The sequence below is a fragment of the Dermacentor variabilis genome, chromosome 3 (assembly GCF_050947875.1).
Source record: "Dermacentor variabilis isolate Ectoservices chromosome 3, ASM5094787v1, whole genome shotgun sequence".
Lineage (NCBI taxonomy): Eukaryota > Metazoa > Arthropoda > Arachnida > Ixodida > Ixodidae > Dermacentor > Dermacentor variabilis.
This window is the reverse complement of record NC_134570.1, coordinates 232509064-232581152: the sequence shown is the minus strand read 5'-3', so window position 1 is coordinate 232581152 and position 72089 is coordinate 232509064. Positions and strand designations below refer to the sequence as shown.

Here is a 72089-nt window from a genome sequence, read left to right as displayed (position 1 = left end):
GGCTGGGCGAAGCTGAATCGGGGGTGATACGGGGGTGGGCTAACCTAAATGTGGGAGTGATTTGCGGTGGGCCATCCTAAATTTGAGGTGATAGAGGGGTGGGCTAGGCTAAGTTTGGGGCTGATATGGGGGTGGGCGAACCTGGGTTTGGGGATGATATGGGGGTGGGCCAACCTAAATTTGGGGCTGACATGTGGACGGGCTAACCTAACCGTGGGGGTGATGCGCGGCTGGGCCAAGCTGAATTGGAGGGTAAAATATGGGTGGACTAACCTTAGTTGGTGGGCGATTTGCGGTGGGCAATCCTAAATTTGAGGTGATCGAGGGGTGGGCCAGCGTTAGTTTGGGGCTGATATGGGGATGGGCCAACCTAGATTTCCGGGTGGTATTGGAGTGGGCCAATCTAAATCTGGTGGTGTTGTGGAGGCGGGCCAATCTATATTTGGGGGTGATATGGGATTGGTCCTACCTAAATGTGGGAGCAATCTCGGGGTCGGCCAATTTGAATTTGGGGGTGATATAGGGGTGGGCCAACCTAAATGTTGGGGTGCGTCGGCTCGAAATTTGGAGGACGATTTATGGAAATTCGTCTGTGGACCAACTTGAAAATTAGGGGTGGACCAATTGAAATTCGGGGTTGAGCCAACTTGAAGTTTAAGACTGGGCAAAAAGAAAATCGGGCGTGGCCGACTTTAAACTTGAGGGTGGGCCAATTTAAATTTGAGGGTTTGCCAACTTGAAATTTGGGGGTGGGCCTACTTAATGTTTGGGGTGGGCCAATTGAAATTTGGGGGCCTGTTTACGAATAGTTAGACAACACCAGTGGTGTTTCTGCATATTTTTCATCATCGCAAAGTACGTACATCAATAATTGTTACCTATATCCCTCAAGGTGAGCTACCACTCGAGCCTTCCCAGCCCACTGAGCTAATGATGTCATGGGAGTGCTCTCATCGTGACGACTGCGACGTTCAATGTGGAGATCCACAAAAACAAATCGCAGACCGAGCTGAACATTTTCACACCAATGACATCGCTAACACTACTCGCTCGTGCTAGACGCAACACAAGCTTACAACGATCATAAGTCAACTTTCAATCGCACGCTAGTCGACACGTTCTCAGTGCAGAATTTCGTCAATCATCTGAATAGAAGCCATGCCGGATGTTTTACTGTTATGTTGGGCCGTTTTTCACGAAAGCCTTCTCCCACAAAGACAATACATTTTTGAGATTGACGAGGCAAGCTAGTACATAACTCATACGAAGCAAACGTATAAAGGGTTATAGTGATTTCTCAAAAAAATATGTTAGGTAAATAAGATTTCAGATGGTATTATTTCGACCGGGCATGACAACGATTTCTTCCCACCTGTCACAGTGCTTTCACCGAAAACCTAATCATTTTTCTCAAACGCGTTGCCCCAATACTACATGTGCTGAATGTACAAAAGTGCGGTGCGTGGTCACAGCTTCAAAGCCAGTCTATTTTGTGTACTGTTGTTGATATTGTAGTAATGTGGAGTTTTTCTCTTCATAAGAGCACAAAAAGAACAAAAAATATATTACAGATAGTAGCTGAGTGCAAAGCACATTGGAAGATCTGAAACCAGCAATTATTTTTAATTTGCGGGTTGGTCTTCTCTGCTGGTAGATCGCTGTCCGATCACTTCAACGCATTTTGTTTGCATTTTGCAAAAACAGATACTACCATTTCATTGCGAGGACCATTATGCCATTCACACGCACAATAAGGACACCAGATAATTGACACTATCAGTTTATAAACTGATATTGTTTTGCTAATTTCAGTGTAGCGTGGTGTCTGCGAACGGAGTATTTTCTTAGTATCAGTTCAGTGTTAGCAGTGAGAAGCAGTTTGGTCTATCATCTCCGTGAGGCCATACTAGCCATTGTAGCGCTTTACTCTAGGCCAAGTGCTAAAAACTTGGTGTGGTTCGTCCTTTCCGCAGGTCGTCCATCCATTCTGTTATGGTGGCCATCAACGTTGCGTCCGTCAGGCCTCCTCCTCATTTTAGCTTCACCATCGCGAGAGTGGGCAGAGAAAGGAAGCTTTCTTCACAATCAGCGCCAGCGGGGTTCCACCACTCGTAACTGCTGCAATTTGCATTAAGTGGCTGGGCATGCTAACTACATCCTTAGTTTCACAATGGCTAGCGCGCGCAGAAAAACTAGAGCTGTGGTCGCTATCACTACCACGAACCCATGTCAATGCAGATGTAAGTACGTGGAGGGGCTGGACATGCTAACTTCTGCGCTACGACCTGCCGCCGCCACCTCTGATTTTCTATGCATACCTGCGTCTTGTTTCTATCGCACACGCATGCAGGACAAACGCGGATAAGTAATTGGATTAGATTGGGAAAACGTTTATTGAGCCTGCAGTAAAGCGCGAAGGCGCGCCTCGGACGTGGCCTACGTCGTCATCGTGGCGGTGTTAGGAATGGCCGTACGGGGTGGCAACGCGAAGTGCCAGCTTTCAGCACGCAGCACGTGTTCCAATCCCACCAGACGGGGCGCACTTCAGAGAACTGCGGATGACCAGCAGCCACGTGGCGCGCGGTCAACTCAGGAATGTGGTACTCGGCTGCGCCACCCGAGACAAAGCAGAGTTCTACGAAGTCCTCTGACGTCGGCTCCGGAACCTTTTCCCCTGTGCGTGTGTGCGGCACGTGTTTGTGAGCCCTCCGCCAGAAGGGCTGCTCCACGGGGACATCGAACGGTGACGTCGATGACGTCGAACTATGACGTCGAGCGGAGAGCTTATAAGCAGCGTTTACCGGCTGCTAGAGCGTGCTCGTCGTCGGGAGCTGAGTGCTCGTTGTCATGATAGAAATGTACTAGTGAGCTGTGTGCTCGTAAGCTGTTTGCTGTATGATAGTCTTGCGGGCTCCATATGGGAGTCGCGCTAAAGTGCCAATGTATCTTGCTTAATATGTTAATATGTAAATAAATCCTGCTCGCGTAGTCCTGTCGCCACAAGGTCCTCCCTACAGCTACGACTGCCAACTCTTGCAGCGGGTGCTCTGCGAGGATCCCCGCTCGCCGTTGCCGGCTCTCCAGGCTCCTGCCTAGCCATCGCCTCGATGACCTGCTGGACGGCCTGTAGTTGTTTTTCTTGGTCTTCGCTCCACGTTGCTTCCTCAAGCTGCGGTGGTATATGTCCTGAGTTAGCTTGGCTTGGATCTTTGGAGCAATCCCATAGCATGTGCTCAAATGTGGCCTTCTCCCTGCAGCGCGCTCTGCACTTGTCATGGGGGTGCGATTCTGGGTACATCCTATGCAATAGCGCCGGGCTTGGAAGTGTTCTCGTTTGTAGTTACCTGAACAGCACGGTCTGCGACCTGTCGAGCCCTTTGCAGGGCGGCGGGAGAAGTCTACGGGCCAGCCGAAAGCCTTGGTCAGTTCGTCATAGGTGGTCATCCGGTCTTTGGCGCTGAAACACAGAGGGCAGCCATTGCCTTGGGCGCGGTCGGTTAATCCTCGCGCTCGGGCGTGTGCCGTTTCGTTGCGATGGGCATGCTTCTCCGACGCTTGTCCTGCGTGCTCCGGGAACCAATTGATTCGAGTCCTCTTGTCGCGGTATGCCTGTCGGAGCAGGACGCGTGCCGACGTTGGGGCAATTCTTCCTTTGGCGTAGTTCCTCACCGCCTGTCTGGAGTCGCTGAGGATCATGTGGCATTCTCGGGCTACGATGGCCAGGGCGATGGCTATTTCTTCTGCTTCCTCCACTTGCTTGCTCGATGTGCTGGCAGTCGCCCGCACGGAGTCGACCACCGCGATCGCGAAGCAGTTGCGGCCGGCCTATTCGGCTGCATCCACGTATCTGGCACCGGTGTCTTCCGCGTGCAGGTCCGTCAGTGCCTTGGCTATAGCGCGTCTTCTGCCTTCGTTGAATTCCGGGTGCATGTTCTTCGGCAAGGGGTCAACCCGCACGTTTCATCGTACGTGGTCGGGGACGGGGCATTTTGGTCCCTGCTGTTCGTGATAACCGATGCCTAGACTGCACAGGATCTTTCTGCCGGCCTTTGTTGATGACAATCTTTCCAACTGAGCGGCTCCTTGCGCTTCGGCGATCTCGTCGAGCGTGTTGTGTTTGCCCAGCTGGAGGAGACGTTTCGTGTTGGTAGTTTCAGGTAGACCGAGGGGTGTCTTGTAAGCCCTCCGGATTAGAATGTCTAGCTTGTTCTTTTCGCTTTTCACCCACTTGTGGAATGCTGCCACGTACACTGGCAGAGTACGAAGGAGTGTATAAGCCTGATGAAGTTTTCCTCCTTCATGACTCCCTTCTTGGTGGTAACGCGCTTGAGCAGTCTGCTTGCATTGGACGCCTTACCCACGATGCGGGTGATGGTGTCTTCGTTCCTGCCGAGCACTTCGATCGTCATGCCCAGGACTCGGATCTTGCTGACCGTCGGTATTGTGTTACCATCCCTGGTGCTGATCTTGATCTTCTCGTGTTTCCTTTGCTTCTTGATTCTGTGCGTTTTGATCGGTTGGTAAAGCAGGAGCTCCAACTTACTTGGGGAGCAACGCAGTCCCGTACCTTCCAAGCTTTCTTAGATCGTGTCGACTGCCGTCTGTGGCGTGGATTTTGTGCGGGCATTACTGCCCCCGTCCACCCACAGCGTAATGTCGACCGCGTATATCGTGTGCTTCAGTCCTTCAAGCTGGCATAGTCTTTTGGCAACTTGAATCATAACAAGATTAAATAGCATGGGTGAGATCACGGAGCCTTGGGAAGTGCCCTGGCTCCCTAATGTCTTCTCGTCCGTCTTCAGGTCGCCGGGTCTGAGCTGCGCCATCTGCCGGTGAGGAAGCCTTTCAATATTCGTACGACCTCTCGCCTAGGTTTAGATGCGATACCTGCGCGAGGATGGCAGAGTGCGTAACTTTGTCGAAGGCGCTTTCTACGTGGAGCCCGAGGACGGCTTTGGTGTCCCTGGTTTCGCCGTCGATGACCTGATGTTTGATAAGTAAAAAATATCAGTGCCCTCCCACTCTGTGAAGAAAGATGACCAGCAAAGCCGTGTATGTGGGCCCCTTAATGGCGAACTGCACCTCCGCCGTATGTCGGCACCGCGTAGCACTGTCTTCGGGATCGGCCCACGTATGGGGAGTGCTTAATGCGTGCTTCACCTCCGCCGCTGGTCGGCCTGGCATGGCGTTACATTCGGGATCAGCCCACGTATGGGGAGAGCTGAACGCTTGCTGCACCTCTGCTGCGGGTCAGGCCGGTATTACGCTATCTTCGGGATATTGCTCTATACGCGGACGCGATAGTGGGGAAAGTAGCCCTTAAGAGGAACCTTTAGCTCTGGTGGTCCTATATAAATACATGTAAAAGGAGAACTCGTTTTTCTCCACAACCACTGCATCAAATTTTACAAGGTTTGTTGCACTTAAAAGAAATACTTAAAATCTAGTGACTGTTGGTTTAGAATTTTTTATTTTGGTGATCATTTGTTTATATAAAATTGGCAAAAATAACAAATTTTCAGAAAACGAAACCACGTTTACAACTCTGTCTTTCGGCAATCAAAACTGATATCACAATTCTGAACAATGCATCTAACAGCACATCTAAAGCGGACAAAATTGATATATTACGCATGAATCTAAAAAAATTTAGTAATGTGGAACTACAGCTTTTCCACAACCCTTGTTCACAACGTAACGACTTCACGTAAGATATAAATCGGCATATTGGATTTGTCCGCTTTGAATTGTCTAAAGGATTCTGTTTACATAACCGCGATATCAGTTCTTGATGCGGAGTTATTAATTTGTAAACTTCGTGCTTCTGTATTTTTCGCACTTTCGAATTTTTGAAAATCTTTTACCAGAATTCAAGCCCTAAATAGAAATTCCGCTTCTAATAGTCACTAGAATTTACCTTTCTCTCCGGAATCCAGCAAAATTTATTAAAATCGGCCCAGGGGTTATCTCAGAAAATCGTTTCGGCATTTTACATTTATGTGAATAGGCCACGTCGGAGTTGGACCCGAGTTAAAGCATACTCTTAACGACTTCGCTGTAAAAAAAAGTAATAAAAGAAAAAAATCGCCTCAGCCGTCAATATCGCCGCCGCAGATTTTGTCATGATGGCACCGCCACCATCGGCACGGCTGCCTGAGCAGCTACCAAGCTGTTCACTTTCGTTATCTTCCTTCCCTCGGCGGCAGTGCACTGTCTTGATGCCGACGACACGCTAAATCTGCACCATCATTCCGTCATGCATCGCTTCTGTGACCAAGCAAGCTTTCGGCGGCACACGTTCACAGCCGTATTGACACTAAAACTTTAAAATGCTTGCCTTCGAGAAAGCAGCGTGAATAAAAATGGAACGCGACTACGTGACCATGGGGAACATGTTCACAGGGCCATACTATTGATGACAGCATCACAAAAGGCTAGATGTGGTCAGGTTGACTTTACAGGTTTGGAAGGAATGACTGACGGGCTAGTTGCTTCATTATCACATAAAGAACAGCACTTAATGTTAGCGCAGTTTGTGTGTGGTTCCCCCTGTGTGCGTCCCGTCGTGAAGTGCTGTTCTTTCTTTGACTTTACAGATGTTCTTTTTCTGCGTCAGTTAAGTCTTCCAAGAGTGTTTACTTGGAAAATTTTTGTTCGCATTGCTCTTACAGAAACACATTTAGTCGAAATTTGTTCGCTTGGCTGCTTAATCTCGAGGACGGGCTCCAAACTGCTCATTTTCTTTAACCACGTAAAAACGAGTACTGAAATTTTAATTAACGTAGCTTTGTTAATTACGCAAACAACTTCTCAACTTACTCCGCATCTAGAGGTTACCAATCTGAACACTTGAATGATAAAATGATGTTAACATTGTTTGCATCGTTCGAATAGTTTTGTTTCGTGCAGTTAAAAGCAGCCGGCATATTGATGGTGCTGTAGACTTCTTATAAAGTAAGTGTGAAAGTTTGGACATGTTATCTTGGCCCAAATCAACTTCATGAGCTTAAGCACATGACCCAACCTTGCACCTCTGTCTTTACAACCGATTCTCATACATTATACAAGAAGCACCTCCGCGCTACGGTACATCCCACAAGGTGTGCGAGAACATTGTGCGCGCTCCCGATTAGGTTTCTGAGCGTTGGTGGCATCAGACTCGGATTCCTGGCATCATAAGGAATAAAAACAGCTTCCTGGAGGAAAGCATTGGGTACATTTTCGGCACTTTGTAACATATGGATCAGCACGGATATGTACTTTAGAACGAAAAGTACTGAAATATTAGGGTGAGGGTGTCGCTGCATGTATTTTGGCTGTGTAATGTGAAGATCTAAAGAAAAAATGCTTTGATTTTGTGAAAATAATGCTGACATGAAATATGAGCTCCGACACAGTACCCGTGGTAGAACTAGCCCCTGGAATACAGGGCTACATTAAACCACGATATGCTGGTTTGATAAATACCAGTAATTGTAAAGTGGTTCGCTCTTGAGTTTCCTGTATGTCAATCGGCGCCGCTGTGCAGTGTTGGGGGCCCTTTTTATACCACCAGCACTATGTTTCAGCTAATATTGAAAGCAACTGTGTTCTTTCTTTTAAGGGGGGGGGGGAGCTTTTTTTAGCGTCTAACCACAGTTCCAAAGTTATCAGCTCAAGGTGCGCCTGCATGTGTTTCTAATATCCAGTATGTTGGCACGAATTCAATAGCAAAAGAGCGCTATCTTATCACATTGCGCGCGTGAAGCGTATACTGGCGTACATTCTCCATCACATTTCCCGACCCGAGATTGCGCTGCGATGTACGAGCATTCCAATCTGACGAACCGACGCCTTGATTCGTAGATCAGAATCAGAGGAAGAACTTTGCGCGCAGCCATCGGTATCTTTGAGTGTTATTTTCTTTTCCAGCGCAAGCTCATCTTATAATGAGTAACATTCGTGACTGACTCTTTTGGAAGTGTTTTGTTCTTGACATTACTACAACGTGAGAGTATAGAGGTGCTCCATCTTTATTGAGAGAATACTGGGAAATGGACTAGGCCTTTTCTTGCGTATGCGTTTACACATTTACCGCACCAATTTATTTTCCATAACTTACGTTTTAATTTAGGGGGCTGTAAAGCACAGCAACCTTTTACTAACAGGATGTTTTAATAACACAGACAATTTAAATGCTTATTAGTCGGCTTTCACTTCATGGTAAGGAATTTCAATAAAGATCTACTCACGATAATTAAAAGCCTATCCGTTTGACAACGTTTCATCTGAGTTCCCCTTTGCAAGGTGATACAGACTCGCAGATTGTTCGTATTGGGCACCCTCGACATATGTCCAACCGCCAAACAAAGGGTTATTCCGAATGTTTCATTTCAGGAAGGCGTGTTACCCTCCTGTCTTTCATTCCCGTTCGCAAACACGCATAAGACGAAAGTGCTGCATGAAGAGCGTCGTTAGTCCAAGCCAACTAGCTACCGTAACTCACCTCGCCTATATCGCTGTCATTTAGGCTTAGATAAGAAATATTATTATTTTAGACCGACGCATCACGAATCCAAAAAGAGCAGCGCGCGACCAGCCCAGCTAGGTTTCTTTCATTTCGTACATCGTCGTAGAGGCTAATAGTAGCTCACGAAGCAGAGCACTGAGTGTGGATATGGCAGAGAAGGTGTTCTATATAATGTCTCGTCACCCACCGAAAATTGCCCGCCCTGCTACTGGCCATTCCTAGAAAATTGTATATGTGACGCCCAACCATTTGGAACACAGCAACTTTGTTTTGCGATGGGAGAGTCCAGGTGAGAGACAGTGTGGTTATGGAGATAAAGACACGCTATTTTCTGCAGTAACTTAGGCATGCATGGATGAATGCCTTTATTTATTGAGAAAAAGGAGGAGCAAGCCTCAGTGGAAGCACGTCTCAGCAGACTGGGAAAGAAGCGGGGGACAAAGAGGAAAAGCTGGGGCCTGGGTGGCAGGCGAAGTCGCAGCTTAGAGGCGAGAGAATATAAGCAAGAGTTGGCGAAACCAGTTGAATTCCAGTGTAGATGTGTGATGTGCCCAGTAAATGATTGGAGTCACCGCCCAGCATCTGTACTTTGCGGCAGTATAAGCTCCCACCGTTCTTGGTAACAAACCTTTACTGAAAACCAATCTTCGCAATTATTCATCAGCCATGCCTAGCCACGTATTCCTTAGTGGCAGGGTCTGTGGATTACATCTACGCTGTCCCGACAAGTTACGACCATAACGTGGCGCTTGCGGTTACTGATGCCATACTCGTGACTCTTACTATACTACTACTATACTGCGCGAATACTATAAACATGGGTTTACTGCACAAGTTAGTGAACAGACATTTTAGAACCGCGTTTTTCACCTTACTTACGCCCAACTCAAGCACCATTGTAGCATGTTACGGTGTGAGTCCCTTCAAGACAGAGACGCGAACGCAAACATAAGAACGTGTTAGAAGACAGGGTCTTGGGCCTCGTGCCAAACATATCCAAGCCAACAATATGTTAACAATCATGCCGTCGTTTCTATGAAAAGAGGGTGTGTATTTAAACTTCTGGAGTGACAGTCCAATCCGCCACCTACGGGAGCGCGTGAAGCCGCCGGGGGCCACATTGTTAGAGGAAAAGGAGCGCGGCCACAGTACGTGGCTGCGGTATACGCGCGACGCAACCTGTGCTTGCGGTTCTGCGATGAAAAAATAAAATTAAACCCCTTTAGGAAGTACATCAGTCCGGCATTTTGTGTTGCAGTTGTCAAAAATAAAATGTCATGGTGGTGGGTGCCTTGTGTTCTGTGTGCAATATTGTTACGAGGAGTTGCGAAGAAATGGCTTTATTTACAGGAGAATTGGACGATGGTCGTAGCGTGATCGCAGCGCAGCCCGGCCTCTCTAACTCCTCGTTTTCTTCGTCCTCTCTTTCTTCTCTTATTGTCCGTGCCTTTCGTATCTGTTACATTTCCCCGCAAGCAGACGAAGCCCGTGGGGCGAGTCAGGATGTACAAGCAAGGTAGAAAGGCTTCAGGCGAGCAATATGAGTCAGCTGAGTTCTGCTTGATCGCCAACCATTGCACGGGAGGCGAGCTATGACGTAAATGAGTTCGCTCAGGCGGTCCACAACTACAAATGGGCCTGAATATTGTGACAAGAACTTTTGGCGCAATCCACGCTTGCGTTGCGGTGTCCAAAGGAGGAATAAGTCACCTTTTTGCAGCGATACTTGTACGTGACGGTCGTTGTATCGCTCTTTCGAATGACTTTGCGAGGCCAGAGTATGAAGACGAGCTATTCGACGCGCTTCTTCGGCGAGACACAAAGCTTTCGATACAGAATCATCACTGTGCAGAACGAAGGGTAAGAAAGTGTCCAGAGGGCTTCGCGGTAACCTTGCATACAGGAGATAAAATGGGCTATAGTTCGTGGTTTCGTGCTTCGCAATGTTGTATGCATAAGTGATGAAGGGCAGCACGTCGTCCCAGTTCTTATGATTGGAGGAGACGTACATAGCAAGCATGTTAGTCAGCCTTCTGTTTGTCCTTTCAACGAGGCCATTGGTCTGTGGATGATACGGCGTGGAATGACGGAACTGTGAAGTGCACAAACGAAGTAACTCTTCAATGGCATCAGCCGTGAACTGGCGACCACGGCCGCTGATGATGACACGTGGTGGGCCATGACGAAGGACCACGGAACGGAGCAGGAAGGCCGCCACGCAAGCAGCGTTAGAAGACGGTATGGCTGCAGTTTCTGCATACCGTGTAAGATGGTCTACGCAGACAATTATCCAGCGGTACCTGTTGTTAGATGACGGGAATGGACCCAAAAGGTCAATGCCTACTTGCTCGAACGGCGTACTGGGCGGTGTCAATGGCCGAAGGGGACCCGGGGCTGCGGTGGTCGGTCGCTTGTGACGTTGGCACGTTTCACAACTAGCGACATAGCGCTTGGTTGTTTCGTACATCTTGGGCCAGTAAAAGCGCTCCTGCGTGCGGTGCAGCGTTCGTACGAAGCCGAAATGGCCGGATATCCCATCGTCATGCATGACGCGTAGAACGTCGGAGCGGAGACTCTCGGGGACAAGAAGCAGAAAACGCGCTCTATGCCCGGAGTAATTAGTTTTGTACAGCAATTTATCACGGACCGTAAAGCGACCGCTGCCTTTAGAAGTACGGGCGGCGACAAAAAGCGGATCAAGGGTAACATCAGCCCGTTGTTCTCGCTGAAAGTCTGCCGCGTCAGGGAACGTAGGAGTAACAGCAGCGAGACAGTCGTCAAAATTCTCAGCATCGCAGTCGGTAGTCGCAAGAGAGGCAGTCTGCGTCAGCGTGACGACGGCCACTCTTGTACGATACCACAAAGTTGTATTCCTGGAGGCACAGCGCCTAACGTGCGAGGCGACCAGAGGGATCACGCAAACCGACCAGCCAGCATAAAGAATGATGGTCGTTGATAATCTTGAATGGTCTACCGTAAAGATAGCATCGAAACTTTTGTACGGCGAAAACGGCTGCCAGGCATTCCTGTTCCGTAACCGTATAATTGCGTTCATATTTGCTCAGACAACGCCTGGCATATGCGACAACATGTTCTGCGCCGCTGTGACGTTGTACAAGCACCGCTCCCATCCCGATTCCACTCGCATCAGTGTGAACTTCAGTCGGGCAAGATGGATCGAAGTGACGCAAGAGGAGTGCTGACGTTAGTATAAACTTCAGTTGAGAGAATGATGCGTCACACTCTGGTGTCCAATTGAAGGATGCATTTTGTCGCAAAATACTTGTCAACGGGTAAACGATGTCGGCAAACCAGGGAAGAAAACGACGAAAATACGAACATTGGCCAATGAATGAGCGGAGTTCTCGTGCTGACTGCAGTGGCTTGAAGGAGCTCACTGCTTCAATCTTACCAGCATAGGGTCTGACGCCATCCTTGTCGACTAAGTGTCCCAGGACGAGTGTTTGACGTTCGCCGAACCGACACTTTTTTGAGTTAAGGACCAGCCCAGCTTTCTCAATGCAGTCGAGAGCGAGGCTGAGGCGTTCGTTATGTTCTTCAAACGTGCGGCCAAAGATTACAACATCATCGAGGTAACACATGCATATCTCCCACTTTAGACCACGCAGTACTGTGTCCATGAATCTTTCAAAGGTGGCAGGAGCATTGCGAAAGACAAAAGGCACAACATTAAATTCGAATAGGCCATCTGGAGTCACGAAAGCGATCTTTTCCTTGTCGGCAGGGTCCATAGGTATTTGGCAGTACCCCGATCGCAAATCAAGTGTTGAGAAGTAAGAAGCAGCGTGTAAGCAATCAATGACGTCATCGATTCGCGGTATTGGATAGACATCCTTCTTCGTCACTGCGTTTAGATGTCTGTAATCCACGCAGAATCTCCAGGAACCATCTTTTTTTCGGACCACGATTACTGAGGCTGCCCATGGACTAGATGACTCTTGAACGACACCTTTGTTCATCATCCCCTTGACTTGCTCGGCAATAACTTTGCGCTCGGACGATGACACTCGGTAGGGTTTCTGACGGATGGGGTTTGCTGAGCCGGTATCTATTCTGTGACGAGCGCGGACGACGGTAAATGAAGGGGTGCATCTCCATGCGTGAAGTCGAATGCGGCCTCATGGCTTGCAAGGACTTGTACCAGTGCTTGCCGTTCCGATGTACCGAGAGCCTTGCTGATCATGCGAAGCATTAGGTCTTCAGAATGGCGATTATCGCAAGGAAAGCAAGCTGTAGAGACGTCCGTAGTTAGTGCCGCTATTGAACTACATGCGGCTTCATCGAAAAGAGCGATTTTCATACCGCGAGGAAGGACAACCGGCGTGGCGGAACAGTTCAGCGCCCACAATGTGGCGACTCCTTTCGTCATTCACACGACAGAGAAGGGCACAAGTATATTTTTTTAGCACAGTTTATGGGGAGAGGCCTAACTACAAGGTCAACACAATCAGCATCAACAGTAGTTGTAGAAACACGAACGGGCGTCAGGCACCACGATGGTACAATCACTTCATCAAGAACACTGAGTGTGTCTGTGTCCCCGTCTTCACCACCCAAGCTTTGTTCGGAATGTGCTGATATAAATAACTTGTTCAATGAGATTTCACCATAACCACCGTCCACGGAAGCGCCGCACTGTTCAAGAAAATCGATACCAAGAATAACGTCGTGCAAACAACGAGAAAGAACAAGGAATTCCGACACAAACACTTGCCCAGCCAACAAAGCACTCACAGCACAAACACCAAGGCGATGAAGCCACCCGCCGCCTACTCCACGAAAGGTAATACCGTCGTTCCAAGAAAAAACTTTGCGGCCTAGCCGGTTTTTGAAAGTGAGGCTCATCACAGACACAGTCGCCCCAGTATCAACTAACGCCATGGTCGGTATTCCGTCAATCGAGACATTCACTGTGTTTTTGAACATCACAACAGGCAGAGGTATTTCTTGCAAAGACCGTCCGGTGACCACACATCCACTGGCCGCGGATGCTAGTTTCCCGGGGGCGGTGAGGAAGAACGGCGCTGAGGGGACGGAGAGCGACGGGGACGGCTATTTGGTGGCGTCAAACTCCGCTCAGATGTTGGCGAATCGCTGCGTCTGGTCTCGTGTGAGAAGTGATCTCTTGGAAGCAAATCGGTCGTCCGCAGGTCATATGAAGTACGGGTTCTGGGTAGCGAGAACATCGATGGTGTCCTACGTGATTGACGGGCTTGGCGACAATACCGAACTATATGGCCGGTGTAACCTCAGTTGTAGCACACGGGAGGGTCGCGGTTCACAGCGTCTTCCTTGAAACGAATGGTAGACGGCTGCGGGCGGCGAGAAAGTTCGTGGTCATGTGGATGACGTGTCTCTGCTGCTTGCTGAAATCCGTTATATCTTTCATAAGTCGCGTCGTTGTAGTAGGGTTGGTGCTGTTCTTGTCGTGGCCTGACAGAAGTCGCAGGGCCTCGGGGGTAAAAATGCGGCTGCTCTCGTTGTGGCCGAGCGTCATAAGTAGGGCCTCTGTCGTAGAGACGTGACTGCTGTCGGGGCGCGAGTTCATAATCCTCAGTGCCCCTTGCCGCAGGATACGGGGAGAAGGATGCCACGTTTGGCTCAAAATCTGGTGGTAGGCGGAAGCTATGAGTGCCTGGATGTGTCACTTGCGCGTGCAGGCTGAGTTCTTCCCGAGCTATTTGTCGGATCGTTGATTCAAGATCAAGGGGCTGGTTGCTGTCCACGCTTGCAACTGTCGTTACATTGGCTAGCCTGCCAAACTTCGGCGTTATGCGCCTGGTCTTTAGTTGCTCGAAAGTACGACAGTGCCGAATGATGTCAGCGGCGGAAGCCAGGCTGTCTTTTGCAATTAGGAAATTGTAAACATCTTTGGCAATTCCTTTTAGGATGTGCCCGACTTTGTCTTCCTCGGACATTCCTGAGTCCACCATCCTACACAGCTTTATTACTGCCTCAATGTAGGTCGTGCAGGTTTCGCCTGGTACTTGCGCACGTCGCAGTAGCGTCTGTTCTGCCCTTTTCTTTTTCGTCGCGGAGTCGCCAAATCGCTCTTTGATTTCCGAAACAAATCTTCCCCATATTGTGAATGTTTCCTCGTGGTTGTCGAACCACACCAACGCAGTATCCGTTAGAAAGAACACGACGTTCGAAAGCTGAGAAGCGCTGTTCCACCTGTTGGCGGCACTCACCCGGTGATAATGGATGAGCCATTCCCCGACGTCTTCGTCCGATCTTCCGGCGAAGGGAAGCGCATCTCTCAGTTGCAGAACAGAACTTGTCGGGGCAGCAGTTGGAATGGGCCGTTGTTCTTCTGCGTCGTGGGACATGTCCAGCTCCGGTGAATTCGGTGGGAGTCCAGCAAGGCGATGGCTCCGTCGAAGAACTTGTGGTTCAGCCTCCGTCTTCGGGTGTCGATTACGCATCACCTTTCACCACAACTGTTACGAGAAGCTGCGAAGAAATGGTTTTATTTACAGGAGAATTGGACGATGATGGTAGCGTGATCGTAGCGCAGCCCGGCCTCTCTAACTCCTAGTTTTCTTCGCCCTCTCTTTCTTCTCTTCTTGTGCGTGCCTTTCGTATCTGTTACAATATGTTGCGAGAACTGAAAAACAGTCGCTTCCTGTTTTCTTCATTCAGTAACCTGCCGCGTGCATCGGCACTGTGATGCCCTTTCGTCGATACGTGGTGCCGGCCCGTACTGACACAACGACATGACCTCGAAATGTAGTATCCTTATGCCATTTCTTGAAAAGATCACTATTTGTGTAAATCAGCGTTTTTGGTTGAAACCAAGAAAACAAGAAAAAATATTCAAGCGGTAGGTATAATTTTTGTCCGGCATTTGAGTTCTAGCTGAAAAGAGTCGGTGAAAGCAAATTTACAATAAAGCTAAGGCGACCCACAATCTGCACACAACCGCATGCTTACATGCGCTCCAATGAGAATAACCTGCCAAAGTTAAGGTCATGTGTCAGCTGGCCGCTCAAGCAATCTTTACTTTTTTTTTCGTTTCTGCATCCATTCTGCCTGCGTCTGCGGCAAAAACGTGAAGTGGGAGGGTGGTGGTGGTGATGGTGGTGGTGAATTGTAGCAGCAGGCGGGTTTAGCTTGGCGAAGAAGTCCGGCAATTGCTCCAGGCAGATTTAAAAAAATTATGGGGTTTTACGTGCCAAAACAACTTTCTGATTATGAGGCACGCCGTAGTGAGGGACTCCGGAAATTTAGACCACCTGGGGTTCTTTAACGTGCACCTAAATCTAAGTACACGGGTGTTTTCGCATTTCGCCTCCACCGAAATGCGGCCGCCGTGGCCGGGATTCGATCCTGCGACCTCGTGCTCAGCAGCCCAACACCACAGCCACTGAGCAACCACGGCGGGTCCAGGCAGATAGATAAACAGAAATTGGTGGAGGCAGGTGGTAGCGTAATGGTTAGCGTGCCCATTTCCCAAATGCAAGATGGAGCATTTGGGAGATGGGCTCGAATCTCGGTGGTTTGTTTGTGAAGACAGCTTTCTGTGCTCTCTGGTGACTGCGAAGCTCAGAATGACGCGGCATCCTGACGACAACGGTCGCCGTCAACGTAACAGAATAAGCGGGCGTGCAAGGTCACGCCTAAAGCCGAAAGCACATTCAGAGGAAATACACTATACTCGTGCCGACAAAAAAAAACGTGATGAGTAACGAGTGGTGTTGTTGAGCGAGGCTGTAGATGGATAATGTCACCATAGACAGGACAACGCTCCAATCCCGGTGCTCAGCGGAAATATACGTCGACAGTGTGTCAACTAGCGTGTAATTGATACTTCATTAAGGTCGTTGCGTGTTTGTGTTGTGTCTAGCAGGAGCGAGTAGCGTAAGAGATGACACTGGGGATCACGTCAGCATTTCATTCAGCGTTTATTTCTGAGAAAAAGAGTTGAAGGCGCCCGTTTATTTGCATCACAATGGCAGGCGTAATCAGGCAAACATTGACAGCATTTCATTAGAGAGTGCCTGTCTACTCTGTGGAGATTACGCACGACAATGACAACAAACGCAGAAAGCTTTGCTTACATCGATTCGCACATACATAGGATTCGCATAATTTTTTCACTCATTGAATACAGTGCATTCTTCGGTGTCATTCTTCGACAGATGTTACCGATTTTCGCGCAATGAGGATTGGAACAAATTGTCTCACCTTGCGGCTGTCACCTTCCTCCTACTGCCAACATTCCTTCCCCTCCGTAGTTGCTTAGCTTTTATTGGGTTCGGCTGCTAATCACGAGGTCTCGAGATCGAATCCCAACCACGGCAGCGGTATTTCAATGGGTGTGAAATGCGAAAACCCGCGTACTTAGGGTTAGGCACACGTTAAAAAATCCCAAGTGGTCTAAATTATTCTCGAATCGTCCACTACGGCGTGCCTCCTAATGAAATCGTGGTTTTGGCAAGTAAACGAGGGTTGCAATGTGGGCTTGTTGTAATGCATCTTCAAAGGGAGTATGGTAGCGCGATTCAAAGACAGGACAAGAGAAGACACAAAGGGGCACACACAGTGCTGTGTGTGTCCCTTTGTGTCTTCTCTTGTCCAGTCTTTGAATCGCGCTACCATACTCCCTTTGAATTTGGCAAGTAAAACCTCACAATGTGTTATGTAACAATCGTTAAGGATGTCCTGGGCAGTCACACAACTTTTGAATACAATTAAGCGTCAGGAGTTGTGCGCGAGGTCTTTGAGTATGTGGATAGCCTTTATGGCGTTCGATAGCTGCTAGTCTACATTGCGGCTATATAATAAAGGCGGAACGGCAACATGGTAGAGAATGTGGAGAACACACAAATCCCGCATATATTACTGCACAATAATTTTAAATATCGTTCTTGCTTCACGCACGTGGATAACCGCCATAGGAGACTACTTTGGAAACTAACCGCAAGTACTGTATATGTCGTACCCAATGGTGTACCTGGCCTGGTGGCCGGTAAATGGAGACGTAATATTGCGAACAGCTTCGCCTATAGCATGCTAACGGACGACGACACAAACTGAAGTGACTAGTGCAAGAGTGGACAGGGAACACTAAAGACGCTACAAGGACAAGCGCCCAGTTGGATGTTTGCGCTTATCCTTGTCGCCTCTAGTGTCCCGTGTCCACTCTTGCGCTAGTCACTTTAACATGGAATACCAACGAGCCCGGTCTCACACCCTGCGACGACACAGAGACAGTTTGCTCAACTCTTGTATCGTGACTTTTGTGTTAAGGTGAAAAACCAACTTATCCATGTATATGTATTTATGCTTAAGCACATCTAGATTTGCAGCTGCGGCGGTGGCCCATGAGTGCGCATTGCAATGTCGCTAGTGAAATAATTGTGTGAACCTTAACGAATTCGATAGTGGAAAATCAAAATCCGTCCACGACGGCATCTCTAGTAGACGCTGTGCGATGTTCGGACGTTAACAATGTGTGCCGACTGAAGAAAGGCTGCCCCGAAGTACTTCTGACGATTAGGCTAGCTTCTTTACTCCGTAGAATGAAAAAAAAGAAAAAGAAAAGGAAAAGGAAAAAAGAAAAAAAAAGAACCGCATCAAAAGCCCAGAATCAACCATTGTTCGTCGCGACTAAACGCTCTTAGGATGACGAGTAATTTCTAGGCGACGAGCGAATACGCTTGATCAAGACCACTGATAACACCGGCGGGACAAGCATTGTGGCGAAGTTCAATGCGCAGGGATAGCTTTTATTTTTTTATTTTTTGGTTGACGTCATCACGTGTCACCGCGGGAACTTTGAAAAGTTTAAGGTTAGTACGCCACGTGGTGGCACTCACGCGAACTAAACCCTCATGTCCAGAAAAGCTGGATACGTTTGGCAGCAGTGACAGTATCGACTGTGCATCTGCTAAACGGTTCCTGCTTCACATTGCAGGTTAGTATTCTTTTCTTTTACCTCTTTAAACTACTCCTGAAGTTTTGCTGTCACTGCTGCCACAGTGTACCGCAGTGTGTCTCTATGGTGTTTACCTGGTTGTGTTAAGGTTTGCAAGTGTGCCTCGTTAACTGTAGAAATGGCTTCTAGCAAGACTGACGCTCTGTCGGATATTGCTAAGGCCTTGGTTGAAAAGGCGCCAGCTAGCATTAAAGAAGTATCAAAGGTGCTCGTTGAGATGTCCTCTAAATTTGCTGAAGCAATGGGTGACCTAAAAAAGGAGATGAACAAGATTAATGAGACGAATAATTCAGTGAAAGCTGAGCTCACTTCCATCAGACAATCAGTCGGCTACATGAACGAAAACTTTGAAGATTACCGCAAAGAAATAAAAAGCCTTCGACTTGAGCTTACCGAAGTGAAAAACCAGGGCCTGGAATGCAAGAAAGAGAACCTAAGACTAAACAACGAGCTTCAGGAAACGAAAAAGCAGCTTATTGAGTTAAAGCAGTACAGCAGGCGCAATAACCTGGAATTAAGAGGTATACCAAAGGCTGACAATGAAGACGTCTTCGGAACAATCGGAAAAGTCGCATCTTCCTTGTGTGTCCAGCTTTCTGATGGTGACATTGCCGTAGCTCACCGCGTCCCATCGAAGAACAATACGCCTCCAAACGTCGTTGTGAAGTTCACATCCAGATCAGTTCGTGACAAACTGTTAAAGGCAGCCAAAAAGAAGCGACTGAATACACCCATGCTGGGTTTTCAGAATAGCGATCCAGTGTACGTAAACGAACACTTGCGCCCCGAAAACAAAATCTTGCTGGGAAAAGCCATCCAACAAAAACGAGAGAAAGGATGGAAATTTGCATGGGTTTCTGAGGGGAAAATACTAATGCGGAAATCCGAGAACTCCAAAGTAGTGCATCTAACACGTGAAGGAGACTTAGCAGAAATAGTTTAAGTATTTTTATAACATGCACACCCTATTCGTTAACAATGGCTTATTCAATCAAAGAGATTGACAATCTTTGTAGAACGAAATCTACACCAGTTCTTCATTGCAATATCCGTAGTATTAATAAAAACGTAGACTTGCTTTTTCCTCTCCTGTCGCTACATGCACATTCTTTCAGTGTCATTGCAACAACTGAGACGTGGCTGCGAAAAAGTGAAATAATCTGTCTTCCAGGTTACAGAACAGAATCAAACGCGCGCGACTCACGTTCACGCGAGGGTGGCGTTGCATTGTTTGTAAAAGATAATATATCGTATAGTAAAGTTTCAGCGGCCACATATAGTTGCAATGATATTGAATCCCTTTTATTCGGCTAGAGTGTGGCGTCATTATTGGTGCAGTTTATCGGCCGCCGAGCGGTAACCTCGCAGGATTTCTCGATAAGCTGGAAACAATTTTCTGCGCTGTGTCAAAGCAGCGAAATGAACTAGTGATTATAGTAGGCGACATGAACATAAACACATATGACATGCACAACCGCGACTATAGCTATTTGTTGCAATCTTACAACTATCGTAATTTAATTACGTCACCGACGCGTATAACTAAGGCATCTTCGTCTTTAATTGACTACGCATTAACAAATCTAGACACGGGGGTAACCGGAGGCGTTTACCAAGAGCCAATCTCTGATCATCTACCTATCTTTGCCGCTTTAGATCATCCAACTAGTACCAAAGAAATAAGAAACAGCATTGGAATGAAAATAGATTACAAGCTATTACGAGAAGAAATCCTTCGCATTAATTTCAGTTAAATTTTGAACGAGGATATCGACATAGAAATAACTAACCTATTTACATATCTTAATATCGCCGTAGATAGGAATAATCGCAAGGTCTCGAAGGGTCGACATGATACGCCCATGTGCCCTTGGATGACAGAGCACATACTTCAAACACTTAAGGCCAAAGAACACTGGCATGACAAATGGCGCATAATAAAGACAATGTTTACTACTTACAGCAATTCAAAGTACAGCGGAATAAATCTGTCGCTGTGATTCGATCGCGCAAAAGGGCCTATTATGCTCACCTAATTACACAGACCGCTGGTAACACAAAAAAGCTGTGGGAAATTATAAACGAAATCACAGGAAAACAACGCAAGCTAACTGTACTTCCCGAAACCACTGATAATGACGTTGTAGAGAATTTTAACACATACTTCGCATGTATCGGTCCATCCCTGGCTGAAAAGTTCAGCGAATCAGAAAATATATCTATCTTGCAGAGTCCCGTACCTAATACTTTCGTTGTGTATACCATTGAACTTGAAGACGTGATGGCAACAGTCAATAAGATGTCAGCCTCTAAAGCCTCCGTACTAGATGATATTTCTATTCGAATGATAAAAGAGAATATAGATATGTTATGGCCAGTATTGTGCCACTTGTTTAACCACTCCATGAACTGTTCTAGATATCCGTCTCAGCTGAAGATTGCTAAGGTTGTCCCTATCTTCAAAGATGGAGACCGAAATGACCCTTGCAATTACAGGCCGATATCCGTGCTCAGTACCATTAATACTATATTTGAAAAAATTCTAACGCATCGGTTCCACAAATTTATTGATAAGGACAAGGTTATGTGCCCACAGCAACATGGCTTTCGTCCGAATCATTCAACTTCGTCAGCAGTGTTAACGTTAACTCAAATGATTAATGTAGCTTTGCAAAATAATATACTTGTGTGTGTCATATTCCTGGACCTAAAAAAAGCATTCGATACAGTTGATCGCGACATACTCTTACATAAACTACAACATTATGGTTTCCGCGGTAGCTCAATAGATCTTCTTACTGACTACCTTCATGAACGAGTACAAGTAGTAAGAATGAACAATATTGCATCATCGCCTAAGCATACGCGCACTGGAGTCCCTCAAGGATCCGTCCTTGGACCCCTTTTATTTTCATTATACATTGACGACTTCCCACTTATTTTTGGTACGAGTGAAACCCTTATGTATGCCGACGACACTTGTATTGTAGTAACAGCCGATAACACTTGTGATCTGGAAACTAAAGCAAACGAAGAGTTGAAAAAAGCAAGTGAATGGCTCTCAATGAACAAACTTACGATTAACGTTAGTAAAACCAAGTATGTGGTATTTCGAACGCGTAACAATACCTTTCCTGCTAAATCATTAGATTTAGAAATAAACGGTTTTACATTAGACGAAGTCAACTCATTTGAATATCTTGGCGTGATTTTCGATAGCAATCTGCACTGGCAAGAACAAATAAGCGCAGTTTGTAAAAAGCTCGCATCAGGATGCTATGCACTCTCACAAGCACGGCATAGTCCCGATACTAACACACTGTGTATTTTATATTTTTCACGCATCCATAGCCATATCACGTATTGTAATGAATCATGGGGAACGGCATACAAAACTTATCTTGAACCTGTACGCAAACTTCAAAAGCGCGCCCTGAGAATAATTACCCCTTGACGTTACGATAAACCAAGTCTGATTTTATTTAATAGAATGAATGTGTTGCCGTATGACAAGATACACGAATTAAAGATTGCCACGTGTGTCTTCAACATTGTTAAACACAACCTGCTTTTTCATGTTTCTATATTTTACTTATCTTTTCGTGCGACCAGAAATCAAACGTGCGGTAATTTTAATCTTCCTCCAACTAAAAATATTTACGGGCAACGTTTGCTACAGTTTTCAGGGGCAAAAATTTGGAATAGACTACCAGCAGAAATAAAACAAGCAAATAATTTTTCATTGGTTCTTAAGAAATACTTGCTTAGCCTCAGTAATGCTTTTCAATGGTAACAATCATGATGTCCTTTCTTTTCTTTTGGTAACTCGCTGACACCTGCCGTACATATCTTAGTGTTGCGATTCTGTCGAGATTAATAATGTGTGTTCATAATAATGCAGAAACTTGCCTGTAATCCTCCTAACTAGTGTGTTGTGTTTACTTAGAAATTTTTGATAGTATAAGATGCTTGTCACTGTTTCGCATTTCATTGTGTACGCTCGTGCAACTTAATTGTATGCGACAAATATGTGTATGCACGTGATGTATTTTATTTGCTTTGTACTTGCAATTGTTACTAATTTTTCATTGGACCCGCAACTAGCCTGTGGCTATGGGTCCAACCAGTTCTGGTATTTCTGTATGTTCTATCTCTGCAAATAAAGAATTGAATTGAATAAAAGTAGCTGCCTCCGGACGCCAAGAGAGAAGCTTCGATTTATTCAGTCGAGTAACGTGGTCTCCCGTTTCTCCACTTCGGTCGACCTGACGCGCCGCTCTTTTGCGATGCTAGAATAAACAAGTTGTTCTGTTAGCAGTCGACTCATGCTTTGCCAGGACCTTCGGATGCTTCCAGCTGTGCCCCAGGCCGCCAGGCCAACGCTACCCTTGGGGCTTCCGACCCATTTGCAACAGTATTAACTTCCGCACCTGATACCGCCGGGCCTATTGCTTACATTGATGGCTTGAGCGATCACAAAATTCTTTAATTAGACATTAATATTCCACAAACTTTCTATCAGGTTCAGACTAAAAGTATTAGAGATTACAACAGGGCCGACTATAAGAATATTAATGCTGAATTGGTTATTGTTCTTAGTGAAGTGTTTCTGCCATTCTTTAATTCAAGGTCTGTAAACGACAGCTGGGAACTTTTTAAGCAAAAATTAACAGCTCTTGCAGAAAATTACGTGCCAAAAATCGTTATAGCAAATGACAGATCTAATCCTTGGTTTACAAAGCACCTTCGAACACTAAGAAACAAGAAGCGTCTGTATCGGCCGGCCAGAAGGGACAATCAAGCCTCATCTTGGGCAGCATACAGCGATATTCTAAAATTTTACTGGAAAGAGCTATGCGCAGCCAAAGACAAATATTTCTCACGTGACCTGCCATCTCTTTTAATCAACAATCCCAGAAAATTCTGGCAAGTCATATCACCAGGTAACACTGTCCCCAATATTGTCCTACATGGTGATGGTGAAAACCCTCTGTCTGACGCTGATTGTCCAGTAGCGTTTAACAATTTTTTCACCTCTGTTTTTACACAGGAAGACTGTTCCACTGTTCCCATAGTTCCCGACTTTGAATATCCTTTCATGGAACCATTAGATATTACAGCAGATGGCATTTCGTCTTTAATAAATAATCTGAAATTATCCACATCTTCCAGTATAGACAATATTAACTGAAAAATACTAAACAATACCGTTACAATTTCAAGCCAAATTTTGTGTCATATCTTTAGGAAATCGTTATCATCTGGCGAACTACCCCTGGACTGGAAAATCGCAAAGGTTATCCCTGTATTGAAGGGAGATAACAAGTACTCTCCACGAAATTACCGTCCCATCTCATTAACATGCATCTGCTGTAAACTATTGGAACATATAGCATGGCATATCTACCGCCATTTAGAATCAAATGACTTTTTCATTTTAACCAGCGTGGATTCAGAAAAGGCTTATCTTGTGAAACTCAGTTGCTTGAATTTACAACAGAATTACATTGCAGCATGAATAACAAACAGCAGACTGACTGTATTCTTAGATTTTTCCGAAGCATTTGACCGTGTCGCTCATTGTCGCCTCATCCCAAAAATATCCGCGCTCCGGCTGGATTCATTAACTTTATCTTGGCTCCGAAACTTTCTCTCCTTGCGGCAAGAGTTCACTGTTGTTAATAACCACTCATCGCTTATTTCTGACGTTACATCTGGCGTACCACAAGGCAGTGTCCTTGGTCCTCTTCCTTTCTTAATTTTCATTAATGACCTTCCACAAAACATATCATCACAGATAAGGCTTTTCGCCGACGATTGCATTTTATACCGTACAATAAAAACATCTGATGACCATTTAGTATTGCAGAACGACCTTAACCTTGTCAGTTTCTGGTGCAGTACGTGGCAGATGACCCTGAACTCAGACAAATGTAAAGTTAGGTCCTTCTCGCGAAAACATTCAAACTCTCACTTTTCTTACGTCCTAAATAACACCGCCGTACCTCTGACATTGTCCTACAAGTACCTTGGCATTGAACTTACAACTCATCTTTCCTGGAGTAGACACATAACAGCTATCTGCGCAAGAGCTTCGAAAACTCTGGGTTATCTTCGACGGAACTTGCGTAAATCCCCTGCTATAGTTCGTAAATTAGCATATCAGACTTTTGTTCGCCCACAGTTAGAATTTGCGTCATCAGTATGGTCACCACATCAAAATTATTTAGTTGATATGCTAGAAAAAATTCAGAACAGGGCATCGCGCTTTATCACAAGTAACTACGGCAGAACTTGTAGCGTGACCAAGATTAAAGCAGATATTTCGCTCCAGCCACTCGAAACTCGTCGCACGATAAGCCTTCTTTGCCTTTTCCATAGATACGTCCATGGTAATCGACCTCACGTGTTGCCGCTTGAAGTACCAGCGCGCACGTCACGTCGCCTTAACAATAGCCATAGTTTCGTGCGCATATTCGGCAATACACTGTCATTTAACGCATCAGCACTGCCACGTGTCATAACCGTATGGAACAGTCTTCCTGATAACATTGCGAGCATAACAGATCGTCACGCTCTTCGCGAAGAATTGCAAAGTTTCCTGTAGAAACATTGTATAAGGATGTTATTGTGCTTTCCTTCCCTGTTTCTCACATTCGTATTTTTCTATTTTTGTGTGCATGAGTATATTACCGTGTTTACGCTCTCTAAACCTTAGCCTAGACAAACATTTATTGAACTTCGCTTTACTTATCTTGTGAATGCCTGTATTGATATTTATATTGTTTACTCCTATACTGCTTTACTTATCTTGTGAAAACCTGTATTGATGTTTATATTGTTGACTCCTGTTGAAACACTTACTTTGTGTCCCCCCTTACCCAATGCCCTTAAATGGGCCTGTAAGGTATTTCAAATAAATTGTACGGAAGAAGAAGTGCGCCGTGCCGAGCTCCGCAACCGGATCGCCAGCGCTACTGAAGTGGGGCTCGGGCTAGACGCTGTTCCTGGTTTGACTGGCTAAGCCTGCGCTGTTGCGTCTTCTTGTCCACGTCCTTCGTGTCGTCCACAGCCGTGTCGGACTTCTTTGCCATAATTGGTGGAGGTGCGGGGTAAAAGCAGGGCTAGGTATCGGAGGCGAAGCCCGGAAGGTCGGTAGTCGTGCGACGGCGTCGGCGTAAGTCAATGGGGCGGTGAGTTGAGGCGCCCGTTCCAGAGGAAGGACCTCGGACACTTGTTCTTCTATAACGTGTCGCAGGGCCGGACTAAGGGACGAACTTGACTCCGGTGGGTTGGAGATCAGGGAGAGCTGGCGAGCAACTTCTTCCCGGACGAAAGCCTTGATTTGCGAGAGGAGGTTGGCATCTGGAAAAGGAGAGGTCAAGCCGGACAACGATTCCTGATGGCGAACAGGACGGCGGGTGAGGAGGCGTTGACGGTGGAGCTCGTCGTAGCTTTGGCACAGTTCAATAACTTGGGCAACAGTAGAGGAGCTCTTTGAAATGAGCATCTGAAACGCGTCCTCGTCGATACCCTTCATGATATGCTTGATTTTATTGCCCTCAGTCATGGATGCATCGACGCGTTTACAGAGATCGATGACATCTTCGATGTAGCTGGTAAAGTTCTCACCAGGCTGCTGAGAGCGCGACTGCAGACGCTGTTCGGCACGAAGCTTTTGCACAGCAGGGCGGCCGAAGACCTCGCTGAACTTTGTCTTGAACACCGTCCAGCTCGGGACTTCGCTTTCGTGGTTCCGAAATCACAAGTGGGCAATTCCGGTGAGGTAGAAAGGGACGGTGGCCAATTTCGTGATGTCATCCCATTTGTTGTTCCGACTGACGCGTTCGTATGATGAGAGCCAGTCATCAACGTCGTGGTCGTCAGTGCCGCTAAAGATAGGAGGGTCCCGCTGGCGGAACGTGCCGGGGCATACGGTAGACTGGGGAGCAGGCGGTGGTAAGCTTGTGGCGCTTTCGGTGGTCATGACGGCAGGAAGAGTCCGGCTGCGCAATTCCAGGATTGCAGGAGACCCAGAAAACCTCCACTAATTATGGCAAAGAAGTCCGACACGGCTGTGGACGACACGAAGGACGCGGACAAGAAGACGCAACAGCGTAGGCTTAGCCAGTCAAACCAGGAACAGCGTCTAGTCCGAGCCCCACTTCAGTAGCGCTGGCGATCCGGCTGCGGAGCTCGGCACGGCGCACTTCTTCTTCCTTACAACTAAATAAACAAATAAATGAGGGTGTTCCTGAAGGCCTTGTAGCATATGTCACGAGTTTGGAGTAACATGACGTATAGCACTTTTTTGATCGCATGCTATAGGTTTAGTAGGTGTGCCCATGGTTGAAGTGCAGTGCAAGCTCAAGAAAACAGATATCTATGCGCAGCACCCTGGTAAAGGAGACTGTGAAAACTAGTGGGAAGCCTGTTGAACATCTGGTTGAACCACTTGCTGGCTCCATCAGGCAAAGTATGATAAAGAGAAGGAAGTCATCAACACATCAGGTTTTTACATATAAACACTGTGCTAAGGTCATAACATGCCAACAAGTCTTAGTGCGCAGGGTGTGCACGACCACCTACATATACGTTCTGCTCGGACATTGGTTATTGTAACTAACCAGGATGGAGTGGACAAAAAAAGAACAGCAGCTCCATTAATTTGGTTTCACTGGTATCAACAGTATTTTGTAAGTGTACATTGCCATACTCCCTAATGCCTTCTTGGGTGACATCAGCAAGGACCAGCTTGAGGCAAGGGGTAATAGACGTCTTTACAAGCTAAAAATGCATGCATGCATGGAGAGCCCATTCTGTCCAAAAAGTAGGCACTTCACAGGGGCACTGGAGAAGGAACAGATTATTAACAGTGGGCACAGACAAGCTACTAAACACCCAACACTGTTGCCATGTAACGACCTCTGAAACAATCCCTCTTAAAGAGGAAATCATCTTCGTATCCATGAAGAGGGTAGATGGGCAAAGCCCCTTCAGTAATGCTGCCAGCTTCAAAAGCCCACTTTGCACCTCCTGAATGCTTCCTTACAACTTTGCTGGGTGCAAACATTCCACTGTCCAAAAGCTGTCATTGAGAGCACTGTTGGTTTGGTGGCAATACAGTTCAAAAGCGATTGCAACAAACCTCCCTTCCTAGTGTGCCTGGATGGTCACGGTGCTTATGAAGCAGCACCATGAGGCAAGCAAGGTGAACGGATGCCTCCAAGCACTTGTTCGTTTATCACACTGTTGTGTTAGTAACAACCATGAGACTTGAAACCAACAAGCTCAAGTTCGGCACTCGTGTGGTTACTGCGAAGGATTCATAATAAAAAGCACAAAAAAAGAAAACTTAAGGGAAAGGATGCACCATTTAGCACTTAGTATTGCTGCAGCCTACCCCTTCTTTTATTTTGTCTGGTCGTGCCACATTTTTTTACTATACATAGGCATGAACTTAGGTGATGTTCCCAATCAGTGTCCAATCTTTATATACACTATCTGCTGGTTCAAAGAGGCTCGAAATACTGCAATGGAAGCTTCAAGCAGAAAAGGTGTCTGGAATAAAAAAAAACTGTGCTGCAACCATGTCGGCAACATCTTGTCCCTTTAATAAAAATTGTGCTTCCATATCAACTTGAGCCCTCCACTTTAGAGTAAAGTACCAGTGCACTTATGAACAATGAGTCAATTCTAAAAGGGCATGTGCAGTCCAGCCAAAAGCAGGGGCAAGAATCCGCATTGTGCTCCTGCATTGAAGGTGAATAATGTTACAAAATGGCGAATGTGCTTTAGTAAGCTTCCTTGCAATATGAATTTGTTATGTACAAAGAATTGTCAATGAAGCTTGCCACGAGCACAGATGCACTAGCAAATTATGTCACAATTGAAAATAATGAGCACAGTGTAAACCTATGTGCCCTTTCCACTCTTGGTATGCTTTACTGCACGATGCTTATTTACAACCCTGTATTGCGGGCAGCAAGCTACAAAGCAACATTAGATAATTAGGCTTTTTAGGATTATCTTTCTCGCAATACACTAATATTTCGAGGTGAAGCCTAAGCAATGTACTGCGGTGAAGCATACTAAAAGTGAAAAGGGGCCACTGTCCCTGGTCATAATAAGAGTACTCTAATTATACATTCGCGCACCCGTCGCCTCTCAGGTCCCCTAAGTGGACATACTATGCTGGCTGATAGCGGCCCCCTCCCACTTTTGGTATGCTTCACCGCGTAAAAATGTGCTGCGGCGAAGAAGCCGTACATTTGTATTGAGTGAATAAACAAATGGTTTTTCCAACAGTACAGAAATAAACGCGCATCATCACCACACGGAAGAGCGTCGCAACATACGGTAGCTGATTCACACAGGACTTGTAGCCCACTTATTAGTCGTAAAGGGTATTATGGTTAATTCAAAATTTCAGACACACATGTGTTTATGTTTACGTTCGCACTCCTTGCTAATAAGACTCCCATAACTTCCACAATAGAACGTAATTTACAACACACAAACGCAAAGAACAGGGACATATGTGTCGTTTTCAACTCGGCCGTCATGCAAATGACGTATAGCGCGGAAGAACGTGAACATGCTGTGTGTTAGCATCGTAAACTTCATACTAGGCAAGGAGCTTGCACGCCACAATCCCGCGACAGCCGCTAATGAAACCAAGACGGGGGCACGTGTCTGCGAACGCGCAAACGGAGCCCCTAAGCCACTCTGCTCCTCCGCCACCCCCGCTGCACGGCTGCACCACTCGTTTCAAGCACAGCACACGAAACACACATTCAGCGCTGAACAGTGGGCGGTCGACGCAGTTGCATTTACATGACTTGCAGCGAGCAGCACATCCCTCGATGTCCGTTAAGCAAAGTCGGACACGGCGACGCCACATCGCGGTTCGCAGAACTTCGCTGCCGAGGCGCTAGGCCACTATATTACAATTGTCGCCACCGCCGTACGTGTTCTCAAGAAAGCACGGGTCACACAACGCAGATTCTGTACTGCCAGAGCTGACCGAGGCCAAAGCCGCACTGCCGCACAGCCACTACTCACGGCTTCCGCCAAGTAACACAGAACCTACAACCAACACACAAGCAACGCAAGTATAATGACATGAACAATGTTGAACAACGCGCGGTCCAGAGAACGATCACGCCGAGTACGAGCACGCCATGGTGTCGCTCGGCGCCAGCGTCGCGCCTTCTCAAATATCCCTAAACGATGCTGTCCCTAGGCACCTAGGGTCAGGTCACGTTAGGGATTTTCGTACGACAAATAGACGCACGCTTTCCAAATACGCAGACCGGATATCTGTGTGGAGGCAGGCATAGAGTTCATGGCAATGCCTCCTTGACTGGATGCCTGCCGCGTCGCTAGTCTTCCCATTGGAGCGGAGGTTCCCGTAGTTCGGAGAGACGTCGCTCGCAGCCGACCCACTTCCTGTTGCGGAGGAAGTGACGATGACTAGGCTGGCGCGCGCTCGACCAATGACTTGACGAGAGACCGCGGATTCTGCCTCCGTGATCGCAACAGACGCCGCTAAAATCTCGGAGGCAAAGCTACGTGATTTGGGTTTTCAGTGGCCACCGCAGCTAGCGCGCGCAGCCTACCCGGGTAAACCCGGGTGGACGAGCACATCGAAATTGCATTTCACCGCTCTTTCTGCGCACGCGCGAGGAGCAGTGGTTGCGAGAGAGAAATGTGGGGACTTTAGGTGCTCAAAATTTCTCGTCATTTAGGTACTACGGGGAAGAAAACCGTTTGCTCCGTTTGTCCCTAGCCGAGCTTGCTGCAGAGAATCGACAGGATGCGTGACCGGCAAGGCGAAAAAGCCGCGTCCGAGGTGAGTTTGTTGCTATTTTGTTGCGACGGTAGCATATTAAATTTTGTAGTCGCAAGGGGATACGTTTGGATGTGAGGTGTCTTCTCGGATGACTTTAGTGGCAAAACATTACGTCGTGCCGATGCATTGTAAGTGAGCATACAACACACTTGGAGATTCGTGGGAATGGAAATTTTGTACTCTGTATGTGTATGTGTGTACTTGCGTCGCCATGCAATCTGAGCCGTAGATCGTTGAATAATCCCGGCTGTTACGATGTCTAGCTCATATACGGGGCGCTCTGTGTGGACGAAACAAGGGCTGAGATCGCTACAACCGCATGCGAAATACTCTGAATGACTGCCAGTTCGGCGTCTCCGTGCTTGTACTGCGGCAGGAGACGTGACGGCAAGTGGGCACGTATATCACAGTGGCCGCTTTCACTCTTGGTATACTGTGCCGCAATACAATGCGCATGCTTCATTGCTGGCTTCGAAGCTGGCTTTAGGCAAACGGTATTATGCAACGCTCGAGCCATGTTGTCCGTCACTGCGGATAGAAAACGCATACACGTTCAACCTATTTGAGCTGCATCATTTTTTCGATGTTTAACCCTCTGTACTAAATGAAGAGCATAACGTACGCCTGTGTGGGTGATTTAAAAGATTGATAAAAAGCCTGGTAACATGTGCAGTCAGTCAAAAAACACTATTTATGCAGGAGTCCACGCTCCTGTAAAAAAAAATGCAATTCAGTGATGACCCTCTGGAGGTGGATCTGCGCCTATATAAGCACAGCCGGCTCATCAGTCACAAAGTAGGAGCTGAAGAGAAATTTTTAATGCTCATTACACAGCGATTCATTTGTGGTCAGCCAGTGACAAACGCATTGCACGAAACAGTGAGACTTCGTTTAATCCGCAATGCTTATGTGGCGAACAGGAGAGCAATAACATTTCTAGCAGAAAATGCTTGCTCCTTGGCATCCGATCTCCTTATTCATTTGCTACTTTCTTCAAATTTTTCTTTTTATGTGATGCTCTTGCCTTCACACACTGTCAGACTTCTCCTTCATGCGTTTCCTTAATACTCCTTCTATCCGCTTCTTGCTCGGCATACCGTGCATGCCTTCAGTCATGTCCAATTGATCGATACAGTCTTGTCCTTTTGTCTCTCTCCTCCAGAACCTGCAACTTTCGACAACCACTCCCCAGCATTATTTTGCTTCTTTTTGTGATAGTGCCTGGCTATCTGTTGCTGATGCCACACATTCATTTTGCAATGGTTTATTAGACCACATACATAAATTAGCAGCTGTATAAAGCCTTGACCCTCGAGCACTTCCACAAAATTCATGCAGAAGTGGAAACACAGATTACCCTTCATTCTTCACCACAGCTTACTATGTCTGCATCAAAACTTGATATTACCTACACGTCTGCACTGTCTTTCTGTCTTCCTTTGTAGCTGTAGGTCACTGCATGAGCAGAAAAAGATTTTGTTGCTTAATGTTCATGTGCTTAAGCAGGCAATGTAGTGTACTTGATTTTCACAATGCTTAACTCAATTGGTGGTATGCCTGCACTATAACATGCACAAACTGAACAGAATATCCAAACGAGAAAATTGCTAGCCTATCACAGTTAGGTTGAGTCATTTGAATGAAAGTTGGGACAGTTTTTGTATGGGATGGCTGATGGCATTCAGGCTCATCATGTCATCCTCAAAGTGGGAGCAAAAACGCAGTACATGTATAAAAGATGAGCAGTTTTATTGGATTGTGGTGCTTTACATGCACCTCACTTCAAGCACAATGATGTCTTTGCGTGTCACCTGTGTCGATATGAAGCCACTGCAGCTGGTGAGCAATGTGCTTGCAGATGGCACTGGCTACATTCCTTTGGAAAGGCATCATGTTGCACAATGTAGTGAAGATGAAGGCTTTTAAATTAATGTGTACTTTACTTTTTATTTACCTCTCACCTACTGTTGCCAACACAAATGATGCCTCCTGGTAAGCCGAATGCCTGTGAACATTGCAAGGCACAGTGTCAGGCAACCGTTTATAATCTTCAGCATAATACTGTAGAAGGCGGCCTTCTGGTTTGTATACGTGAAAGCACCAGGAAAGCAAGCTAGATAGACTAAAGACTAGCTGACTTGACAGCTCTGTACAGCCTGTACTGCTTACAGAAAGCAAGTCACACTGGTCATGGGAGCTATAGCAGCGGCATGCAAATAGAGGTTTGTATTACCTGTAGTACATATACATAGCCTTTCTTTGATGAAAAATATGTTTGGTCACTTTTCATTAACTTTACCTAGTCAGGACATGCATTATCACTTAAACTGCTTAGCCTTCAAATAAAACGAGCATTTTCTGCATAGTAACTTTTACTTACATGAAATATGTGGTCGTGTTGACCTGCAGAAGTGTACAGAATACATAAAATCTTGAAGCACTTAAGCAGAATTTATAAACAATGCTAAATTTAGGTGGACTGACAAACTGGACTCTACAACACAGATAATATAGGGCACTTTCAAGACAGTTTCTTGATGGCCTACTACCTAGAAGGTATTTAGAACAAAAACAGTGTCAACTGATTGGAAAAGGAAAGGGGACAGACACAGTGCTCACTTACGACTCAAGGTTTTTGTGTGTGTGTGCAGTAATATATACAAGGTGGGTTCAAAAAGAAACCGAACTTTTGAAATAGCGTGCCAATCAGCAGAGGGAGCGCACTGCGGCTACTGAGCGCATGTAGCGGCAGGTTTAGACAACAAACTGCCATTCGCCGCGTTTCGCTCTGACTGTTATTTGGCGAGCTACAGCCGCTGAAGTGAGCACATGAACAAGCTGCTCTTCGGATTGGTGCCAAAGTGACAATGAAGGAATTGGAAGAACAGTGTGTGTGTGTGAAGTTCTGCTATAAACTTGGGAAAACTTTCACAGAGACATTTCAGTTGCTTAGCCAAGCATACGGGGAGGACTATATGAGTCGCACGCAGTGCTATGATTGGTTCAAGCGTTTTGAAGAGGGAAGAATGTTGGTCGGTAACGATCCCAAGCCTGGACAACCTTCCACATCCACAGATGATGACCACATCGAGAGAGTTCGAATTATGATTCGTGGAAATCGTTGTTTGACTGTTTGAAAAGTCGCTGATGACGTGGGTATCAGCGTAGGATCATGTCATGAAATTTTGAGTGACAAACTTGGGATGCGTCGTGTCAGTGCAAAATTTGTGCCACGTTTGTTGTCTGGTGCACAGAAGCAGACCCGTGTTGAAATAAGCCAGGAAATGCCTGCCGCTGCCAATGACGATGAAAGCTTTCTTAAGAACATCATAACAGGCGATGAGACATGGGTTTATGCCTACAATGTTGAAACGAAAGTGCAGTCGTCGCAGTGGGTGGCCAAAGGTTCTGTTCGTCCAAAAAAGCACGCATGAGTCGGTCAAAAATGAAAGTGATGTTGGTTGTGTTTTTTGACTGCAAAGGCATTGCCGATCAGGAATTTGTGCCACATGGTTAGATGGTAAACAAAGAAGTTTGCCAGGGAACCTTAACATGTTTGAGAGATTGTGTGTGCAGTAGGAGGCCTGAATTGTGGGAAAATCAGGCTTGAATGTTGCATCATGACAATGCCCTGGCTCACATGTCGCTCCTTGTCTGCAGCTACTTAGCGAAACACCACACTCCTTTTGTGCCCCACCCACCATATTCTCTGGACCTAGACCCTTTCAAAATCCTAGAGGAGATCCAGGACAATGCGAGAAGAGACCTGCATGCCATTCCAGAAATTGCATTCCAGGAGGCTTTCCAAAAAATGGAAGAAAAGATGGGAAGAGTGCATTGCCAGTAGAGGGGACTACATTGAAGGGGACAGCACTGAAGATGTACCATAAGCAGCAAAGCTGTTATAGCAAAAGTTCGGTTTCTTTTTCAACACACCTCATATGCATGGAAAGGGCGGGGTTCAAGGCAGGTGCAACAACAACACCCAATGTGAGGTCGAATGTAGAGTTTAATGTCCAAACCACAGCAGTAAGCTGGTAACTTTTAAATGGTAAGCAGAACAGTAATGCTACGGGAACTGTCATCCCCTTCATAATTGTAACAACCGTCGGAATATTGAAGTGTCTTTTCAATGTCCCATTAATTTCCACTATTCTCATTCTAAATGGGCAAATGCACCTCCATTCATTTACCATAAGACATATCAAGAGATCAACCCCAATAATGCTAGTTCTTTCTAGGTAGCTGAAGCAAAATAGCATTTCGTTCAGTCAGTATTGATGCAAGTTTTCAAACACTCCTATCATGAAATAGCTCAGTTGTCCATCTTGAGCAAGGCAGTTATTAGCTGGTATAATGTCAGAATTTGTTTATCATTTACTGGTAGACCTGCTGATGATAATGTAAGCAGAATGCTGCTGAGACCAATGAGAAAGTATGAAAAAGAAAATAATTATAACATTGTTCCAGCCATCATTCCCTAAGGTGTCCACCCTGCCCCATCGTAAGCAATCACTTCACATCCCAGCATGCATATCTTGCGCATTTCTTTATTTCACTTTTTCTCTATTGTGTAGGACTGGCCATATTAGCTTAAAGCACTAGAAATCAATAACAATGACATCAGCATTGCCGCTGAGGAAAGACTGAAGTTAAAGAAAACAGAACAATATCGTACAAGGAAAGTAAGGAACACACACGAGCACCTATTCACAACTGGAAGTTTATTGGTGAAAAAACAGGTACAACACAAATTGATAAGGAAAAAAAATGTTCACGGAAAAACTGTACATGTGTAACAGAACCTTGTGGGTGCATAAAGAAAAAAAGACTAAATGTTAACCTCATCACCCAAAGGGTCCCTGAAACTATTTTAGTTGTGTGTTACCTACACGTACACAGTATCTCTCCTCGAATGGCTACTCAAAAAAGCTTCATGTCACCATGCTATATAAAGAGCTGCAAGTGGTTAAAAATTACCCTCCTCTAAAGCCTTTCCTCTCCAATGTCACTTTTATTCTATGTGGCCTTGGCTATGTCCTGCCTCATTGGACACGACATCGTACAATGACAGTAGTGTTGGCTACTTGCAGTTTACTTGAGCCTAGTGTGTTCCTGTGTCACTTAGAGATGCAGCTTTTTTGTTATTGTGGTGATGAAGGCCTCAAAACGAAGTTTACATAGAGCGCTTATGTTTTGTACAGTTTGCAGTCGCGGTAACTTACTCTCTGCACTCACCTGCAGTACAAGAATATAAGTGCAATAGATACAGTGCAAGTTTCTGCCACCACATGTACCCCTCTGCTGCTTTGCTTTGGTTGCTGTCGTCACTGTGCTATTGTTAAACATTATTGCATTCTTTTTCACTTTTTGCCTGCACATCTACAGCCTGGCACATCTATAGCAAAGCCCTGATTTTTTGGAGAAACTTTCTAATTCATACCTTCCCTACCACACACATACAAATGTACTATCGACCCAAAAAGTTAACGAATGGAGGGATCTCACAAAAAGCTGAATATCTCCGCAGCCTCAAAACGAAGCCTGGTATTCCCATTTCCAGCCTCTACTAGTATATGCGAACATTGTGATGTACGGTTTTACTGGCTACTTTTAAAGGCTGCTCGGATATTTAGCATTTTCTGAGATCCCGTGGTCCGTAAACTTTCTTAGTCAATAGTATGTGTGTAGACAACAGTGGCAGACAATCTGCTATCTCAGGCAAGTCTACCATTGGACTCAAGAAACATCTACATGTCTTACATTAGTGTGTTTACTTTTACAGGTGCATCAATTACTGTGCCTTCATATCCTACTAAAAATAAGCTTAATGAGGAGGCTTGCTTTGCGCATTCTTAATGATGTCATGTGGGAAGCCAATCCACTTCATGAAAAAAGATCACTTGTTCGTTCTACTAGAGGTGGCTCAAAACCTGGGAAGTGGTGCCGCTGCGACATCTAGCAATGGTGGTGTTTAATACCTAATAATTACACAATTTATGCAGAATCCCTAAATTTTATTTCATCATTCATCATTAGTACAGATGGAGGTCCCAGAGTTACAAAAACTGTCAGTGGGACGGACCTATTAGTAGTTAATATAGTAATGAATACATTATGGCAACATAGCAGTGATACACATCAGAATACACAAAGTTAATGAAGCAAGTAATCAAATACAAGGAAGGTGCTTACAAATGCAAGCAAATGAAATAGATGCTGTGTATGAATAAATAAAAATGTAGTAATTGGCACGTTATGGAAACATAGGGATGACACATATCAAAGAACACAGGGTTAATGTACGAGATAATTAGAAACAAAAATATGCTTACAATATGCAAAGTACAAGTGAAATATATATTGTGCGACAAAAAACTTAAAATTTCTAAAAATAAGGAAGGAAAAAATAAAGACAATGGGATATAGAGAATAAAAGCGATACATTAGGCAAATACAGAAGCACTGAAAGTGGTAAAATAAATTTGTATATAATATATGTTCGTAGTAATGAGTCTGTAGCCAGTAGTGTCGATAGTAAATATTTCTTCATATCTCTCTTGAATGTTAATGTTGTGCGGCAGGCTTTAATAGGGGGTGGTTTAATTTAGTGTTTAATCACCATAAAAGAGCAGTAAACATTGACAATTAGTGTTTATTTGAGGAAGGAAAGAATTGTTAGAGGAATATCTCGTATTGTTAGTGTTGGTAAGAGCAGATATATTAAATGCTGAACCCTTGATGATCACCAGTAGGTGCGCAACTGACGGTGCACTTGCACAAAACTCAAAATAATTTCAGAGCCCTGAAAACGAAGCTTTCTTTTCCCTACTCGTCAGGTGTTTCACAATCTGCACTGACGGTGTTCTTCTCGAGTATGGCTTGTGCTGTGCGAATGTTCAAAATGTCAAATGTAAATCAAATAGTTGTTGACCATTTGACTTGTATTCAATTGGAGAACACGCAATTAGAAGTTATCAAATCTTCCTTTCTGTCAATAATTACACACACTAGAATCTTTAGGGAGAAAGTCAGGTGCATGTGGTGACCATTCTCAAAGGGAACTGCAGTTCCTGAGTGGACATATAGAGCAGGTACTTTTTTGCTTTGCTTAGTAATTTCTAGTCGCGCAGTAGGGATGCCTCGCCTTTAGGCAGCCAACAGATTTGTTTTCTCAATTGAGGCTGTAAAAATTATCATTTGGACAATGTGAACATGTTCCTGATGTCATCTTGGTGCGGCAGATACTATTACCTTTCAGTCACTCTCATTTACAAACTTATCAGTTGACCAGAAGCCTGGTGGTGACTGGCATTACATGTGTCTAACAATATAAAAACATCTCTTCTAAAGCTTTCCGCGGTTTCTTTTCCACCTCTCGAGTTTCAAAACCCGCCATAATGCCTTTGGCATTGTGTGCTGCTAATCCCAAGGGTGCGGAATCAAATTCCGACTGCAGCAGCTGCATTTCCACGGGGAAGAAATGCAAGAACACCTGTTTACCATGCATTGAGTGCACATTGAAGAATTCCAGGTGGTCAAAATTAATCCGGAGTCCCCCACTATTGTGTGTCTCATAATCATGTCGTGGTTTTTGCACATAAAACCCCAGACTCACCTCTTGTGTCCCCTGTAAGTAGCATTGGTTACACGCATTTAAGGCCATACTGCTCCACTCAAGGCCCATATGTAGTAGGGGTTTTCATATTCTGATATTTCTGGATAGAATTAAATATGGATATTTGACGAAACTGACCTATTGAATATTGAATAACAAATATGTTCACATTTCAGAGAAGTGTGGAATATTTTTGAAAAAAAAAGAGACTTTACATTGCAAGGGTGGACTTTTAACATTGTTGGTACAACGTTTTTTTAGTGCTTAGCGCAGAAACCATACACCAGACAGACGAGAGAAGAGACCACGCACAAGTGGTACTTTCAACGATTTATTGGAAGTTGGATCACGGGTTTATACATGCAAGCATTTGCTAGCATTCTTGATAAACCTGGCCAGATTGATGCTATATTCCTGTATTGCAGACAGAAAAGCATTTGAGCTTGTTTGACACTCCAAACTAATTGAGAAGCTCGAAATCACAAATCTTCTGCCATACTTAATTGGCTGAACCTCTGCATACTTAACTAAGCACAAACAATTTGTCAGCATAAGCGATTGCCCTTCGCATGAAGTGCCAGTTACTTCCAGTGTTCCTCAAAGCAGCATGCTTGGCCTCTTGTCATTTTTAATATATATTAATGATATAGAAGTAGTCAGTCACCCCTTTTAAGTAAAGTTGTTTGTTGATGATTGTTTTTTATTTAATGAAATATGTTTCTGTAAGCCCAAACTTCTGTTATTTCAATCTCAAAATTGGCCTTCGTCAGATAATTCGAACCTCACTGGTCAGATTCGCCCAAATACAGCTGTGTTAAGCACTGAAGCATATGCAACTTACTGTGGTGAAGCATACCAAGAATGGAAAAGGGCCACTGTCACAGGACATAGCACGTGTTCCTTGATTATACAGGCATGCAGTCTCCTGTCACAGTAGGAGCACCTAGCCACCTAATAAGCATACTGGCAGCCATTCAGAGCTGTTTCTTACGTTTCAGTGGTGATTTGAGTCCTTTTTTCACCTTCCATGCATGTCTCGTATATGAGACCAATAATGAGAACTAGTATGTGTTCTTTAAGTAAACGTGCCGTGCACAGAGAAGTGGAAAACAATCATGTGTTTTGGGAAAGCTAGCAAAAAGGAAGGCAGTAAGTTGAAAAAACTGCGATAAGCCGAGGAGATGTTAAAAGCCAACAAAAGAGTGTGAATATATCCAACTCTGAAGGCCTGTCCATACACCTATTAGGTGTCTTGGTGCTCATACTGTGACTGGAGACTGCACATGTGCATGTACGTAAATTAGGGAACACGTGCTGTCTTGCAACAATGGCACCTTTCCCTGCTTGGTATGGTTCTATGCATAACATGGCTGTATTGCAGTGAAGCTAAAATTAAGAAAAATAGTAAACTGTGCGAGTTGGTAGCTGTTGATGGTTGCAGGTGTAGCGCTAAACTGAAACGCGGCCAAAGTTAATTTTAAAGGCAAATACTGTAAAGTGAAGCAATGGCATGTTTCAATGTTCTTTTATGCCTTTTGTTCAATTCAACCAGTCTCAATGGTCCCGTCAGGATCAATTAACGGGCATGCCTCATAATCAGAACTGGTTTTGGCAAGTAAAACCCCAGAGAGGTGATCAAATTAATGGAAGTCGACTGTATATATGGCTCATGAGTAGAGCCACCACTGTCTAAAACCGGTACAACAAGAAAACACCAAGAAACCTAGATGATCCATTGCAAATGCAGTCAACTTTCATGGCATGCGCAAATAATCTAACTTTCTCACGGACAATGATAGTGATAGTTCGCTGATACATTGGTCAGCGGCCGAGAGGATTTGCCCAGTTTCTACTATTAATTTTACACACTTGTGCTTATCCCTGTATATAACAGCGGTGCCATTTAGAAGAGGGCGACATGGACATGTATTGCAATGCAAAGCAAGAAAATCATCACCTGATACACTATATTTCTGTGCTCTCTTAAGTGCTCAATAATGCATCTTCCGGTTTGGCCTATGTGGCATCTACCGCATGACAGTGGAATATGATAGACCACTCCTACAGCGCATCCGACGAACTCATCTTTGCGATTCTACCGCAAACTGCCTTTTTTGTCCTTATTGGGTTAGTGGTTTTACACAAGGTGCTTAGCTTATTTGGAGCTGAAAAAACACCCGCACGTTACCTTAGCTTCCTATCTTTTTCAGGCTATGTGATATCTGGTGTATATACGGAATCACAGCGGTTTTCACCTGGTCACGGCTGCTAGCTCTTGCATTTGCACGGAGGCATCGTCTCGAACGTTCCTGTTTGAGCAGCCTTTCTGCCATTGACACCAACACATGGTTAGGGTAACCAGCCTCCTTAAGACTTGCAGCCTGTTGCTGGAAACTGGTTTTCATCAGGATGTTTTTGAAACACATGTTAGTTACGAAGGGTTTAAGATTGGGCTTGTTGATAAATTATGCTTCAAACTCAGGTTAACAGCGCAAAGCCACCAGAAGGGATAGAAGAGAGAACGGAGTGCTGAATTTCCAACTGTTTATTTTCTTTTCAGAAAGCATCACTATTTATAGTCACACAATAGCCCACCAACCATGCTTAGAACGCCACGACAAAGCCACACAAAATTCAACGTGGTGATAGCCCGAGGTGTCTCATCTCCTCGTCAGTGAGAGCAATAGAGGGGTGCTGATTCAACCATTCTTTAAACGTAGAATTTCTCCCGCTTTGATTATCTCACGTGTAACACGGTCTCCGTGTTTTGCAACGATAAAACATGTTTTGAATTTCGGCCTACATCCACATGCGCAGCAGTGGGCAGAAAGCCATCCCTATTAGTTAGTTATGCCCCTATTCACCAAATTCAAATGGGCTGAACGAAATTGGAGAAGGGGTTTCTTAGCTCATGGACTGTAAGCCCAGCAAGTCCTACTATCAGTAGAGATGAACTGAAAGTCAAGAAACTGAAACGTATTGCACTTCAAGAGGTCTCAAACACTCGCAAAAAATCTTAGACATCAGGACATTTTTCTAGAAAACTATTACTAGGGAAATCCAGATACACTAAAAAATTGTTGACAAATCTAAAAGCTCGCTGAAAAACTGTTAGTCCCGTGAGGTGGTCATATATGTGCCTATCTAATTGTGCTAAATATAGGTTGCTAAAGACGGGAGCCAGACACAACCCTATGCAAATGCCTTTCTTCTGCAGATGCAGCTTATTGTTCCACTGTGCAAAGGTTGACGACATGTAAAAACACCATAATTCTAAATACCCTTCTACTGAAACAACCTGCTTCCTGTGAAAGCCTTACGGCACCATATTTGTCAATACAATCCTCGACACATTGAATAAGGTCATTGAGCAGGATAGAATAATATAATTCTCTGACCTTAGCTGAGAAGGCCTTGAAGCCCTTTTTGCCGTGAAACCTAACAAAATCAAGGATTTGTCAGAACCTTTTACAAGAAACTGGTCATCAATCTAACGTTCAGCTTTGAAACCAGGTACAGGGCAGCTTGCTTCTGCCAGGTACTCCTTTCGAAAATTATGACCTGAAAAGGAACATCCTCCTTGTGCACTTACTAAAAATTACATCTCTGAACTTTTCCTTAGTTTATCGAGATTAAACTTTCTGTAAATTTCACTTGGTTTCGCTGCTGCTTTCATAAGTGATACATGCTTGCGCTCATTCAACAATGCAGAAATTGCTTGACTGGCTTTTTCCAAGAAACATTTAAAGGAAAAAACTGCAAAACCACCCTCTTTGTCAGCTGGTATGACACACAATGAATTATTCTTCAGGTAAGACTACACATTTTACAGGTCACTTAGAAGGTTGGGGCTTACATCGTAACAGGGCATCTAAACCTTCCGAGTTCATCCTCACACCATCTTCTTGCGGGGCTCTTTTGGACACTTTACTTATGATGGACAGGGAAGTTCCGGTTTAGTCCAGCTGGTAGCTTGGGCAAATTTTGGACCGAGGCCAAGAACTTTGCACACACTGTTGGGAAGGATGAAACCTTCAGAAACGTAGACACCACTTGTTGCTTTCTGTCAATTCTTGTCCACGTGAGCCCGTAGTAGTCTTATTTGAGGTTGCCAAAGGAACTTGGTGGCCTGATCAGCTAAGTGCAGGTGCCTCCACAGAAGATTCCTTGCGATGCACGGCTCATACTGGTCAAACATCTGCACGCTGAGGTAATCTCTGTGGAGACATGCCTGCTGAAGTCGTTTAGCACATACAATCTCCAAATTCTTTTTCCGTGACCGACATTCGAATGGTGCGAAACCAGTAAACAACGATTTTATATCCTGTGGAAGCTGCTTGTTATGAATACGGAACCTTAGGACACACGTGCTGCTAGCAGCCGTGGCAATGAGGGCAACAGTATGCCCAAAATCTCGAGGAACATATTGAAAAAAGCCTGTTGTACTAGAAATGAAATTGACAAGGGTGTCAATATGGGCTTGTTGGTCGGTCATCATGGAATGGTATCTGGGTAGTGCAGCAAAACACGTACACAATAAAAGAAAGCTAGAACTGCCTGTGAGCACATATATATGCACAAGTGTATGGTTGAATAAACTCACAGGTGTTTAATTTGTTTTCTTCTGTTGCTACTTTTTCTTGCATTTTGATTGCTACATATATTGGTAATTCCCGCAAAAAGCATCATCTGGTAGTCACCACTGTATTTTGCTATTCAATTTGTATGTTGTTATGCAATTTCAGCATCTCAGCGCGCGCCTGAAGGCGAAATTGTTGCCTAGGCAAACTATCGCCGAAGTGGCACGTTTCAGAATACGTCCCCAAGTATGTGCACGAATACTTCACTGAAAAACATTTCAGGCGTATCTTTGCTTTATTACTAAAATTTCGCAGCAACACAACATTTCTTTACTCTAAGTTATTTAGGAATCACTAGGTGTCATTATCTACGTCGTTCATACGTACTTTAGGCAGTAAAAACGGCACACCCACCTGCGAGCTTCTCCGATACCGACGTGTCTGTTATAAGGCGATGATATATATATATATATATATATATTATCCTGGACAAATCGGGCGAAGCCAACATGCTAAGCATATAATGTACGATGAGTACCAACTAATGGGATTTTGTTTTGAAATCGAACTAGAACTGAAGCAAACGAAAACGCAGGTTAAGATTACGGTAGATTACGGTAGAGATTACGGTTACGGTAGTACCCATGTAGTGGTTTCAATACCACTTTTCATCAGGCCTATAAGAAAGTGGCGGTCAGATGCAGCCGTATACCGATAAAGCATGTAGTTAAATTACAAATATTGCCCTTGCAACGAAGGTCGGCGCAAGCTGGCTGAGAGGGTTTGCTTACCTCCAGAGATGGCGCGTATACAAAGACACACACGTATCGATGCAGGACTTTCTAGAGGCTCCACTCATACTCACAGCATCTATTCAATGAGATTGCGTTATGCATAACGGCACACGAAAGCTTCGAGACTCAGTCATACTTAGCTGCGTTAGTTACGCCAACTTCGAAAAGTAAACAGGAAGCTGCCATGGCACTTTTTTCAGGAAGCAGGTGGCGCTTCATGCATCAGAAACCGAAACAGAAACTAGCAAAGCCAATCTTTCCTTTTTTTTTGTAAGCGTTAATTTTGTTCTCAGTGCTCGGAAGTTATAAGTTATTCTATTGGTTTGTTGCAGGGCGTCCGTGTCATCGAAGGATTCAGTCCCAGTTTAAATGGTTTAAATTCTTCAAACAGCTAGTATTTTTTGCACCGCCAGTACACAGAATCGTTTTATAACAATCTTTCTGTGGCCATTCTTTATTGCGTTTTGAAGAGCGCTCGCTTCGTCTTTCCAACAGGACGCGTAGGTTCGGCGCTCCGATTTGCATTTAAGGCGAGCTTTTGATAGCCTTACTTTATCCATTTACGCGCTGTAGATGCGTTGTGACGCCTTTCAGTAGTTTGCGACGACGCAGAGTATAACAGCGGAGTCCCGCTGTTTACCTTTAACATGTTAAACGAAGCAAAACCTCGGTAGTGCATCGTAAATTTTTTCTAAACATAATGCAGGCACCACTCGCACCGTTAAAGCATGACTGTTAAGAAGCATTTGCAGCAGCTCATTTGTCACTACGTTGGTGCGAGAATATTGCTCATCTGCCGCTTTACCTTTACTGCTCCGTATTTTTGTGTATCCGGATATTTTAATTTTATGCAAACCACGCCTTCCGTGTGAAAAAGAAAAGAATTTAAGGAAAGGAAGTTGCAACAGTTGCAAGGAAGGTGCAACAGTTGTGTGAAATAAATAGTGCTTTACCAACATCTGTAGTGACCTGGTGATCGTGCGCCTTGGGCGAATTCATTTTGTGTAAAAATGTGTTCCGGCTACTTAAAAAGTAAGCGTGACGTTATGGCATCAACTGCTATCTCTCATGTTGAATGAATTTTTGACAATACGTCATTGTCATGGTGCCGAGGCAAAACACAACTGAAAGTCACCTTGCAACCAAAACGCTGCCTTTCAACATACGACAGGAACACGTAAACAAAACATTACGCTTCAGTATACCTTATTTTTATAGCTATTCTGAGCTATAAAGCTTAGGTAGTTGTGAAAATGAGAGGCAGCTGTGATGGATATAGAAGAGCATAGTATGCTTGCAATACCTAGAAATATTTTAAGGATGAAATTTCAGTACTTGAAAACAGTGCATAAAAGTAGAGCACTGCATGGACACTTTTCCCTGGCCTGACCCGAGCCAGTGCCATGCACTGGTCCACCCTTGTCTAGCTCAGCTAGGTTTGTCCTGTTAGCCCTTCAGCCTCAGTGTAGCATGGTCCGCCTCTCTGTTGTTATGAAGATGCCAACTGCATACGTATTTGCTAGATACAAATCTTGCTAAGCAGTTTTCCACTTGCATTGCTGCCGACAAGTGGCAAAAAAAAATTTTTTTTGTAAATTTGCGGCAGCAGTGAATAATTTGCCACCTTGCAGTACTTTAGCTGTGGTCATAGTAATGCAAGCACAAAAAAATTAGAAAATTTCTCGGAGCAATGAAATTAATTGACATGGAAGGAAATAAATTATGGATATGCATTCACCAATTATGTTGCACGTTAAGGTGTAGTCCAACCGACTAATGATTTCCATTTAATTTCTTTATTCATTGTTCAAGCAAGTTGAATGAAGTTGTGTAATTCATTGCATAATTACATCAGCATAAATGAATTCTTGATTGAAAGTTTTCTTCAATAAATACTTGAAGGGGGGATGCTGCGAAATTTCTCATTGGTGAAGGGCATTTGAAAAACAGAAAAGAATGTAATGTCTCACCACAATGTCGATGGGATTGGTGGATGAACAGGCGACCAGAGTGTGGTGGCTCCGGTTTGAAGAGGGAAGGCAGGCGGCGGCAGATGGGGATGGCGTTCTGGCCAGGCAGCTGGGCGTAGAACTCGGGCCCATAGCCCGACTGCTCTCGTTCTGCTCATGGGCGCAGAAACTCGCCGGTTTCGAGCAGCCATTCACGATCGGGTAGAGTGGTGAAGCCCAGGAACGGGTTGGCAGGATGTCCTAGTTGGGTGAAGTCCTGGTGGCTCGGGTCCGCAACCTGCCGGTTGGTCTTGAACTCCCAGTCCGGTGGCCGACCTTCTCTTGGCGTCGCTTCCTAGAACTCTCCCTTCTGCCAGCGCACCTCGCTTTTCTGCTGCTCTCGTCGATTTTTCCTTTCCTGATTGGCCCCGGGAAGCTCCGTGTTTTCTTCTGATTGGATGCATTTTCATTTTATTTTTTTTTCTTGTGCTGCGTGCTCACGTGCCGGACGCTCTTCAACGTTGTCTTCCATCCAGTACGGAATTCGCCTCTGCGCGCACATTCTTTCTCGTCTGCTTATTGTCTCTCTCCATCTGCTGCACCGTGTCACACACTACACACCACACTATGTAGTACAGACATTCATATTATTACGATCTCATCGAGAGATGCTCAAGAGATGAGCCGCCGCGAGGAAGAGATGAAGTGTGTCTGGGCTCATGGCGTGAGCGAGTGTCGGCCTAGCTGTCTGGCTCCAGTGTAAATAGCATGTAAATAGCCTCTTTCATCTGTGTATTTCGTCTGTGTCTGTGCAACATTCTGGTGGAGGTTAGCGATCCCCGTCCTCGTCACGGCACTCCAAAGTGGTCGGTACATCGAGCTTGTGACCGTACCTCCCAGTGACGAGACCGCATCTGCAATGGCTTCAGCTTGTCCGACTGCTCTTATCGTCATGGTTGCCCAACATCGTGACCCTGGTCTCTTCTGTGGCCTGGAGGGACAGGACGTTGATGATTGGCTCAAGCTCTATGAATGCGCCAGTGCTAATAACAGGTGAAATCCAACAATTATGCTTGCTAATGTAATCTTTTATCTCGGTGGCACCCCACGCATGCGACTCCGAACGCATGACGAGATAATGAGCTGGGACAGTTTCAAAGTAAAGCTACGAGAACTGTTTAGCGACCCCTTTGGGCGCAAGGTTGCCGCGAGAAAGGCTCTTGCGCCTCGTGACCAGACATCTACAGAGCCATACGTTTGATACATCCTAGACGTCTTGGCTCTTTGCCACAAAGCCCACCATACTATGTCTGAAGCAGATAAGGTGGCTAAAAGGCATCGCCTACGACGCTTTCAATTTTCTTGTTTTCGGCAACGTCCTTCCTATCGGCGCCATGACAAATTAATACCGTCGCCTTGAACAAGCTAAGAGCCGCCGTATCACACACCACATCACGCAGCTACCCAACACTGCTGCTACGTCGACATGTGAGGGTCGACCACATCAGGCGACCACCTGTGATGACCGAACCCGTATTGTTGGCCGCCAGCTCGAGGCCACCTGTTGGCCAGCCTTCTCTGCAACACCTCCCGACCCGCCAGCAACCACAATTGCCAGGATTCAGGCCATCGTCAGACAGGAATTTGAGAACATGGGTCTGAACTCCGTGTGTTGCACGTCTCAACCCAGCGTTCCCCCGTTCTCTAGCGGCCCTCCTCGTCCCCGGCACTCCTTTTCTGCCACATATCGCAACCTGTCCAAATGGCGTACCCCTGATGACAAGCCGATCTGCTTCCACTGCTGTCGCATCGACCACGTCGCTTGTCACTGCCGCAACCAATGGCCACCACCTCCTCGGACATACGCCTGCGCTTATTCCTGCACCTTTGGACCTACTGTTCCCTATGCCACCCGCTTAGAACCCACTGCCGCTGATGCCCCACCTCCGAACCTTCGCTACAGCCACTCGCCCTCATCTCAATGCCATTAGTCTCGTACGCCCAAGGCCCGTCGCTTCTCCTCGCCGCCTATTGCCTCCTGGATGCAGCCAAAAAACTAGGCACCACAGCTTCTGGAGGAGAAGCTGTGTTGTCGACCCTGCCCTCAAATTCTCTGCTCATGTTACCTACGAACCAAAACTTTCTTGACGTTGACGGGTATCCTGTGTTACGTTCGACCAGCAGGTGCTGGCGATCTTCGAGGAAGGGACCGACGGAAAGGCGCCACCAGGTCTGCTGTGACGACTCGCTTTGAAAGGACGACCAGACATCAGTCCCCAGCCCATCGGCGCTACCATGGCTGTGGCGGCGACTGGTTTTGTAAGGAGGACAATGCGCCTCGTTTCCAACGGAAGGGTGCCGAGATGGCTAGACACAGTGGACGGAGCAAGTATTATTAGTGTGTACACCATCAAGGTCTGCTTGGAACAGGGGAGCTCCTGGAAGATATTTTGCGGTGCCGTCTCAGGCAGCTTAGAACCCGTCTCACGCATCAGTCAATGGACAGATGCGGCGGCCACTGACTGCAGGGTCAACTCTGGAATAAAGAGGCGCCTGCTCGGGTCAAGCACAGTGTCTGCGAAAACCCTCTCACCTTGGTGTGGTCAGTGCAACCTGTGCAGAAGTGAGTGTATAAACCCTCCCCCTCAAAGGCGGGTTGCTTACGATGACTTTGGACGCTCCGAATTAGTCGGCGGTGAACTGCCGTTTTCCCTCACCTAGGGATTTCGGGAGGACAGTGTATTTAAGGAGCCGTTGGCGGCTCCTCAGGGTGCATTCCTTTTTCAGTCATGTTAGACTGATGAACTGTCACATTCTCATGCAGATACTGTAAATAAATCCCAGATTCCTCATTCTTGATGAGAACAAGTCTCTCCCTTCAACAACGTCCTCAGCGTGGATAAGTTCGATGACCGCATGGGCCAGCTACCATCTATTTCATGCCCGACTCCAACCATTACACCTGTCACTGCACTCATCTATGCAGGAGCACATCTTTCTATTATGAGTGCTGCCTTCCGACGACGACTGAAAAAGCACTTCACCCCAGTGTCTGCACGCGTTGGTTGCGTTGCGGATGGCGGTACTGTGCCTATCATCAGCATATGTACGGTATGTGTGAGCATCGCCGGCCGCCACACTCCTGTCCTCTTCACCGTGATTGCTCATTGCCCCATGACCTAATTCTCGGACTCGATTTTCTCTCTGCGCATTCTGCTCTTATTGACTGCTCTGCCAGTACCCTTTGCCTTGAGTTGCCGATTCTCGTAGAACCTTCTAACGCACCCCAGTGTCGCTTACGCCTCACCTGCTTTATTTGCCTGCCACCGAAGTCAATAGCCTATATTAAACTGTTGTGTTGCCCACCTGTTCCTGATGGCGAGTACCTCGTCACTCCTCTGCCCAACATTCCACCACAGTATGACATCACCGTGCCTCACAGCATTCTGACTGTTACGGCTAACCATACTCGCATGCCTATCTTTAACTTTGGATTGGGAAAGCAAATCCTACTGCAAGGTATTTGCCTTGTCAACGTTGATTGTCTCGGCGACTATCACGTAGCAGCTTTATCAACCGATGGTTCTTCTGAGCTTAGCAAGCCCCTTGCACCAGCCTCGGGCACCGATGCCAACATAAAGAAAATGGTTGCGGTGGACCTGTTCTCTGTGCAGGCTGACAACCTTTGCCACGTATTATCCTCCTACCGAGATATTTTTTACTTCAAACGATCACCCTTTAGGCCAGACGCTCGCGGTCCAGCATCGGATTTCTACTGGCGATGCTACGCCTATTCACCGATGACCATATCAAGTTTCTGCATCGGAACGCCGAGTAATTCTAAGTGAAGTGAACAAAATGCTAGATAAAAACATCGTTAAGCTTTCTTCAAGTCCCTGGGCGTCACCTGTGGTTTTGGTTAAGAAGGATGGCACGTGGCACTTCTGTGTAGACTACCGTCATCTGAACAAAATTACTAAGAAGGAAGTCTAGCTGCTCCCAAATATAGACGATGTCCTTCACTGCCTCCATGGTTCCAGCTATTTCTCTTCTATTGATCTTCGTTCTGGATATTGGCAGATTTCTGTTGGCAATATGGACAGAAAAAATACGCTCAATCAGCTTGGTAAGTTTAAAAAAGTAGGGTACGCTGCTCACTCCATAGAGAAATGTTTTGCGTTCCTGGTTCATTGGCCTTGAAACGAAATTGCCCTCGCTGTGCAGCACTATAACATGGTTGAACTTCAAAAGTTCCTCTCATAAGAATGCAAAGAAGCTCCCCAGAAGGACGGGTGCAGTTGTCTAATGTGGCTATCACTAATATTACCCACAGTCAAGATTCTATGGCACATATGTTTCTTTGATTAACAAGGCCAACGTAAAAGCAAGATGTGTGTTTTTACACCATAGATCAGCAGCACATAACCTCCACCTTAAATGTGATTGTTCACCTAAATCTGCCTGCATTTGGAAAGTTAGTGCAAACATTAAAATTAAATTAAATTGTGGGGTTTTATGTGCCAAAACCACTTTCTGATTATGAGGCATGCCGTAGTGGAGGGCTTTGGAAATTTCGACCACCTGGGGTTCTTTAACGTGCACCTAAATCTAAGTACACGGGTGTTTTCGCATTTCGCCCCCATCGAAATGCGGCCGCCGTGGCCGGGATTCGATCCCGCTACCTCGTGCTCAGCAGCTTAACACCATAGCCACTGAGCAACCACGGCGGGTAGTGCAACCTTCTGTGCTGTCGGCACCCAATTTCAAAGTGTTTGCCCAGCCCTGTGCACTGTAACTTGATGGTTCCAAATTGCTGGTTTTTAGGCCCTTGCCCAACTGGTTTGTTGAAATAGATGTTAAAACGAATGACAGCTACAATTTCCTGGACACTTATCAATGAGATTCCGCTGTAATTTCAGCGGTGCTCACAGCAACAACAGATTTGGTGAAGTAAGGGACAGGCAGAGTGTTAAAGAGAACTGTGAAATCCATCAAACAGATATGTTGAGCTAACAATGTGGACTGATTGTATAAAGCGAGCAAGCTGCCGAGAATTGCTAAGCTTGATGTGCAGACCTCATTTCTTAGGCAAATAAACTGTGCAATGTCTTGTTTTATTATTGATGACTGCTCTGCCAGTCTGCCTGAGTTGTCATTTTTTTGTATTTATCATAAAGCAGGCACTTTCATGTTTTTGTAGTTGTGTGACACAGAGTCATTTGTTTCTTACAGCTGTCATCTTCTCAGAAGCAGGTACTCATGCTTGGAGACCTGGAGAGCACAAGCTGCAGCATGTATGCCGAAATAAACAGCTATTGCCTATTTCAAATAGAACCAATGTAAGGCAAGGCCCCTTTTTTGCTGTACTGTGCTTGCAAATTGCAAAGCAATGATAAGACACAATGTAGAAAGAAACATTTTCTTTTATTTGGCGGAAATTAGAGTGGCATCAAAAAAAAAATATTGAGCAGCCCCAAATCAGTCACTACACTAAGCAGCTCCACTACAATTCACATGACCTAGGAATCCCAGCCATACAACCCAATGATTATTCGTATAAGTGATGATCAAGATCATTCTTCACTTGAATGCCACGGAGCGCTGTTCAGTAACAGCAGTCAGTTTGTGTCCCTGCAAGCAGGAATATTAATTCGTGTTTTGGTTAATGGTGACATAACAAAATTTATAGTTTTCTGGCCTATCAGATGTTTGAATCGGAAATAACTTCGCCAAAGATGTACACCTTGTCAGCGGTACATGCAGGATGATTTGCGTTGGCCAGAGACTTTTGAGTGGGACTTCGGTATCAATGGAGGTATAATGTGTGTGTGCATGCTTCAGTACAGGGAGATTGGAGGCAGCATCAAGGCAACCTATAGGCACTGCGTGAAAAATCTTGAAAGCTATGCTATTTGCTAATTCCCTTCTGCCCTCTGCACTTGATAGAATACTTTCCAGGTTTAATTTCAATCAGAAAAGAAATTTAATATTTTCTGATGCTACCTTGACATGCAAACAAGTTTTTGTCATGTAGGAGGAGGGGTTAGGTTAAACTACAACACAATTTATCTATAAGTTTTTCAGCGTCCTATTTCATGTGTGGTATACTTTCTTTAATTTGGCTTGCTGACCTGGCAGTCGCATAGTCTTGGGCCAGGGATGACTGGATGGGAGAAGACAATGAGGTGTACTGTTCATTGTTTAATAGGCGCTTGTGTACTATAACATGTAAAAATAAAAAAACGAGTGATATTTTTATGCTTTAAGCATTTTGTAGAGTGAAGTAAAGTTATAACGATTTTTTTTCTCTAAGAGATGAGAGAAGATGGTGTTGCTTGCTCATGATGTTGCGGGGATACCCTAGTACCTAGCTCATAACTCTTTAGTGAAGTGAAGATCACCAGGTAGAAACCACATCAATTTGTAAGAGTTATGAATCTTCAGCATGAAAGTAAATTAGTGCTTTATTTTATTGGATACGTTCCCCTTTTGGAAAGTTCTGTGAACAAAATGAAAATTTGCAAAAGGAACAAATAAGAATTTGGAACAAGCATGCTATCAACACAACTAAGGCAAAAGCAGAATTTAGTCACACTACATACCAATAAGAACAGTGTAGGTGTGAGAACGTTGCTGATACTTTTCCACCTATGACAAAGGAAAAAAGTATACTCCAGTAATTCAAATGAGAACACAATTCTTGTTACACCAGGTGTGGCGAGCCCGGGAGACAGCAACTGCCGCAGGAGTCCTGGACTAAGGGCGCCTCCCACACAAGCAGAAAGACAGCTGCTTTTCCTTTCTTTTAATAAATGTTTTTCCTTCTCCTCCTCTTCCTTATAATGTTCTTTAATACAATGGTTTACCTGACTTGGAGGCAGTTTTATCTTGGGAGCTCCTATCTGAATACATGGGAACAGAGAAATAGTTTTTCTCTGAAGCCAGCAGCAGAATTCGATGAGGTTTGTTACATGTAAAAAAAAAAAGCTGAAATGTAGCGACTGTTTTAGGGGGCAATTTTTTGTGGCAGGAAATTTTGAAAATTGTGAAATTAAAAAGACTTCCGTATGAAGTTTACAACATGATACAAAAGCTATGAAATTGTAAACTTTGTGCTTATATTTGTAAGCTTACTGACTCTCAGCAATTTTTCCTAAATATTCAAGGTCCTAAATCAAAATTATGCAGCCTAGAATGACTAAAATTTAACTTTTTCTCTCAAATGCAACAAATTTCATTGAAATTATTCCAGTAGTCTCAAAAGCATTTCTGCATTTTACATGTATTTGAATGAAGAGATTAGAGTTGGCACTGAACTAAAGCATCCTCCTCAAGGTAAGCACATCATTTCTGGCCGTAAGGCCAGTTATCAGTCGACACTCTACACTATAAAAGAGAATTGCCTTTTTTTACACTTTTCCAGCAATTCCAACTTAGTAGCATGCTTAACTGAATGCAGCTAGGAAGAAGGAAATTTGACAATTTTTAGTTTATGTACAGAATTAATGCATTTGTATGTCACTGAATTTTGGCCTTCATGAGCATTCACATCCTTGAATTTTCTTTCAATGTTGAATCGAACATTTTGTATAATACCTGAAGCAGCCATCAGGCCACCAAGCAACGTAAGGGCAAATAAGAGCTTCATGTGGAAGCACTTAAAAGGTCTGCTCAATTCACCTGCACAACTGTGAACCAGTTAACGGAGGTTCACGAGAAGTTCAGAAATTGTGCAGCTTATTTCTGCGGTGCAGGCACAGCGCAACACTCGAAACAAATGCCAAGGTGCAGATGCGGTGCAGGCGTTATGTTATGCCCGATTAATGTGCACAGAGTGCGTAGATTTGAAAGATTGTGAACTACAAGAATTATCAGCTTGTGGGCCTAACTACAAACCACACTTGTAGACACATCAGACGTGTGTAAGCGGGCTTTTAATGGTGCTTGCACCCATGTGCTGGATTGTCTGCTGCACTGCTGCGTCGCACCTGTACGCCTGCACCAAGTCGGCACCGACAGCGGAGTAGGTGCAGCAAAATCATGAACCAGCCCTGCACCTTTTGAAACGAACGGAGTGGTTCAGCGGGTGCCATTGCTGCACCACTGGAACGAATGGCAGGGTGCAACACCTCGTGAACTGGTTCAGGCGGTGCAGGCGAATTGAACGCACCTAAAGTAAAGCACATTCAGGGGTGCTATAACATAAAATGATTTCAAACTGTTTTGATTCCAATCTCCCGACATCAAATTTATGTAACCACCGGCGCAAGCATCGGGCAGTGACTTGCAGCGTGGTCTGAACAACCCAACCAAACACTCTCCTCGTTTATAGGAGGTCACCTTTGTTCACTTCCAAAACCAATAACATTGCCTACACTCAGCGGTTTTTCTTATCTAATTGGCTGACAAGAGGCGAGGAGTACGGTCTAGTGGAGAGGGTTTCGATGGGGCCGAGCCAGCACAGTGAAAATAGATAACCGCATGAAGAGGGTGGTGCTGGCTTCTCCGAATGGTCCACTTCACCTTATTTAGCTTGCGGTGGCTGGTCGAAAATCGCGGCGGCTTGCAACAGAAGGATAAGAATGCCGCTAAAACGAATCCTCAGCAAGGAAGAGTTGGCAGAACGATGCTGTATACATGCCGCAAGGGCTCGATAACGTTTTACTGCCGTGCAAAAAGGTTTATAATGTGCAAATAAATACATGCTGACCGGCAGGTGTGAGTAGCGAGGGCCTGAGCGATCGGCGGGCAGCCATCTTCTATTCCTTTCAGAACGGGGCAGTCTCTGGCTATTCAGAAAAATTTTCAGTTTTGTTCAGCATATTAATGCATTTTTTTTTCACGTACACGTCACTTTGATGCAGTCAGTTTTTGTGGTTTTGTGAGGTCGCCTGACAGACAGGCGAGGTGGGTGTTACCCAAAAACATTGAACCAATAGCAGAGGGCCAATGGTGAAAAGGCGTTGAATCAGGAATAATTATTTTTCTTTTGTGCAGTTTAATCATTCATAATCAGTATGTACATGTAAAGCAGATGGAGAGCCATCACGGTTTTCGTGACGTCGCGTGACAGACGGGTGAAGTTTGGAGTGGCCTGAAAAAGTTTTGACCAATCGTGGTGGGCTGATTGCAGAATTGGAATAGAAAAGTTTGGAATCATTTTATGTTATAGCATCCCAGGATTCTACAGGGGGCCATAGAATGTAGGCTTCCATGCAAAGATGGCCAACCTCACAAGGTTCACACGGCTGACGTAATGAAGTCAACCTAAGCTGATCTCAACCTCCCTAAGTGATGCGACATTGGTTGGCAGTTAAAAGTTTTTAGCTATGGCAGTGGCACCCTCATGGACAAACTTGAGGTTGACTGAGGTCGAATGCTCGGTGAGGTTATATTTCACAGCAGCTGATGTGCACATTTCCACCTTATGAATAAATATGTGGAAAGTTTTATGATTTTACTGATATGAAGGGGTAAATATTTATGATAATAATACAATAGCCCCAGGCAGGAATCTGGAAGTGGGCCTCACCCCAAGCCACCTGAGGCTTTGTTTTCAATTTGTATAGACAGCTCTCGTCACATATGAACCATAGGTGTACATTTCTTTTGCTTTACTTCAGATGTGTGACACCACCGCAGTTGGATATCTTACATCGGCCTGTATCCTCTGACCTTACTTTTAAAAGACAGTGAGTCACATGCCAAACTTCTTCCTCGTCTGCTCTGAACTAACAAATGACAGTTGTTGCCTCTCATTCAGTGTTGGCCAAAGACATCTAGCCAGAATCTTGGTACTGAATAATGAAACTACGCAAGACAAACATTCTTTTTTCTGGTATGTTGCCTGTAGGCAACAATTGTCAATAAAGGGTTAATGAGAAATAAATTAAAAACTGAAATACAGTAGAACCTCATTGATACGATCTTCACAGGAACTGGAAAATGAAGTGTACCACAGGAAAATCATATCATCCAACATATTATCCAACCAAATCGGATTTTCAAGAAAAAAAAAACTTAACATTTCGAAAAACGTATTAAGCAGAATCGTATCGAGGTTCCACTGTATAAAAAAACGACACTGAAATTGGCTGTAGAAAAGTTAGTACTACTAATTACTAACTTCGCTCTGAAGCTTGTCACAATTTTTTCTAGAGTTTAGAAGTCTAGGACCTTGATTTAACGCAAGAAATGAATAGTCAAAAATATCATGTAAGTATCCCTTTAAAGTTCAACATCTTGAGACGTATTTCTGCACATTGAGATGTAATATTTACCAAAGCCATAAGACTCTTAACAAAGCATGTTTCACAGTCTTGCAGGCAAACCAAACATTTACAGTGGTGCACCTTCAGTCAATTCTATGGACCTAATGCTTGCATCTTGCACACCTGCTCGAGCCAGAGGCAGGAAATTAGGAAATATTCCAAAACACTTCAATTATCTCTTTCTGAAAGAGAGAAGTATGTTTTATCCAGCAATTCTTGACATAGCCAGACTAGTCTAAAGGTAAATTGACAACTATGTTCCTCACGAAGGCCTGATTCACACAGGTGTTATCGGCCCCATCACGGTACATGCGTCTGTCAGGACAGAGCATTTCCTTGCCGATTTCTCTCCAGAAACAAGACGCTATCGACATTTGCTGATGCTCTAAACATCATCAGTTTCCTGTGTTAGAGGAGAAAATGGTGTGAAAACCCTCTATTTTCACAGATACAGGTTCCGTAACATTTGGTGCCGAGACATGACAGGATGGGTCAAATGTGTGAACCAGAATTAACTTACAATGGCACTTGAACATAAGATAAGTTAGAGAAACATTGCTGTAAACAGATGGCAACACAGGTGAAAAGTTTTAGATAATGATGCCAAAGGACAGACACCATTGCTTGTAATGCTTCAATAGAAGCACAAGGTGAGATTTTCAAGATCATAAGCTGGAATCTAAACCATGCAAGGCAAGCAAAGCCCACCTGCCAACTGTGTTCACAGCAGCCTACACATATTGTCAACCCACGTGACGTTTCTGTGGCCAACATACCATGGCGGTTGTGCCAGGATGACTGTGGATGCAGATGGCAACGTGGCCAAAGCATTCTCGCCTTGAGCTACCATTGCAGATGCAGCCAAGGAGCACCTGCTGCATAAATCAGTCTTGCGTCTGGAAGCGTCCGCAACCTCCATGAAAGTGTTACAGAGGAAAAGAGATGCACCAAATATATTTACTGAATATTTACAAAAACTGTAGCAGCTGACAAGATAGTAGTTAGCACGCAAAATCCAAAAGTGTTCCCTTTTTCATCTGCCTTTTAAAATATGCTCTCTAGATCACTAGACTTTATCTAAAGCAGGAACAATAGATCGATCCTCTTCAAAAAAAGACAATACAGCACTGACATGGGTACTCGCATGAACGAGCCCACTTCATGTGTCGACCACTCGAATCTGTTTTAAACACAGGCCTATTTCCAAAGCTCCAACTGCAGTGCACTTGCTTTTATGAGATATGTAAATTAATTTGGGCTAGTTGATGGGTCTTAAACGAATGCACAAATATAGATGGAAGTGACAATGTGGACAGAACCGTCTTCCAACTGTTTCTATTAGAGCATAACCTCCCTATAGCAAAGCAACATATAGGGAACTGACAGTTACAGTGAAAAAGTGCCAGTCCTGATTACACTCCGTTAGGCATTCACATATTTTTCAATGATATCCCATTCATACACTGCGTGCACAAGAGACTATTTAAATATGACAAGCCTTTGGTGTAACTTAGAATGATCAGGGGTTCCCTGCAGTGCGATTAGGTGACAAGTTTGGTTCAGTACATATTGATTGGTTTCATTGCATGGTATTTATATAATTGTTACTTTTACAAAATATTTCGCCTACTGCCTAATGCGAAATTTGAGTGCAGCTCTATACAGGTTTCCATTTCGCAATATATTGGCTAGCATGGACAATCTATCTCGTGTGGCACTTCGCAAACAAAGCAAGGTGTGGCGCAACTGCGTTGCTAATTGGAAGACCACGAGAGCAGCACATGGGTGATGCGTGGGCGCAATTCACAGCAGCTGCCGCAGACAGACCTCTGCTCATGCAGTGCTTTGTTTCCTTACAGATGATGCGCACTGGTGTGGTATAAAGGCTTCCAAGATTTTCCTTCCTAGGAAACATCTAATGAAGCAATAGCTCCTAAGAAGGCCACTATCCAAGATAATCAAGAAAGGAATAGAGAAAAATGTCACAGAAAATCACATCAAACTAGGTCAGAGCATCAAAAATTGACCAACATTCTAGGCCTTGCCCTTGGAAAAAGTCTTGCAGCAAGGTTAATTGAGCACAAATTATATGCAGGTATTCTATGGAGTGATGTCAAAGCTCAAACACTGAGCTCTGCTCAGTGTTTGACCTTGGTGATGCACATTTTAAATACCATTCTTCTGGCTATTATGGTTTCCAGGAAAATTGGTCATCCTTAAGAGGACAGGACACCACCATAGTACATTTTCAGGCATATTACTTGAGCTAGCAGGCAAAACAATTAAGGTATACTGACAATGAATATTTGCTGCAGGACACAATAGCAATGACAGTATTTGGCAGGATGTTTAGACAACAGACTAAAAAGAGTGGACTGGAGGTGAAAGCAGTTCTTTTGGTGAAGTATTTAGCTCGGCTTTAAACAGTGCATTGCTTGCATATAGGGTAACATACTTGTCATGTGCAAGTTTGTAACAGTGTACTTATGATGGAAAATTCTGATCAAAACCACACAGTAGCATGGTGAGGCAAGTGGACAACACAGTGGTTTTAAAGCATTGTTTCATGCTGAGTACTAAGTAGCAAGTTCGGTATTCCCACACAGCAGCCAGGTTAATGAGATCAAAAATGAGAATAAAATGTCAAACCAAGTGACAAAGCATGAAGCAAGACCTATAAAGTTTCAAAGTTCTTTGACTCGTGTGTGCACCTTGTTTGCAAATGTGTGAACTTTCGACGCAGAAAAAATGTTGTCATAGGAAACAACTTGTCAAAGATAATCACTTGTTTATCAACAAAGCGAGATTTTATCACACAAGAGTTCAAAAATCGCTGCTTAAAAAATTAGAAACACCAGTAATTTTGACCTTCTCTTACATTGAACACCCTGTGATTAAACTGTCTATGGCATCTCTAGCATGTCGTGTGGACCAATACCTAGGCAAGAGACAATGCCAGCAACTGCTGCAGAATAGGCAAAAGCAGAGAAAACAGTAATGGCACGAAACAGGCTGTAGCATTACAAAAAGAAAATGCACAAGTTTGATGACAAATGATAAAAAAAATACAATTCAGAGCCCTTCCACTATGTGAAGATGGAAGACCAGCTGAAGCTGTACTTGTTGACAAGTATATTGAGTTATATATGGTTAATTGCTATATTGATTAAATAAAGAAACATACACACAACTTCGTTATCTTTGATTTTCTATTTACTTTGTCACCATGGTAACCATTGCTTTGTGGTCACTGTGATATACTGCAATTGGTCGCCGATGCTTTCGTGCCCACTCCCGCTTCTGTTTGCAAAGGTCATCCTCACGGGCACGCTGTTCTTCATCGGTCACAGAGCAGCTAGCCGACATTACGGATCTGCAGACAAGGCGGGTCTGGCTATAGCAAGTGCCCGTTGCCTTCACGCTGTTGCTCACACCGGTGCTCTTAACATGCACATTGTTGTTCTTCAGTACGAACTAGACGCGCCCTCCCATAGCAGGACCAAAGTAAAACTGCTGATAACGTCGCTAGAGCGATGTCGACTTCACAAGAAAACGAGGCACAGACATTGGTGGGTACACAATGAGGTTTTATTATTCTGCCATGCACTCCGGAGCCACTGAGCACTGCTGGCGCACAGCAGGCTACTGTGGATTCAATTTTGTCGACGCAACTTTTTTCTACACACCCTGTCGATCTATGCACTATTGGTCATGGTCAGAACCTAGCCATATACAGCTTCTCTGTAAAAATAGCAGGGGAAACAGAAGCAGACACGTTCAATGCATCACAAAGGAATGCAGCAGGCAAAAAGGTGCGGTTTCTGCAGCACAAGCCATGACCTTGTACAGCTTGTGGCAAAAAAATGCAGCACAAGCAGATAGCTCAATCACTTCGCAGTTGTTCTAGCCTTGTGAACTGGAGCAACTGGCTTTCCTGTCCAGGAAGCATGGGCAACGACACTGCACACATGTTGGTAATATCAAGCTTTGATGCAGACATAGTAACGTGTGGTGAGGAATTAAGTAATCTTTGTTTCCACTTCTGCATGAATTTTGTGGAAGTGCTGGAGGGTCAAGGTTTTATACAGCTATTAATTTATGTATGTGGTATAATAAACCATTGCAAAGTGAATGTGTGGCATCAGCAACAGATAGCCAGGCACTATCACAAAAAGAAGCAAAATAATGCTAGGTTGTCGAGAGTTGCAGGTTCTGGAGGAGAGATAGAAAAGGACAAGACTGCATCGATCAATTGGACATGACTGAAGGCATGCATGGTATGTTGAGCAAGAAGCGGACAGAAAGAGTACAAGGAAACGCATGAAGGAGAACAGTCTGACAGTGTGTGAAGGCAGGAGCATCACATTAAAAAAAATTGGAAGAAAGTAGCAAATGAACGGGGGATCAGATGCCAAGGAGCAAGCATTTTCTGCTAGAAATGTTATTGCTGTTGTGCCTTAGCCCTGGTGCTGCAAATGGAAGGTGGAAGAAACAAGTACAGTACAAGTTGAGAAAGCGTTGTGGCAAGAGTGAGTGGCATTAGATCGGTGCCTCATCAAAATGATAGAATTTGCAGTGCTCATCTGCACTCAACAAAGTGTGGTAACCTGTGTCGCTGGAAGTGTGTAAACTATCTCGAGATGAAATGTACAATCAGCCAGCTCTTCCACTTCAGAAAAGACTTAAGACCATAGGAAAATTTCAAAAATTACAAGACGGCGACCTGATTTGATAAATCACATTTGGATGTATCCAGCAGAAGCACTTGCACCAACGGAAACTAAGCTGCATTAAAGGTTGGACTTCAGAAAGTGCATCAACACTACACCAACGATAAATGCAATTCCACTACCTGGATGACTTGCCTTGTATGAAAACATTGTTTTCACCTTTTGCTCTCCTGTTCGCCACGTAAGCATTGCGGATTAAGGCGAAGTCTCACTGCTTGGTGCAATGCATTTGTCACTGGCTGACCACAAATAATCGCTGTCAATGTAGTCTAATGAGCATTAAAAAGTTCTCTTCAGCTCCTACTTTGTGATTGATGAGCCGGCTGTGCTTACATAGGTACGGATCCACCTCCAGAGGGTCACCACTGAATTGCATCATTTTTTTTCTTTACAGGAGCGTGGAGACCTGCATTAATAGTGTTTTTTCACTGACAGCACATATGTTACCGGGCTTTTTATTAATCTTTTAAATCACCCACACTGGCGTACGTTATCCTCTTCATTTAGTATAGAGGGGTAAACATCGACAAAATGATGCAGCTCAAATAGGTTGAACGTGTATGCGCTTTCTATCCGCAGTGACGGACAAGATGGCTCGAGCGTTGCATAATGCCGTTTGCCTAAAGCCAGCTTCGCTGCAGGGCATCAGTGTCGCGCAATGAAGCATGCGCATTGTGTTGCGGCAAAGTATGCCAAGAGTGGAAAGCGGCCACTGTGATATACGCGCCCACTTGCCGTCACGTCTCCTGCCGCAGTACAAGCACGGAGACGCCGAACAAGTGTACTGGCAGGCATTCAGAGTATTTCGCATGCGGTTGTAGCGATCTGAGCCCTTGTTTCGTCCACATAGAGCGCCCCGTATATGAGCTAGACATTGTAACAGCCGGGATTATTAACTAGCCAATATCAGTGTTACTGTACAGCTTTCACAAAGGTCTACTGCTATGAAGTTGCATGACGACCATTTTTCTTTAGCATACATTTCTTCCGTATTCATCCGCAGGGCGTAGTGTTTTGCCAGTGTGGCTGTACAGCTCTCGCAACGATCTACGGCTCGATCGCATGGCGACGCAAGTACACACATACACATACAGAGTACAAAATTTCCATTCCCACGAACCTCCAAGTGTGTTGTATGCTCAGTTACATTAAGAACTAATGCATCGGCACGGCAGTTAATTCATAAACTGTTTCCGTTCCCGCGATTCCCCTGAAGTGCGTGGTATGCTGACCTTGATCAACGACACTAACGAACAATGCATCGGCACGACGTAATACTTTGCCACTAAAGTCATTCGAGAAGAAACCTCACTTCCAAACGTATCCCCTGCGACTACAAAATTTAATATGCTGCCGTCGCAACAAAATAGCAACAAACTCACCTCGGACGCGGCTTTTTGGTCTTGCCGCCCACGCATCCTGTCGATTCTGTGCTGCAAGCTCGGCTAGGGACAAACGGAGCTAACAGCTTTCTTCCCCGTAGTACCTAGGCGAAGAGAAATTTTGAGCACCAAAAGTCCCCACATTTATCTCCCGCAACTACTGCTCCTCGCGCGTGCGCAGAAAGAGCGGTGAAATCCAATTTCGATGTGCTGGTACCCGGGTGGGGAAGAGCAAGGAGGAGAGGGGTAGGAACCAGAGGCGATAGGAGGATTGGTGGAAGAAAAGTTGGGAAACGACAAAAGACGGAGACGTACAGAAGCACAGTTCGCAATAGGGGATCACAAATTTTGGGCGTAGTAGTTCACAGTGTTTTTTTTCTTCTTTTTCATTGTTTAACCTAGCTAGGATATTAGGCAGTACAATAGCAAGAACTTGGTGGCGCAATCCACCGCCCCATTCCAAACGGGACGCTCATAACATCCATCCATCCAACCTAGCTGCCAGTGCGCGGTCAGGCTGGCTCAGACACGCTCTGCGGCTGTTTGCTCCGTGTGTTTTCCCAGCCGTGTTACGTTCAACGTGGTCATTCTGGTGAAAAACAATGGATGTTTTGAAAAAGAAGGCGTCTCTCTGCATGTACTGCACCACAGGAGGTACGATGCCAAAAACAAAGACGAACGCCCATTGCCACGCTCCGGGCTGCCACAGTGGTTATCCGGGTGCTCCAAAAGCGGCATTGTTCGTTTTAAAGAGAAGCTGCGAAGCCTGCCTGAACTTGCTACTGATCACCAAAGAGGCAGCAGGAAATTTGAGGCTTGCAGAGTTTACCCATATGAAAGACAACGGTGGTTTGTTATGTCCTGCCTCTCTTCTGTACCAGCTTGTGGTCAACTTGGAGAAAGACTTCACAACTTGTTTTAGTCTTCTTGAGTTGCACGCAGGCAGTGTTTCAGGTGTTTTAGATGTTGTTAAAGCAAGGCGGCAGCATCAGCTTGGCTTCCCTGATCACTGCGAATCTATGACAGCAGAACTCACTGCCTTCTACATAACAACCAGGCTACATTTCTTCACAAAGAGCGTGAATAAGTGTAATGAAAGAAGACGCCAGGCATCGAAATATATTAAGTTCAGTCTATGTACCTAGAACACCACGCTACAAGGTGTTTTTGGTTGTGTTTTAACAGTAATAGCTATACTGTGATTAGATGCTCGGTGTCTAGGGAAGGTGCACTTTAGGGTTCCTTTATAGCTGTGCCATTTTCATTGTGAATAAAAAAAGCACTAACCTGGCTTTCTTCCAAGAGTCGCTCTAACAGTATGCGCTGAAGATGCGGCGGACGGCGCATTTATTAGGAGCTCAAATTTCGGGGAACATATTGAGTTTTTATGTGCCCCCCCTCCCGCAATTGTATAGTTAAAAATAAATTCCGGGGTTTAATGCGCAAAGCACACTACAATCTAATTATTAAGCATGCAGTAAAGGGGGGAGGGGCACTTGAATAATTCTGACCACGTGGGGTTTTATAACCGGCAACAACACGGATATTTTTGCATTTTGCCACCATGAAAATGCAGCCAGCGAGACCGTTATTTAATTCAACACCCTCGTGCTTACCAGCGCAACGCCGAAGTCGCTACGCACTTTCGTGTCATTCGTGATAAGCACGCGACTTGAATGTAGTAAATATAGCTGCATAGAAGCAAAACAGGCTCAGATATACTGGCTTTCAAGCAGTAGGTGAGCAAAAATAAGCTCGGTGAATTGCCAGCTGGCACAGGCGATGCCACGAGCGTAATCAAAGCGCCGGACTTCGCTAGCAGACGAAGTTGTCAATGCTACAGTATCGATGTGGCCTTCAAGAACTTCCTTTCCACAATACTTTCTTAAATACAATCCTTGTCTGTCATAATGAAAGAATCATGTCCGTAAGGAACGCTTAGAAACGCGGACCGCCTCAAAAGTAGCGATTATGAGAGCAGCAGGTCTGCTAGAAAAGGTAGCAGTGGCGACACCTGGTGGCGTCAACGGAAAGGGACGCGCGCTCCCTCCCGGTCGCATCACTAGGACATTATTCCAGTACACTATATTAAAGTGTACTAGAATATGGGCAGCACGGAGGAAGAAACTCAGGAGAGGCCCTGACGTCACTCTTTGTGAAGCTAAAGTGAAGCCGGAAGTTGGCGTTGCTCATGGCGTTGCTCCGCCTATCGGGCCAGTTCTCCTCTCTTGTTTACATTTCTCGCGAAACCACGCCGCGCTGCGTGCAACCGTGCTGCTCGGACCCGCGCGCTGCGCAGCAATACTAAAGAATCGTTAGCACGTTAGCATGGTTCCGCCAACGAGGGCAAAATTTCCCGCGGATATTCCTTCGTCCATTGCCGTGGCGCGGTACATTGCATACAGCGTTGCATGCGCGTTCGTTTCACGAACTTTAGTTCCTCCTGTCCCACCTGGCCACAACAACATTCAGTAGAGCACGGTCCAGATAACGCAGCGCAACAAAACACGGAGACCAACGCGAACCTGCCCGCACGGTGCCTTTGCCACGGTACGAAACCTACGGAGCAACACGTCTGAGCGCACAGAACCAAAACAGAGCCGCCATTGTGGCCCGAAAGGCGTGGCCGCTACGGCAAAGAAATAAAAAATCAGCAAAAAAGAGGAGAACCTTCTACGTCACTTCTGCCACACTTTTCTCCTAGTGCGCGGAGGGGGGTAGGGCCTCTCCTCAGTTTCCTTCCTCCATGATGGGCAGTGTGTTCAGACCGTGGCCTCCGCGATCAGCTCCGGCGGCGCGCCGTTGCTCCGGCCGTCCCATTCGGTGCGTAGCGCAGCGGAGAAGTGTAATTATGCTAACTCCGTAACACGCAGCGAGGTGGCGACCTTAGCCCAAGGCTCAAGCGGCGCTCGCCTGGCCGGCACTGCCTGCGATTTCAGTCGCGACATCAACCCTGTTGGCACGTTTTCACGCAGAAGAACAGTGAATACAAAGTCAATTTCTTTCGACTCCTTCTTGCAGCTACAAAGAAGTCGAGGTACGTTGTTAAACAGTTACGGATTGCTTTTGCATGCAGCTTTAGTGGTCGTCTAAAAGCAGACTGGGGCAACCGAGGCTTTTACCGCGCAACATTTCGTCCAGATTGCATGCCGTCGCGCTGAATGTTCTTTCTTTTTGCAAAAGTTGCCGCGCTGTACGACAAAACCCAGGTATGCTTTTTGTGCCTTTCACTCGATTTTTAAAGTACGGGGCAGCTACTTTACAGCGAAGCTTTCTCTGGCTCGAACAACATAATTAATTACGATAAGCGCTCGTGCATTGTTTATACGCCACCCTGAGAGTAAGAAGTTCTGAGATCTGCTTTTTTGAAGCGAGAACTTTTTGCTGGGCTTTGTTTTGCTATGTTGCATTTGTTCCAGGTAGGTACGAGTGGTTTCGTGTAGCTAATGTGATCCCGCAATTAAATTGTTTGCTGTGTGATGAAAACTGCATCGGTTCTCTGTCATAAGCTTCGCACCACAATCCTATCTGCTTCTGTATTTTTCAGATAAATGTACTGCCGCGTACCTTTCTGCCACTCTGACTGAAAAAAAAACTTTGAATAAGTTTTCACGAATTTCCCGCGAATGATGATCGACGCCAAGCATGGCTGAAGGCCACATCAAGAAAATATTTTGTCCCAAATGACAAGTCTGCTAGCAGTGTCGTCTGCAGCCTTCACTTTTTAGATTCGGATTATACTTTGGGGTCCACAAAGCTGCGGCGCCTGAAACGGGATGCTGTTCCGAGCGTGTTCGCGGGTTACCCAAGCTACATGCAGCCACAACAGCCACAAAAAGACGTAAATTGGAGCGATTGACGCAGAATTCTACTCCAAACCAAGAATGGGCATCAAATTTATCTAGCGGCCCTGATGAAGCTGCTGGTTCAGCCTGTGGTCGCGAAAGAAGCACAGGCCATTCGGCAACTTCTGCCTGCTCGTTTCCTGTATTGTATGAAGATAGCCTGATTCACGCACCCTTGTTAGGAGATGAAGAAGCAAGTCCTAAAGGTGCAGGATATGAGAAAACAAGTGCACAAGATGCAGTCGGTGAATTACAGCAGTCTAGTGAGGCACTCGATTGCGCAGCGCAAACTACCGATGACCTTCTTCCGCGCAAGCAGTCGGATTCAAGGAATACGAACCCAATAAGAGTGCAATTGTTCAGGAAAGCAGATGCTATCGGGAGACTGCAGCGAGAAAACAGCCGCCTAAAAAAGAAGCTCAGTGGTTTTGAAAACCACACTCTCCACTCGGCGTTGAGAAAGTGCTTGGACAAGGTCGGCACAGCCCAGTTCTGCTTAGAAGAGTGCCTAGCGGAACAGATCGCCAATGCGTCAAGGCAATGGCCTGTTTGGTCTCCAGACTTTGTCCGGGAATGTGTAGTTTCGTACTACTTGTCCCCATCAACCATAGCAAATGCCAGCATCGCTTATATATAGCAGAGTTCGTGGCGAGAGTGGTTGAGGAGCGGAGAACATGCAGCTTCTGCCCTCCCCTCCACCAGTCGGATGGACCCTGCCCCGTGCTGATGGCGCTTATTGACCTGCAATCAAGGGGTAGGCTAACATTCCCAAAGTCAGAATTCGTCACGGTCCTTGTGACCGTTAAGAAGGCTGTTGACATTGCCCTGCCGCACATAAAGAGCGACGTGCGTCAGCAGCTGGCTGAACTGTTATTGCCTCGACTAGAGCAGTGCCCCCTTTTCGTTTGCCCAGCAAGGGACGACCACGCCGCAAGCACACTATCTGTAGTGTTTGATAAGCTCATGAGGCCACTCTTAGCCAACGTCGGCGCTACTGTGACAGACAGGGCTGCTTACCGCAAAAAACTGGCCTGCAAGCCACTGCACAGGAAAGTGCTCCGTGCTTAAAATAAACACAATGTAAAAACGGATGCCGAACAATATGGCTCCGATTTTGTCTTTGTAAATAAAATGTCATTTATCCTCAAATTGTTTTATATGTCCTCCTGCCAAGCTGTAGCTTCGGTGCTTTAAACCCTCTTTTTTGCTTGCCGCGCACGAAAGGAAAAAAAACGAGATTAAATTCGCCTCAGTTCCAACCATACACAACGTAAAAAAACCTTATGCATTGCAGGCTTTTATTTATTTGGTGATACTGCTAGCCTCTTTCGAGGCTGTAGCATGATTGGGGTATATGATACATTTGAACACGTCACAAAAGATCCATCCACAAAAAGGAAGCCCAACATTTGAGTGGGACAATGCAGTCAGTGGCATCTGCAAGCGTTGAAAGCTAAATATATTACACGCATGTAAGTACAAATCACATTTGTACCATTTCTAGAGGAAAACTGACAGAACTCCTTGATCTCTATATATCAAAATAATTTCAGGTGCTAAACTAATATGTAAAAGAACTGCAGAATTAAAATAATCCTCTCCGCTTAACTGTAAAATGTTCCGTGTTTTGAAACAAAGCACGGCAACAGAAATAAAGAAAATTGCCTGCGTGTTGTGAAACGAACGCTTTCATGACGATCTGCCTCAACCTGGTCCTAAGTCTCCGTCATAATTTAAAAAAGCAATTGCCTAATTGCACCAGTCAGCTACTTGTGCTGTGCGATAATTTTCTAGTGCGCGTCGCACACAGACTGCGAAAACTGCGTTTTCGTCCTCTGCGCCCGTCCGCATCAGGGAAAGCGAGCCTTGGGTTGCGCGCGCCACGGTGCGGCGAGAGGAGCAGTCACACCACTTTCTCCGATTACGCTCTCTCCATGCGAATGGAATGGCCGGAGCAACGCAGCCGATCGCGGAGGCCACGGTGCAGACCGTGGCCTCCGCGAAGACCATAGACCTGCTAGTAACAGCGCAAAATGTAGACAAGAGACGAGACAAGAAGACACCACAAGCGCTGACTTTCAACAACGTTTATTCCGAAAGAAACACGGCTTCTTATAACCATTGCCCACACGTGTCGCAGTCACGTGATTGCACTTCAAGCGAAACAAGCACTTTTTTCTTTTATGCACTCAAGATAGTGGTTGCACGTGCAAAAGCTCAAGTTCTTTTTTTGTTAGTAACAAGGACGGCGTGCTGACGCATTGGTCACGAAGTCTGGTAATCTCGGCTGCCTCAATTATCTCCCGGACCAGCTGGTCATTGTGTTTCTTCAGCACTTTACAGCGTCTAAATTCTGCGGCGCAATGTTTTGAGGGGCAATCCCTGATATGTATGCCTAAATTCCCTTGAAGTGCAATCACGTGACTGCGGCACGTGTGGGCAATGGTTATAAGAAGCCGTGTTTCTTTCGGAATAAACGTTGTTGAAAGTAAGCGCTTGTGGTGTCTTCTTGTCTCGTCTCTTGTCTACATTTTGAGCTGTTACTAGCAGGATGGAAAACCAACAAGCCCAAGCTGCTATTCTAGTCAGACCATAGAGTTCCTCACTACAACACGTAGAGGGTAATCTGGCGCCACCGTCTATGGGAGTTTCTCAAGGGGGCACCGTGCCGTCATGGGTACAGTGAGCTAGAAGTATTGGGTAGTGGAAAGAGCGGAGGGCTGGGCGCACAGGCAGCGTGAAGCCAACAGCGAAGACTCCCGCTAGGGGCGCTGGTGTGCTCTTCCCGAGGAGACCGTGCCGGTTGGAGCTCGCGTTGCCCACGTGCGCTTTACCGCGTCATTCTTGTTGCTACGAGCCACCGTGCTTTTCGCATTTTTGCAAGTGAAGCTAGTGAAAGTGCCGAGCGTGACCGTTTCTCTGTTCGATGCTGCCCTGTTGTCGCTTTTTGGATAATGGAAGAGAAGAAGAAAAAAAGCGATACGCATTGTTATGCGCCCGGATGCAAGAGCGGGTATCCGGGTTTTCGGGAAGTAAATGGGCGCACGTTGTCTCTTTTTGGAGCGCCTAAAGACAATGACCGGCGGAAACAATGGGAGAGGAATGGGAAAATGGGAGCGGCCCTACGGCCAGAATCTGCTTCTATGGAAAAGCTTCTTTCGTTTCTGACGTACCTGACCGAATGGGAGCTGCATGCGGTGGTCGAGGTAGAGGTGGTCGAGGTAGGTGCAGCTCTTGTGTACATTCAGTACACAAGAGCTGCATCATGAGAGTGTTATGGATGTTATTGGTATTGTTTAGAGAAACCGCAAAGACCGGATAGCCATGCAGAATCATTGACGGTGAAGGTTGTAGCTTTTCATGTTACCACACGGCTGCACTTTTTTGTGAAGTCCTCAAACCATTCGAAAGATAACGGTCGGGAGACCTCAAGATATCTGAAGTTGAGCCGCTGTACATAAGTATGTGAAATGGTATTGTGTACTCCCTACCGTGGAATTCTTCTGTTGCAGTATGTTTCTTGAAAATGCCTCCCCCTACCCACTGATACTGTGACTGAAATAAACTGTCTTCAGGAGGCTCATGCTTCTGAAATGCACATGCTCATGGCTTGCTTAAATCAGCATGATAGAATAATGCAGCAGTTTCAGGAGGGATGTCGTGCGAAACGCAATTGCTTGAATTTATGACAGATTTACACTTTAACATAAACTCAAACCTTCAAACTGACAGCATCTATCTGGATTTTTCTAAAGCTTTTGACCGTAGCCCATTGTCACCTGTTTTTGAAGTTATCATCATTAAAACTTGATTCACTAACTCTATCCTGGCTTCGAAATTTTCTTTCTAACAGGCAGCAGTTTACTTTCGCTAACAGCTTCTCCTCGCCCCGTTCAGATGTTCCATCTGGTGTACCACAAGGAAGCGTTCTTGGTCCCTTACTCTTTCTGATATACATTAATGACATACCCAATAACTTATCATGCATGCGCATTTTCACTGACGACTGCATTGTCTATCGTTCTATTAACAGCTCTGATGACCACCTGATCCTCCAAAATGATCTTAACCAAATTATTAATTGGTGTGACACCTGGCTAATGACTCTAAATTCATCAAAATGTAAAGTGCTGTTCTTCACCCGCAAACGCACTAGCTTGGACTATTTCTACTGCAGTAAAAATGTCCCATTATCTCGGACCTCATCATTTAAATATCTAGACGTAAATCTTTCAACAAACCTCTCCTGGACTTCTCACATTACTAACATCTGTGCCAGTGCTTCTCGATCACTGGGTTACCTGCGACGTAACGTTCGGAACTCACCTCCACTTATCCGCAATCTGGCATTTCAAACATTTGTTCGCCCTCGACTTGAGTTCGCCGCTCCACTCTGGTCTCCCAACCAAAATTACCTAATTACCATGCTGGAATCAATCCAAAATAGAGCCGCACGTTTCATTTCCCGAAATTAGGACTACCGTTCTAGCGTAACCCAAATAAAAATTCACCTTTCACTTCAGATGCTAAGTAATCGTCGCGACATAGCCTTTTTGTCATTATTTCATCAATACGCTCACCACACTAACAAACGCTCCCTACACCTAGAAACGTCATCGCACACGTCGTACAGATTACACAATCATGGTAGCTTTACGCGCATCTATGGTAAAACAGAAGCATTCAACTCGTCTGCAATTCCCCGTGCCATTCAGCTCTGGAACAGCCTCCCCGACAACATAGTTGTGGAAACTGATCGTGAAAAATGCAGGCACTCATTCAACTCGCTTAACCTTTGTTAACCATTGATATCACACTCACTGTTCTGTGTTATTTTTCCTACCTTTTTCTTGCACTATAATACGTTTGTCACAAACCTAAGAGTTCTTTTTTATTGTACTTATATACAGAATTATGTAGCTATTATGTTTCTCAACTTTTAGGCTGTGCACTTGGCTGGTGCTTTTTATTATTATTTCATATTGTTGTTGTTACTAGATTGTGTGTACTTAATTGATTCTATGCCCCCCTTACTCAATCCCCATGTAGGGGCCTTGTAAGGTTCTCTACAAATAAATAAATAAATAAATAAATAAATAAATAAATAAATAAATAAATATGCATGCATTCAGCACAAATAGATTTTCTATGGTATGAACAGGACTTGTTACTGCTGCAGCTGGGTAAAAAAAAGAAGTGAAATTTTAATGCTAGAAGTGCACTCTGTCGCTGCAGGGAGGAGAGGGGCGCACGAAGTGCGTGCATCGCTATAACAGACATTGCAGGTACGTGCTGTGCCCTGCCATCCGATGCTACAGATCTTATGGTAGCTTACATAAAACCATATTTACATGTTTGGCATGAGGAAAAATGAACGCAGCATTCTGAAACTCTGTGCCGCCGCACTCGCTTGCTGCGTTCTGCCGCATACTCCCTCAGCCGGTGCTCGGGAAGTGAGAGCTCGCGCCATCTGGTGAGCTTCTGCACAATATGCCTCGCGCCCGGACCGCCGCTTCTTCCACTACCCAATATTTTCTAGTGCACTGTAGTCATGGGAATGACGGTATGGGCAATGTTACTAGACTAGGTTGAGTTTTCAAACTCCCGTGACTGCGTGGACCCACCACCGATCCTCGCATCTCGTGGCGCTGCTGTCGCACTTTGCTCGGTCAGCACGGCGCGGACAGGGCGACGAAGCACTGTCCGTTGTTTATGTGTTTTGGCGCGTTTTATACATGCATGTTTTGCTGCAGTCTCGGTGCACTTTTGCGACACTCTTATGCGTTTTAAATGCCGTGTGCGTTTTCAAGAGTTTACGGGCAGTATCATCCAATTTTATTTGGTGACGCGAATGCATATTTATGCTCCGTTCCTGCAGCGATAACTTACTTTGAATGTGCAAGTCTGTTCGCAAGGGAGCAAAGCTCACGAAGGTTTCAACATTGCACTTGTTATTGCGGTGCTTTGATGAAAGAAACAGTGCCAGCTTCAGTTTTTTTTTATCCCGAAATGAAGTGCTGAGAGTGTGTATATACCGTGTGTCCCAGCTAACTTCAGCCAGTTTTAAAATATGCGAATGCCATGTAGCTGGGCACAACCAAGGTAATTTTTGCCGTAGCTTTGAGATATTGAAATTATTATAAATCCGCCTAGTTAGGTAATGCGTAGTTAATTCATTATTAATTAATAATTATCCAATAATTGTTAGTGTACTTCTTAATTCACTCATTAATAAATTAGTTCATCTAGTTATGTAATTTGTTGCCACTACCAAAGGTCGAGGCTTTGACGACCGTGGGTTCGAGTGCCTTAACTCTATTTTAATTAACTGTGCCTTAATTAACTTCGCCTAATTCACTCTGCCTTGACTGGCGTCGTGAACTGCCTCGATTGGTTCGCTTGGGCTCCCGTGACTTTTTTGGACCATCGTGTGGTCGCGCTAACATCGCCTCATGCGTTCACATTAATAATTAATTAGTACTAAGCAGCAACAGCTGATTACAACTACTAATCAGATACTTACAGCTACTCATCAGCAACAGCTGATTAATATAGAGCGCCGTGGACGGCCGGGGCTGCTGCGGCCCTGGACTAAG

General features: G+C 45.3%; 1 protein-coding gene and 1 long non-coding RNA gene across 7 annotated transcripts; one reads left to right on the top strand and one right to left on the bottom strand.

Annotated features, from left to right (window-relative positions):
* Positions 1–30139: 30139 nt before the first annotated feature.
* On the top strand, positions 30140–52053 carry LOC142576720 (uncharacterized). Its single transcript, XR_012826939.1, has 3 exons — positions 30140–30324; positions 50498–50609; positions 51978–52053. It is a non-coding gene; the product is annotated as an uncharacterized LOC142576720 (long non-coding RNA).
* LOC142576719 (uncharacterized) lies at positions 48622–61785 on the bottom strand. 6 transcript variants are annotated; one of them, XR_012826937.1, is made up of 3 exons: positions 56313–56565; positions 52132–52200; positions 48622–49349 (listed from the first exon to the last, which is right to left on the bottom strand). XR_012826937.1 is itself a non-coding variant. In XM_075686974.1 (3 exons), the coding sequence occupies exons 1-3, from the start codon at positions 61682–61684 to the stop codon at positions 50884–50886; spliced, it is 186 nt and encodes a 61-aa protein (XP_075543089.1). In that variant the 5' UTR covers positions 61685–61785; the 3' UTR covers positions 50834–50883. The 6 variants fall into 6 exon arrangements, 3 of the variants coding, with proteins under 3 accessions (XP_075543089.1, XP_075543088.1, XP_075543087.1); XM_075686974.1 differs by lacking the exons at positions 48622–49349; positions 52132–52200 and adding exons at positions 50834–50896; positions 61649–61785 and having other exon boundaries at positions 56313–56449; XM_075686973.1 differs by lacking the exon at positions 48622–49349 and adding an exon at positions 50834–50896.
* Between the last annotated feature and the right edge of the window lie 10304 nt (positions 61786–72089).

Bases quoted from the DNA above. Each gene is read 5' to 3' on its own strand.
- LOC142576719 (XM_075686972.1), bottom strand. From the start codon at position 61,684: ATGCGTGGGCGGCAAGACCAAAAAGCCGCGTCCGAG. The intron at 56,450-61,648 runs GTGAGTTTGTTG...ACTTTCATGGAG, and splicing joins ACCAAAAAGCCGCGTCCGAG to GTTGCGGACGCTTCCAGACG. The intron at 53,369-56,312 runs GTATGTTGGCCA...CATTCGTTCCAG, and splicing joins ATCCTGGCACAACCGCCATG to TGGTGCAGCAATGGCACCCG.